Source organism: Crocodylus porosus, unplaced genomic scaffold (assembly GCF_001723895.1).
Source record: "Crocodylus porosus isolate Cpor-Errol unplaced genomic scaffold, CroPor_comp1, whole genome shotgun sequence".
NCBI lineage: Eukaryota > Metazoa > Chordata > Crocodylia > Crocodylidae > Crocodylus > Crocodylus porosus.
In genome coordinates, this window is record NW_017728931.1 from 1385912 (window position 1) to 1456275 (window position 70364).

At 45.8% G+C, this 70364-nt stretch overlaps 3 protein-coding genes and 1 long non-coding RNA gene across 7 annotated transcripts; 2 read left to right on the forward strand and 2 right to left on the reverse strand.

Annotated features, from left to right (window-relative positions):
- Positions 1 to 5200: 5200 nt before the first annotated feature.
- Positions 5201 to 21863, forward strand: LOC109316172. The gene is made up of 3 exons (XR_002102744.1): positions 5201 to 5356; positions 10159 to 10162; positions 21851 to 21863. It is a non-coding gene; the product is annotated as an uncharacterized LOC109316172 (long non-coding RNA).
- SNX5 (sorting nexin 5) lies at positions 6151 to 32089 on the reverse strand. The gene is made up of 13 exons (XM_019544044.1): positions 31995 to 32089; positions 16434 to 16538; positions 15789 to 15899; positions 15144 to 15265; positions 14460 to 14583; positions 13718 to 13813; positions 11350 to 11455; positions 11192 to 11267; positions 10476 to 10515; positions 10308 to 10394; positions 8029 to 8188; positions 6967 to 7052; positions 6151 to 6317 (listed from the first exon to the last, which is right to left on the reverse strand). Exons 1-13 carry the CDS (start codon positions 32037 to 32039, stop codon positions 6267 to 6269), a joined length of 1209 nt encoding a protein of 402 aa, XP_019399589.1. The 5' UTR covers positions 32040 to 32089; the 3' UTR covers positions 6151 to 6266.
- Positions 32090 to 32424: 335 nt separating this feature from the next.
- MGME1 (mitochondrial genome maintenance exonuclease 1) lies at positions 32425 to 45313 on the forward strand. Of its 4 annotated transcripts, none has more exons than XM_019544046.1 (6): positions 32425 to 32512; positions 35957 to 36082; positions 38746 to 39362; positions 40252 to 40471; positions 40992 to 41124; positions 44732 to 45313. In XM_019544046.1, exons 3-6 carry the CDS (start codon positions 38831 to 38833, stop codon positions 44882 to 44884), a joined length of 1038 nt encoding a protein of 345 aa, XP_019399591.1. In that variant the 5' UTR covers positions 32425 to 32512; positions 35957 to 36082; positions 38746 to 38830; the 3' UTR covers positions 44885 to 45313. The 4 variants fall into 4 exon arrangements, with proteins under 4 accessions (XP_019399591.1, XP_019399592.1, XP_019399593.1 ...); XM_019544047.1 differs by having other exon boundaries at positions 38762 to 39362; XM_019544048.1 differs by having other exon boundaries at positions 32427 to 32512; positions 39304 to 39362.
- Positions 45314 to 51229: 5916 nt separating this feature from the next.
- On the reverse strand, positions 51230 to 68000 carry OVOL2 (ovo like zinc finger 2). The gene is made up of 4 exons (XM_019544050.1): positions 67729 to 68000; positions 66821 to 67008; positions 59252 to 59441; positions 51230 to 53605 (listed from the first exon to the last, which is right to left on the reverse strand). Exons 1-4 carry the CDS (start codon positions 67826 to 67828, stop codon positions 53295 to 53297), a joined length of 789 nt encoding a protein of 262 aa, XP_019399595.1. The 5' UTR covers positions 67829 to 68000; the 3' UTR covers positions 51230 to 53294.
- Between the last annotated feature and the right edge of the window lie 2364 nt (positions 68001 to 70364).

The window sequence follows — 70364 nt, forward strand, 5'->3', positions numbered from 1 at the left end:
TTCAGTCAAACCCAACATGTTTTACCCCAGGGGTGGGCAAAATATGGTCTGTGGGCCGGATCCAGCCCGCAAGGCCATTCTATCTGGCCCAAGGGGCTCTAAAAAATTAGAAAATTAAATATTCATCTGCCCTTGGTTCCGGTCAAAAAAAAAAAGTGACAGGAACCAAGGGCAGTAGGAGCCAGGGGAGGCCCCCTGGCCCCGCCCCCCCAGCTGGAAGCCCCAGCTGGGGCTTCTGGCCTGGGACCACATGGCTACCCCAGCCAGAACCTCAGGTAAGGAGGAAGGGCAGGGGAGGAGCCCAGGGAAAAGTGACCCAGGGAAAAGGCGGAGCATGGGCAGCGTGAAAGCAGACTCATCTGTCCCATGGCCAGCACTGCAGCCACTTGCAGCTCTCATGGAGCTGCCTGTGCCTGCTCTGGACAGCCTCGATGGTTGCGAGTGGCTGCAGCAGCAAACGCTGGCCACAGGATGGGGGAGGGGCCGCTTTTCCCCAAGCTGCTTCCAGGCATGGAAGAAAGCTGCCCCTCCACTGCCCTGTGGCCAGCAGCCACTTGCAGCGCACACGGGGTTATCTGGAGCAGGCACAGGCAGCCACCGGCAGGCTGCTAGCAGCTGTAGCATGGGGCACCAGGTAGGAAAGAGCTACTTCTCTCTCTCACCCCCACCCCACCCTGTGCTCAGCACCACCTCGTGACCCGGACCCACTGCCAGCCTGGGTCCTGCGCTGGCTCCTGGCTCACCAGTTAGGGCTTTGTGTAGTAACAGCCACTGCGGCCTCTTTGCTTGCTGCATCGTGAAGCGTTTGCCACTGCCACCTCTGGGCTACCCAGCGCACGAGCTCCAGGCAGGCCGCAGCAGCCAACATTGCCTGGCGTGGCAAGTGGGAGGCCACAGCTGCTACTGATAGGCTAGCCCAAAGCCAGCTTGGAGCCCAGGCTGGCAGCGGGGCTGGGTTAGAAGCTGGTGCTGAGCACAGGGAAAAGCAGTCCTGTTTGCCCCATGGCCAGCACCCCAGGCTGCAGCTGCCTGCACCCTCTGTAGCACTGCCTGTCCCTGCTCCAGACAGCTGTGTGGGCTGCAAGCACCTGCAGCAGGAAGCACCAGATATAGGGCAGGCAAGGGGCTGCTTTTCCGCATGCTCAGCACCAGCTTCTTCCCTGCCAGTGAGCATGGGGTCAAAGCTGTGCACTGCCCCCTGCCTGTACCACAGGGCTGGGGAGCACTGGGAGTGAGTGAGGAGGGGAGCCAGGAGGAGCACAGGGCCCACACAGGTGCCCTGGGTCCAGTGCCGGCAGGGCCCAGAGCAGGGTGGCCGGAGTACGGGGTCCCAGCCGGCAGGGGCTCTATGGAGTGGGGCCAGCTCTCCCCTCTCCCAGTTGGTGCAGCCCAGCCCGGCTCCACAGACCCCTGCCAGCCTGTGCCTCACTTTGGGCCCCACTGGTGCTGGCCCTGGGACACTAGTCCCAAGATGGTGACCAAGGGGCAGGGCACCCATCAAAGGGCAGGGCTACCCATGTGGCTCTTGACAACCTGCCAAAACTGGGTAAGCAGCCCTCCACCCAAAATAATTGCCTGCTCCTGTTCTACCCCTTAGCTCACAGCAGCTGTATCAAGATGGAGATCAAGTATCACTGCAAAAAAACAAAAAATCAGCATGGGAGATAATGTGGGTGTGGCAAATAAATAATCAAAGGTTGGGTTGGTTAGAAGGAATGCTTTCCAAAGGAAGATGTGAACTGAGTCATTGTATATTGACTCAGGACTAACATCATGAACTGGGTAAATGTGCAAGGCCAGGTCCACAACAGGTGTCAAGCAGCCTGGCTTCCCCAGAGCTGCACCAGGCCACAACCAGATGAGAATCTGGCTCTCTGTCTCCCCACAAAAAGCAATAGTACAGGACTTAGTTTAAACTGGGATTATGCCGCATTAAGCTACATCAGCTATTTTACACAACTGCCAATAAGATAACCTGCCCTCAGGCACCTTGTTTTGGAGTCTATTGGTTGGGCCAGCTCCCTGGCACACCCAGAAAAGGAATAAGCACCCCTCCCAAAGATAAACAAAGGAAGGAGTATCTGCTTAGATAGGAAACTAAGAAAGGGGCTCTGGTCTTTCCCTCCAAAAGGAGTGGCATGGGAAAACCAGCAAGAGCAGCTGAGGGCACAGAGAGTAGCACACTAGCTAGAAAGGCAGCAGACAGTATAACAGATATACCAAAGTTATACGCCACTTATAATTCCCAGGTAAGCCTCCCCCTACTGTATAGCATGTTGCTATGGTCCTTGGAGCAAGCCATTTCATTTCCTTTGTCTGCTCCCCTTCAACATGAAACAAATGTATTAAAAAAACAGAGAAAATAAGGGGAAGAAAGGCAGCAGACAAATCAGACTGTAGGAAAACACTCCAAGCAAACACCTCCCTCAGTACTCAAGGTGGTTGTAGAAGCTTTACAGTATGAGAATTTCCAATGTTTTCTTACTCAGCACAGACTAAGGATTCTGTCCTCCATAGCAACAATCTTTCATCGACCGAACAGGGAGACAGTGCCAGTAATCCTGGCCATGGCAGGAACAATTTTGAAGTGGTGCCACCCATTACCTCACCTACTTCATTCATTTCCATCTTTTACCCTAAAGGAGATTCTAGCCCTGAAAACCCTTTTCACCACATTTTAAATGTGCAAGTTCCTCACAACAGCATAAGTCTCCACAGCTGCACTGGTCATTAGAGAAGCTGTTCCTATTTCCAACACCTGGTGGCCTGGACCTTTACAAGGAAGCAGATTGTCAACCACCTGTCCCTCTCAAATGAGAGCCAGTTGGGAAACTTCCAATTAACAGCTTTTCCTCAAAAGCTAAAAGCTGATCAGTGGAAGTCTTTTACATGCTCTTGAGGTAGGGTTGCAATGAAAAGCAACCTGGGTTCCTGCCAGCACATGTGGTGGGCTGCTGGAGAGACTAGGCATTTAGGGAAGCCTTGTCTTGGATTTGAGGACCTTGGGGTTTACTGGTTTCAGCACTGGGCTGGGAGACTTGAGGCCCTGGGATCACCACCTCTAGCAGGGGACCAATGCTCCCAGGTTTTTCAAGGACAGATTATAGGCCTAGGACATCCTGAGGAGCAGAGCAGGGAAGCTCCAAGACTTGAACAACCCCTGGAAGTTGAGGCAACACAAGAAGCCTGGAGGGGAGTGGTAGAAGATGTTGGGTTAGGAACACTGGAGTTTCCTCTCTGTGGGAGATCTCATTCAAGTTTAGAAAAAACAACAACCAACCAAAAACAAAACAAAACAAAACACACCAAACCCCACACTTTTGAAAAATACCATAGTTTTCTAAGGGGACTCTGTAGGGTTTAGCCAGCTATACTGACAGCAGGCCCATTAACAGATAGATAGAGGGACCTTTCATTGCCTGTCAGGTTTGCTGTCCTTATCAGGTTTTATTTTCAGCATAAACTAGAGATAAGTTAATCTTCCAAAGTGCCTGCAGATTTAGGCTTATTCCCCCCCCCCCCATAAGGCACTCAAATCCCCTATACAGATCATCTCATGCAAGGGTCTAGGCAAACTAGCAGGTTCTGCTCCTGTTTTGGAGAATAGCGATCATAGACAAGTACAAATCACCAGACCACAGCCTGTTCCATATTGGCAATTAGCAGCTCTTGCCCGAGCCTAGAAATCAGTTTAAATTCTGGCTAGTGGAGTTGCATGCTTCCATCTTGTAGCACAGAATTTGTCTTTTGCCCCCTTAAGTGCTTTCAGCACCTGGGGCACTCCATGGATAGCAAAGTTATGCTGAGTGGAAGATACATCCAGCAGATTCACAAGTAGATAGGCAACACGCTTCACTTATGAGAGGTAGGGGAATTTACAAGAGTTAGGAGTTCCAAGATGGGTAAATTAGGAGAGGTTAAGAATCTTAATCCAAAACAGGGCCTTATTTAAAGAAGGGCCAAGCCCTCCCACTTTGGGACGCATGTAAGAGTTGGCTTCACACAGATTTTCCTTGAAGCAACTTTAAAATTAATTTGGGTTAACCCCCCCCCCCACTAATTTATAAAAGCGTTGCTTTCTGTTGTCACAGAACTTTGTGCCCGTTGTGGTCCATTTACTTTGCTAAGATTTAGCTGAGGCCCAGCTACAAGAAAAACAGAAGTTAATTTAACGAAAAACAAACTAACAACAAAACACCCCAGAGTCAAGAATGAGTACTGTTACCTCTTCAACTGCCAACAAGTTTGAGGGACAAATTGCTCTGCTCAGGAACTATTATGTACCATTGTTTGATGTACTCAAGTTTCTTCATGCTCTTGAAAGCAGGACTTGTCACCATTTAAAAAACAAACAACAACCACCACCCCTACACGCAAAAGAAAACAAAAGCACACAAGAGGTTGTAGCAGCTGCTTTAAACAGTGGCAAGTATTTGAAAGTCCTCTACAGAGTCTGTGCCACATGCATGGTTAGGGGTCAGGTGCAAACTGTTGTCCAAGCCTGCCACCTAGGGGACTAAGAGAAAAATGTGAAGCAGTGGCAGTCTTGTTCTCCACTAGACCATTCACTCCAACTAGGATAGTCTGGGCTTGATGACTGAAAATATCATGCACCTTACTGGTATAAAGGTGGTACACAAATAAAAAAAAAAAAAAAAAAAAAAAAAATGTAAAAAATCATAAAAAAGTGATCTCCCAGAGGAAGATCCCACTTAATATTTCTAAGCAAAGTTGTTTTTTTTTTTTTTTAAAAAAAAAAAGACGGACTAGATATCTCTGCTAGTACTTGGATCTGGGAAAGGTTTATAATTTTGGGAAGTTTATTCAGCCACTGGTTTTCAAATGGCTCAAGAAATAATCCTCAGTCACTACAGATCACAGTCTCAAGGATGGCACCTTCCAAGCATGCAGAATCCACAACTCCCCTCCCCTGCATCCCCTCCTCTTTTGGGGTGGGAGAAAGAGATGCAGTTCAAAGTCATATTCAGAAAGGTTACTCTGGGACTAAACCAGACTTCTAGAACTGCTAGTAAGAGCTGGCATGTTAGATGCAGGAAGTAGCTCACTAGCTCTACCTACAGCATGAGCATGAACAGTTAAAGCAGGAGCAGGCAAAATGCTGCCAGGCCATTCTATCTGGCCTGCAGGGCCCCTAAAAAAAAAAAAAAAGTTAGAAAATTAATATTCATCTGCCCCTGGCTACCCATCATGCAGCCCTTGATGGCTTGCCAAAAAAACTCAGTAAGCAGCCCTCCACCTAAAATAGTTGCCCCCCCAAGTTAAAGCAATAGATTTGAAGAGCTTATGTGGGCTACTAATTAGAGCCAGATTCTAATCCCAGCTCTGTCACTAGCCTGTAGAACAAATTTATTCCATGCTTTTTAATGCAGAGACAAGAGTTAGTGTTGGCCAGGTACTAGACCCCCCGTTGGGGGGGGGGGGGTGAAGTCATATTAGATAGACTTGCCTCCTCAGATCTCAGCCACTACAGTTTGAAAAGCTGGAAGTTTCTTCAGGGATTGTTCACTGGATTTGGTGTACAGGATTTAACAAAAAGCTAGTTTGCATGGGTTTTTTTTCCCTGCAAGCAGCAGGACTGACGTGAATCATGTTCTACTTTAACAGAAGTGAAACAGTGCAGCAGCTTGCGTATTGCAAAATATTTTTCTCCATTGACAAAGTCTTCGAGAGAGAGAGAGAGAGGCAAGCATCTTCAAAGCTTGTATCCCCCGTCCATTGATAGACCTTTACTTGGCTTATAGAATGATGCACAACCATATCAGACATCTTTATTTTGCTGTAATTGCCCAACTGTACAAATATGAATGTAGTTATAGAAATCCAAAATATATTGTAGTAGAAATCTGCCCAAGTGGAATGTTAGGATATTAATTTATAAAACTACTTGGGAATTTTTACATAAGCCATTCCTACTTTTGACTTTCTGCAGACAGCTCCAATAAACCGACAGATAAATTTCACCCTTTGTGATGGGGGGAGAAATCTAAATGATCAACATTTTGGACTCTAGTTCTTGTCCTTGGCACTCACTTTAAGTGCAAATACCTCAAGTAATTCATATGCAATCCAGCTTTCATTTATACCATGGAAGCCAACGTTGGTGTCAATCAACATGGTTAATTATTAGTCAAACAAGGTGTCCAGAAAACCAAATATTGGAACCTAAAGGAGTCAAGCTAAATATGAATTTCCCCATGGCCATTGAGTGCAATTGATGCTTTTTCACATTTGCAGAATAAGGTGTCTTAGTTGTTCTTGAACAAGTCAATGCAACTTTGCAGGAGAGAGACATTGTTCTGGAATGGAAGACAACAAACTCAGTGTTAAAGCACATGTACATGCACTTATCCCAAACCCCATAAGTATTAGTATTTTGATGTTTGTAAACACTGAGGCTCATTTTCAATATGGGATTTGTGACAGTAAACATGCATACCAAAGCTAAAAAGATGTTACTGTTGTAGAAGGCAAGAGAAAGTGCCAATATGAATAAGGGCTGTATAACCATCCCTCAAGTATGCCCTCCTATATACGGAGGATGTTGCACAAAGTGTGCAATCTCCCTCATTGGTCAGGGAGGGAAACAAAAACCAAAAACATACTACTAATATTAAAAAGTAAGCCAACAGCTTAGCTAGACAGCTGTGAAGTACAAGCTTTGGGTTGTGCACTCCATTTAAAAAACTCTAACCAAAGCTACCAGTTATCCCAATGGACCTCTCCAGTTAATACAGAAACAAAAACAAAATGCCACATGCTGCTGCATACCTTGCAAGTCTGGTTTCCTTACCAAAGCAGAATAGTGGAAAGCTTAAGCTTTTGACTTGGCATTTAGTTTCCTAGCTTCAAAAGAGAGGAAGCAAGTCCTCCCATCACAATGGTGCTAGCTAGAAGTGTACTCCATTATAACTGTGCTATAGTAATTCACTTCAAGAGACCACTTACCTTTGCATGCTTTATTTCCAGTTCTGTCATTTCAATTAGGTTTTTACGGAAGGCTGCTATTCTCTTCTGTTTGAAGGTGATCAGTTCTAAAAACATGAAATGGAGAAACCATTATCATTCACTGCTTCTGAGGCAGTGGCAGTAAATAAGGGCCCGCCATTGGCCATGGCCTGAAAATGCATGTAGGGAAGAGAGCATGAAGTAACGGTAAGTATGTATTACCGAAAGCCTTGTTAGGAGACTTGGACCTTAACTGGCACCTAGACCTCAGAGCAAGTCAATTTCTGCCAAACTTCACTTGAGGAAGCATCCCAGAAGAATGAAATGCTGGAGTTGTAGTACTGATCTGGAAGGACTGCAGCCCTATGCATGCTGTTGGATCAGAACATACAGTCTGGCAGTGTAAGGAACATGGATGATCAGGTAGCATCTAGGTGATCAGGGCCCTCCTGTGGGATGCTTCTTCTAGCTAAAGGCCTACAGAGAAGGAAGGTGGGAAGGGGGGAGGGGAAGGAAGGACGGACGAGAATGAAAAAAAGCCGTGCAGGAGACTAGCAGGATCACACATCTTGTCAGAAGGCTTTAGCCTTTGCATAAGCAAGGGGTCTACCTAATAGAAAAATCGTTGGAGTTTGTCCATGTGGACCTTGCTTCTGAACCCAGATGGCCACTTTGTCCCAGAAGTACCTGAAGTTTAGTTCAGAGATTTAAATTAACCACCTTGCCTGCACCTAAGGAGCAGGAAGGTTCAGCCCAGACATTGATGCAAAACAGGCCTGCTGGAAGCAATTCTTTATGCTTCTATATTGCTGTAGCTACCTCCCCAGGTCTGAAAGCTATTTAGCTTAAGTAGTGACGACTTCTATGAAAAGTAAATGCCTGCATGGAAGCAGTCTGTGTGACTGTCAAGCCATTGCAAACTTTGACCCTCAGAAGCAAGCCTGGGGACCCAAAGAGAAAACTTGAGGATTGGGACACCAACTATGGAGAAGTACCTTCTAACAGAGACCCGAGAAAGAATGTGAAATATTCATAAGTTGTGCAGTTAGTAAGATGTTGTACCTTGTTTTGCAGACTCTGAAAGCTTCTCAAACTTTTGACAACAGTCTTGCTGATGTGCCTCTGCCTGTTTGACATCTTTGCTTTTTAATCTAGCTTTATCCAAAGCTTTGTTGGAGTTCTCATACTCAACAAGAGCCCGAGTACGCCTGTACAAGAGATCCTAAAAAAGATACAGAGTAGGATATTACTCTTACAAGATAAGTACTTAAATCCGGACTCCAAGCAAAGCTACTTTCAGCCTTTTTAGAATTTAAGAGGGGAGTTTCACTTTGTTATTTTTGGGGCTCTAGGGCAGGTGTTTGCTTTTAAAAGAGTTGTAATTCTGTTTAAAGCTAACTTTTTCTTCCTTTGATACAGAAGATATATTTAGAACTCCCAGAGCCCTAAGAGCTGCCTTCCCTGCTTCAAGCATCCTCCTTTTGGAGAAGGAAGGTCCTGCTAAAACCATCAATGCCATTCCCTGACCAGCGTGGATAAAGATCAGCACTTTAAAAAAAGATAAGTAAAATCCAATGCATCTCATTTAAAAATCAGATTTTTTTGTTAGAGGTGCTTTAAAAAAAGAAAAGCCAAAAGTGTATATATAGTTTTAATTTAAGATGTTAATGCTCAAAGATATCATCATAGAATAGGAATTATAACTTCTAGTTATATTTTATTTGAGACAATATTATTCATGTAACCTTTTAAGAAGTTTTATAAAATAGGATATAATGAGCCATGGACTCCATTAGGGGCCCAATCGTATGGAATTCCCAAAAGGTTCCACTACAGATTAGAAAAGATTAAAGAAAACCACTCTACCCAATCAGACTGTTCAGTCTAGAAGATCCCATTAAGCATCTCTGTGATGCTTAGTTCCAGTTCTCAGACTGTGAATGTATTTCCAGAGATCATAGGCAGATGAGGTTCTTTGGGTAGATATGATATCTTATTAGACCAACTAAGTATTTGGAAAAAACATTTACAAGCTTTTGAGCAAAAATGACCTTCTTCAGGCATAAGGAGAGAATGTTGTCTCTAAGGATAACATCCTTGTTAACAACAGTATGTGGAGATGAGATAACAGACCCGATTACCCACTCAGCCCTATTGTCTCTCTCTGCAAGTTAGTGTATACACAGTCAAGCCCTTACACTGTTCTCTAAAAAGTGCAAGGTTAGAAGAAGTTGTTTGATATCCTTTTATTCATTTAAGAATGCACTTTGTAGATGACCATTGAGGCTTCCCACCCAGCTATTTAAAATCAAATCCAACTTGTTCCCAATACAGTCTAAAATCCCCAAACGTTAGAGTGCTGATCTAGGAATTTTTGGAGAATTACAGCAGTGTTTCCCAACCTTTTCCAGCCTAAAGGCACACTTACATTAAGAAACTGTTTCTGCAGCACATCCATTAAGGCATTCCCCCATCCTCATCACTATCACAGCTCATTGCCATGGCAAAATTCCACAGCACCTGTTCATTTCTGACAGCACACTGGTGTGCCATGGCACACTGGGTGGGAAACACTGAATTACAGGACATTGTGTAGGTCACAGTGTTAGTCCTTTAAAGCCTGTATAAAAATTAAGACCATATACCAGCTTGACAAGTTTGAATTCAGACAGCTTTAAAGATTCCAGTTGGCCCATTTTATGTATTGTGCTACCCAGAGATGCCCTTCATAAAAAAAAAAAAGAACACCAACTGGATACTGTTAGAATGGAATCTTGACCAGCAAGGTTTGCTTAGTCTGTGGAAGATCCTAGTAGACAAGTTACTGGAATATCCAATCTGATATTCCCCAGTAAATGCAGGTCTATTATTACACCACATCCATGATAAAGTCAGTATTGAGTCTGTTGTGTTTGCATTGAGATGAGTAATGAAATAGTAAGCACTTTTGTCAATTGCTCCTTCAGGTCGTTAGGACAGTTGACATAAGGGTACCTAATGCAAGCCTCTTACTTCAAATTACTTGCTTGAATCCCATTTAAAACTTCAGGAAAGTTGGGTTAAAAAAAAAAAAAAGTTGTGTAAGGTCTAAAATAGAATTTATTCCAATAAAGAACCCAATACCTTGGCTGCTGTATTCTTACCCAGTTCTGAAGGCAAGAACTACTTAAAAGGGACCCTTAACACTACAAGGTATGTATCAACCCCACTTTTCATATTAGCACCCAGCCACCTTTTCTAGAGTAGGATTACAAAGGATTTTCCATCAAAAGTAGGTTGGCATAGATTAAGAGTCAGTTATAGCATTAGAGTTTAGTGATTGACAGCACTAGAGATCTCACCTTTGCTGCTTCTATGTTAACCATGTAGTATCTCAGTAACTCAGACAGCTTTAAGTCCTCATCAGATGAAACACGACTCTCTACCTTCTACGGAAGAGAAGATTAGATAGTAGAGATACAAGACAAAACACCAAGATTTAAGTGTAGGGTTATTTGAAGGGAACTCACCCTCAGTTTTTCAAAGAGTTCAGCAACTTTCAGCAAGTACCTAAAGAGTACATAGAGAGTGCTTTTAAAAAAAAGTTGGCATCTCCTGGATGACATGCCCAGGAAGTATATGGGAATCGGTTGCTTCCATATCAGGTAGGCTGCTTGCGCATGCACGCACCTTGGAGCATCACCATGCTGAGCACAGCGCATGCCCACAAGATGCATAATGCTAGTTTGACCCAGCATCTTTATGCTTCAGCAGGGCTTTTCTGCAATAGTCAATTCAATCAGCTATTAAACTGGTGCTTTTTCCTAATTTTGTCCTTTGGGCCAGACCTGGACTGCAGGGCTTCTTGTAGGCCAGATAAGCTGCTGCCCTGCCACTGAAGGTGGGTTGCGTGGCTGTTGGAACAGCTCTAGAATCCACTGGATGATCTTAGGTCTTGCTGTATTCTATTCCCCCTACCACCACCCCAAGGTTCAAGATAGCCATGTCAACAAACCCCAATAAGCTGCAAGATAGGAATTTATACAGCCCCAGTCTGACTTGAACATTTGAATTTATCAAATCAAGTCCTCAGTATGGTAGACTAAGATAAGTTCTGAACACCAAGCCAGATATTAGCAAACAAGGGAGACTGGGAATTATGATTCAGTTTGTTGCCTTTTTAATACAGGATTAGGCTTCTGGAGCTTTATTAACAAGCCAAGAAAACGTTCAATTAAGTCCTCACTTTTTGATGACTGTTGGCTCCTCCAGTGCCAGGCTGTTCAAGCAAACAGAGATGTAGATGTAGTCATCTGCAACATCTGTCAAGACAGATAGCACTTTTTAGTGTCATCTCTAAGCACCAGCAAGTTTATTTAGAAGAGCTTTTAGAACAAGGTTTACTTTTATGAGATCTTGTCATCTTATCTGCTTTTGCACATGCATCCTTGATTCTGTTATAATAGTTCACAAGGAAAGTCTTCTCTTGCTCAAAGAAGTCATCTACCTCCTGGGGGGTGGGGGGGAAAAAAGGGAGAATGTTTTTTAACAAATAAAAAAAGAAGTAATTTGTTACAGAGCCTTAGCAGCCATTCTATTTAGTAGATATTCAAAGTGAGACATTTGCCCTTGTGTAGATGCAAATTGTCACTGTACATTTCTAGCTTTCCCTTTGAGATTAAGTGAAACCTGCTAGTTCTTTCCTACAAAATTTTCCTTCATTGACAGAGCTGAAGGATCCACGGGACTAACTTTTGACACGTGTCCACACACCATGCAGCTCTTAAAAGACGCACAGCCTTATACACTATATATGGTACTAGTTTTATTCTCCCCAGGCCAGCTGGAACAGGGTCATTCTTTTACATCCAACTCTATTTGGTTGCGTAGTTTGATGTTTTAAAAAAAGTCTTTAGGACAGCTAAAAACTTAAAAAGCAACAACTAAATTGCCATGGCAAAGAAAACTTAGAAAAAAAATTTGAAATTCAAATAATCTTTAGATGTCACAATTGTGACATCTGGTGGCCTGTTCTTTAGAAACTTACTAGAAAAAAAACCTTGCATTAGGACATGGAAAGTACAATTTATACATCACTAGTCTCAGCAGCTTAATAAAGGCTTCAAAGAGCAGTAGTCTTCAAAGCGAAGACTTCAGTTGTGTAAGCAATGGCTATTTTTGTGAATGACTACATACCTGCAAGCACCAATTCAGTGAACTCATCATCCTTTCCCCAAGAGCATATTTCAGGTTTCAAATGAAACTTTGGAAAGCCAACCTTTAAGGTTTGACAGTACCACTGGAATAACCATCAAAAGGTTGAGTTCATGTGAGAAGGCTGTTCTCCAGTTAAAAAGTATTAGTTTACAATTAATAGGAGAGAAATAATTCACCTGCATGTCTCAGCACTTTTGAATACAGAAGTGGCCACTTATGAAGGTCACCCTTTAATGAAGGATGCTTTAAATTTGTAGAAGGCTACTGACCACGTACTGCTTTGTCTTACCTGCATTCTAAAGCAGAAACCTGATGGGCTACTTGTCTTGGATGCCTCTGCTATACAGGAGTCAATTTCCTCACTACATGCAGGAGAGAATTAACCCTTTCTACCTGCACCTGGCCACGGCAATTCTTCTTGCTGTAGTCACAATGGCAAGAGAATTCACAGTTCTACCCCCCCCCTTTCCTTGACTAAACTATATCTAAAAATTATAGAAATATGCAGGTGACAAACTAATACAGCAGAACATGGGCTTGTCAATTAGCCACTACGTGCCATAACAGTACAAGACATTTGTAACATGCCACAAAACCTCCCCAATAGATAATGGGGTTTGTGTCATGTGCTAGTCTTGCGTCAGATCCTTCAATAGCTGGGATTAATGCTGTTTACTTTACAAATTAAGACAGACTTCTGCTAGCATTTTAAAGCAGACTTCCCTTACTTGTTTCATATGCCTAAATGTCACAAGATTCCTCCCTTAGAATTAAGTGGTTTTCATAAAATAAGGTTGGGGTTTAAAAGAAAGCCATTGGATCTCATTCCAACACCCCATTAAACTACCGCCCATGTCTAAAATTGGGTCATGGTTCCAAGGCAAGTCCTTAAAGCTGTGGCACATTCAGCCATTAAGTAATGATGTATAAGCCTTGACCAAAGGCTATCAGATTGGTACCCTGGACATCCACTCTCGTCTTGACCCAGGTTAGTCACTCAGCGATTTGAGGCACTGGAAAACAGTCCTTGAACTATAAGACTTGGTTGAGAGAAATTTAAAACCGTAGGTTACATTATAGCCTATTGTACTATTAGCCCTGGCAAGCTGGTGCTCAAGACTGAAAGTGCTTTCAGATCTACTAGAAAAACCTGTAGGTTGGGGTTGCAGGTCCTGACTTTTGTAGCAGTACTGCCACGATCACAAAAGTTTATTTTTTTAGCTTTTTAGTTATGGCTACCACTGGGTAATGGTTTCAGAAGGAAAAAGCAGCAATTTTTTATTTTTTAAAAGACTAGAGTCAGGAACCATTTGACCACCTGGTTAATCGAGTTCTGGTATTTTTATCCTTGAGCCAAAAATTAATCTCTTTCACCCAAGTTTGCCAGTAACATTCTAGCCAGACAGTTTTGTTTTGATAGACAACTTAGCACCTGGAGATCAATTCTTTTAAGCTAAAAGGAGTTGCGGGGGGAGGGGGGGCCGAGAAGGGAACCAATACTCCCCACCTCACACCAGAATTTATCTATTGTTGGAAAGGGAGAATAGCATCTTACCTTCACACTAGAAAAGAGGACTTCATCAGCACTCTTCACCATGCTTTTTAAAAAGCCACCAAACATCTCTTTTGTATTTTTCCTCCGGACACTTAGCTAAAAAACAGAGTATGCCAGAAGATTTTAGAAACGTAGCCCAAAGTAGCTTTTATAATGGTCCCTTTGTGGGGTTTAGCTTTGTATTTAAAAACAAACCACCAACAACAAAATCAGTACTGTAAGAAGGTAAAAGTTAAAAGATGCTTCTTTCTTACAAGCAATGGCCTGTTACCACAGATACTTACTGTTCATTGTGAAGTAGTCTCCCCTTCCCTGTAGGGGATGTTTGTTTCAGAAGTTATTTTGAGTGCATTTAGGTACCCTGTACTAATGCAACAAACCCAATTAGAGATGCTTGTTGAGTTCCCTCCCCAACTGCAGCTTTGGGTTTGTTTTTTTATTGTCACCAAACAGGATAGGCAGGTTTCTCTGGGCTATGGTGTACCAGCTTCCTTGCTGGAAGGAGACTTCTTAGAAGTTGCTTACTAAACTTCTGTCACATCTTAAGGGACCACTTCCGAGAAGAGGATGTTGCCATTACATGGAAGATAATGTCACACAATACCACAGGGTACATATATTGTGCTTTCCCCCGCCCACCTTAAAAAAAAAAAAATACAAGCTTGGCATTTTTCTAGTCATGTGCCAGGAAAATAGCTACTTCTAACATTAAAAATTTAAGGAAGTTAAGAAGAGGCCTTACATCCTGGTCATACTCTAGGAAAACATGGAAATTGTGATCTCTGCTGATCACAGGATGAGAAGAAATTCGCTGAAGGAAAATTTCATGAGATGATACAGTCTTCTTGAAGACAGCAAGGTATTCCCTGGAAGACAGCCAGATCACAGACTTAATAGGGACATACACACACTATACTGTTTTTCAGTGCATAAAAAAGTATTCTTTTACTAGATATTATTCTATTGAATGGATTCTACACATTCACTGTAATTTTTCAAGTACACAGATTCATGGAGACACTGCACCTAGAAGTGGGTTTAGAGTCTATAAGAGTGATATGCTTCACCATTCTAACCTGCCACCCTAAGGTGGAGTAAGCCAGACAGAGTTATACCAGAGGTCAGACTAAGAAGGGCTGAAGAGGGCCTCAAGATGCAATCTAATTTCTGCTCAAGGTAGGATCACCCCTATTCAAACTTTGCCAGGTAAGTATGGGTCTAAGCTACTCTTTAAGGCCTCTGGAAAAATACACATCTGCCCCCTCACCCCCATTCAGCTACAAGGCATAATGCCCAATAAAACACCTTTAATGTGCAAAAAGTTAAACCAGGGGATTTAGAGTGTAGGCACCCTACAGGACAGAACACCAAGTTGGTCCACTAGACACATCATACCAAAAGTTGAGTCAAAGATCCATGTACTCACGCTTCTAATTCTTGCTTCATTTTGGCAAATTCTTCTTTTGTCATAGACACTTCTCCTTCCCCAAGCTTCTGCATCTTTTCTCTGGGACCATCAAAGTCAGGCTTTGAGGGTGCTGGAGGTATCTAGCCAAAAGAACCTGCATTAGTAGCAGCTACTATCCAGTATGTAACAAAGGTTTCAGAGGAGCTCTGGAGTCCACTGCCCTGATCCCCAGGTTTTGACCAGTGCTGTTTGTTAATGGAAGTAGGTGGGCTCATCCACAATAGTCTTTTGTGCCACTCTAAAGATTGGCACATAGTGGCTCTTCATTAGTTATTCCAGGAAATACCCTTGAAATGTTTTGGGAACTTCTGATTATACCTGCGAGTCAGAATGGTGCATAGATGGCCCTTTCAAAAAGGCATTTACAGGGTCAGGAATGATACAAAAGTGGAATGGGTATAGGTCTCCAATTTAACTTTGGCTCTCTAGCCCATCAGCTTTTAGAACGCGAGGATAGAATACAGCTCAAAGGGCTTCAGTTGTTATAAGATACTAGAGCCAGGACATGCTACTAGTATTCCTGTTTTAACAGGTTCAGCATCAGCACTTCATCTCGGATTTTACTGTGGTATTTCATCTAGGATACCATTAGACACCACTTACAATAAGTCCAGCATAGTCTTCAGTTTCGGAGAGCGTGTCATGTAACCACACAAAGTCTTCATGCTGTCTTGTAACAGAAAACTCGGGGCTTTGAAAAGTTGGCAGCGTGGTCTAAGAAGAGATGCAGAAACCTTACTGCTAGCAAGTTCACACTCACCCTAGAAGTACATGTAATCTGCCAGAGCAAGCTAGTCATTTAGCCTAGTAAAACTTGTGCCAAAGTCATCTCCATGTAAAAAGGGACCCATATCCATTATTAAAGAAGATCCAAATTACTTTAATACAAAGCACTAATATTGGGGGGGGGGGAAAAAAAAACCCCCAACTCAAAAACCCTTTGAAGTCAGTTGTAGTTTCCTCTCTACTTGTGCCCAAGCCAAGAGTAGAGTCTACCCATCTGCAAATTCAATGAGTCAGTTGCACATTTTACATTTAGAGGGTTTTGATCCAGCTTTACAGCCTAGAATTTGAAGATTAGTGGTTAAAAATCTGCAGATACCATATTGATAGGGCTTTTACATGAGCAAGCCCAATTCAAATTTGTAAGCAAGTTTATTACATTATATGCAAGGATGTCAAAAGAATCTCCTTTCCCTAACTGCATCCAAAGGTCATGGTAAGGAAACTGGCGGGGGTGAAAGTTACCTTAGTATGTACCGTGAACTTCACTTTATCTTTTTCACTCAGAGCATCTGGGATATCAATCTGGAGGGAAGGATCAATATTCAGGTCCACAGACACAGCCCTCAGCTAAAAAAGAAGTTAGTAGATAACCTTGAAGTCAGGCATAGAGAAGGCACAGGGCAGCTCTATTTGCAGGTCAAACACACCCCAATAAGGATGGCATCAGGACTACACCAACAACTAAAGAAAGGTCTTTTGTAGTCACAGTTGACTATAATTTTATATGAACCATACAGGAGCTACAAGTCTTCCCACTGCAGACTCTTCAAACAGGCAGCTAGTTGAGAGTCAGTGCTACCTATGAAGGGTTTTGAAGTGTGCGCTCCTTTTTACAGGAGGGCTGAAGAGTTTGTTCTAGTTTCCCCCTGCAATTATCAATAAACAACTGGAGGGACAGCCTAATCTTTTATAATTCTTTAATTCTAGTATGGAAGACATGGGCATGTAAGCTTGCCAAAATATCTTCCAAGATATTAGCCAGCAATTCAGCTATTTTCTAGTCTAGTTTGGAACTCCACAGTACCGAGACCCATCTTGGACCTCACAAGAAGCCAAAGCAAAAGCTACCATACAAACCAAGGCACCATCTTCATTAAAGTTACCTTTAAGGTGAGAGGGGAAAAAAAAAAAAAAAGTGTACAAATAGCAGTTTTATTTGCCAAAACTGAAATTTTGCAGGTCTGGAAAAAAAAAAAAGAGCTCCAGCTGAAGTTTCAATTCATTTTGGCAGTGGTAAGGGAAGGGATCCTCCCTATCCCTTGGAACAGTTGCACAGCTTGCATACTTTGCATCTTTAGCACAAGCTGCGGTGTATGGCCCATCAACCACACCTTTGCAGAGCAAAGGAAACACTGAAGCATCTTGACATTTGGCCAAACATAAGAGCAACAGCAAGCTGAGTAGGGAGATTCTTTTCCTGCCCATTCTCTTCCTGCCACAGAAGCATCTCTTGAGCTGTCCAACATCATTCTCATGCACCAATGATGACTTCCCCTTATGTTACTTCCCATCTCCCCATGACTTATCATGGGTTATTCCCATCAGTTCCAGAGGTTCTTGCCTTTTTAGGAGACGGGGCCCCAAGTCACAGCCCTTAATGCAGTTCCAGCAATGCAATCCCCACTGCCTACTTTTCCAAAAGGGCCATCAGAGACAGGTGGGCTCTTCTGTTCAGACAACAAGAACCAAGCAGTTCTTCTCAGGAAGAAATGGTGAATCAAGAGCATCTTAGGTACTGAGAAGGGATGCAATTACATTTGTGCAAGATGTTCCAATAGAAAAATAAAACTAAAAAGAACGATTTGTTGGATTCCGAGGTGCTTCATAAAAGCGTTCCAGCATCCAAAATGCAAGATCACATTAAAAACTTCCAATTTAAGTGGGGGGTTTTAGCCCAAGCTAGGGCATCCATAGCAGACTTTCCTAAACAGTGGAATAACTTACTTGAGTTATACAGCAGCACAGGTTAAGATGCCTCTCTTTCTACTTCAATAAGAACCTATAATGGTTTCTCCTTCCACCTGGCTTCCCCCATTTAAGAAGTTTGCTCAGGCAAGTAGTGCTCTACTGCTTGATGCTTCTTATTTAGAAGACAAATGGTGTCCCTCAAGTGTAGCTTATTTTCAGTAACTTGACACATGCAAAGCATTTAGCAAAAAATATTTTCCACCAGGAGAAAAGACAGGAAGGGCACATCTAATTCCTGCGTAGGAAGTTACTAGTGGCTGGATATTAGAAGTAGAAGCTCTCGCAAGCATGTAGGGTAGCATTCTCAACTGGTTTTAGACATCACCTGTATTCTACTAGCATGCAGATGCCTCAGCCTGACCAAGTTCAAGTACCTATAGTGCTACAGGTCACCTTTTTTCAGTGTCCCTTGCTTCAGGGAGCTTGCATTCTCATTTTTCTTCTCCAAGGGAAACTTGACAGACATGAAGCAATTTACCCAAGGTCACAACATAAAGCTTGCAACAGAGCTAATGAATCAGCCAACAGGCAATCTAAGTCTTCCAGGAAAGAAAGCTATACTTGGGCCATTAGAATAGTATTGTAATAAAGGCTCTTACAGACCTAAGATTTTACTCCACAGTACATGAGAGAGAAAGGGGCAAGCAAATAGCAGACAGCAGTTAAATTGAAAGTTCTGCGCTTGGGAGATCTGGATGTTAGTTTTACAAAGCCAAAGTGCTCTTTTCCAAGGCAAGAGCCCATCTAATAACTAGTGCTGTACATCATGCACAGCCACCACCCTTGGGCGAAAAAAAAAGAAAGATGACAACCTACATACAGACTGCACAAGAGACTTGTCTAAGCACTGAAGACCCTCCTTGCAAGCCAAAGCTTATCCAAGGCATAATACTGGACTGTCCTGGAAGAAAACTTCTGTTTTATTTTGTAAAACAATGGAGAAGAGAAAGCTTTCCTGACAGATTGCTTCAGGCTGAGGTACCAGCATAATACATCTCCCCCCATCTGTACAGCCAGGTGTCACAGGCTTGGCCAGCTGAAGGTTGTCATCCATTGTTTGTCTGATCTACCAGATATGAACATGCCAAATCAAGGTATCAATAATACTTACCCTGCCATGGAATGAATGGCAGGGGAAGGAAGAGGCATTTGAGTCATTGCTTTGCACCCCCTTTTATGATCACAGGATGAGGCAAAGAAATCTTTTTACAAGCAGCCATTCTACACCAAAACCCAAGAGAGCTCACTTCCCCATAAACAGCAACATTTACACAAGTATGACAACACACACTTTGCCAGCTGTCTTGTGACTACTAAATGCAAGGCATGAGTTGAATGTACTTTTTGCTTGCATTGCATCAAGCAAGCACAAGTGTCTTTTGAGCTGCATATTCCAGTTTCTGCAAGACAGAGAACCTTCTGTCCAACACTGGTTTGGAGCAGTCTTGGCTCCCCTAATCCACTTGGAAGTGACTGATATACCACCCAATTGATCCAGATTGGAGTCCAAATTAGATTCTGGTCTTGAGTAACAGTTCAGACAAGTGACATTCACAGTTTTAAGCAATTTGTTTCATTGGCACTAGCCAAAGCACCTATCTGAAAAGGCCACCCCCAATAATGGGTTGTTTCTACACCTCCCCCTCAAATAACTCCTAAAAGCATTCAGTTCTGTGCAATGCCAGGAACCATGACATGATACCCAAAAGGGAACTACAACTGTAGTGAACCAACGCAAGGCCAGTGGTTCCTTAACAGGCAGCAAATCTTAGGGTACTAAAACTCACTTCAACAAATTGGCTCCCAAGTCCAACACAAGTAGGGGTGCACCAATAAAGACTTTCTTGGCAGATAGATGGCCAATTATTAAATCAATCCTATCGACCAATGCAGATTCAATAATGAGTATTTAGCAATAATGCAAGGCACTTCAGGCTACTGACATGAAATAAGCCTTTTCTGGTATGCTCCTACATCACATGCATCAGTGTCCCAGTCCTTAAAGAGAGTGATGGTAGGGGCACTTGAACTAAAATTTGAATGAGTTTTAGTTCAAGCACCACTACCATTTTTTAAATATGAGGATGCTTAAGCAGAGCAGAGCCAAGCCAAGTGGGATGAGGGCAGATGCAAGCCATCTGCTGTGGAGTTGGGGCTCTCTGCCCGGCTACTTTTGCCATGCAAGCCCCACACCAGCTGCACACCCCCTGCCTGCCTGGCAGCACAGGGTACAACTTGCTTCCCCCCCTGCTGTTGGGCAGGCAGGGGGCACATGGCTGGCATAGGGCTCCTGAGGAAAGGCAGCAGAGTAGAGCACCCCAGACCCACAGCAAGCCGCCCACATCTGCCCTGCACACAAATCTGGGGCGGAGGGGGAAAATGGGACATGCCCCTTCCCCCAGGGGATGTGCGCAGCAGCAAGGAGCTGCCTCCGTCCCCCCACCCACCCCACCCCCAGACAAACCACCCATGGCTTTGTCTTGTCCTGGCCCCAGGATCCCATGCACTGGCCTGGCTGGGCAGTGCCCCCAGCCCTAACTCCTGCCCCACTCCCTGCCTCCCTGTGGGGGCCTTGATCTGTCCCCCCCACCCTCATAGACTTACCTGCAGGGAGCTGCTCTCTAGGCTGCCCCACTGTATTCCTGGCCATGTGCATCTGTGCGCCTGTGCACATGCATGTGGCCCCCTCCATCCCATTCCTGGCAGCCCCAAACAGAACCCCTTGCAGGCTAGAATGCTGCCTGCCTCCAAGGGGAAACCCGCCATTTCTCCAAGGGAACCCATGCATCCAGGGCCCTGGCCAGAAGATATAGTTAAAAATTGGTAAGTATTATGGGCTACAATAGCCAAGGTGATAATATTTCATAGACATTAGGGCTGGAAGGGACCTCAGAAGATCATTGAGGCCAGGCCCCTGCCCAAAGGGCAGGAAGTCAGCTGGGGTCATAGGATCCCAGCAAGATAAGCATCCAATTTGCTCTTGAAGGTGTTCAATGTAGGTGCTTGAACCACCTCCAATGACAGGCTGCTCCAGACCTTGGGGGGCTTGGACAGTAAAGAAATTTTTCCTTACGTCCAGCCTGAAATGGTCTCGCAGTAGTTTGTGACTGTTCCAACCTAGTCATCCCTTGGGGTGCTCTAATGAACAAACATTCCCCCAGGTACGGATGGTCACCCCAATAAACTTATAGGTGGCCATCAGATCACCCCTGAGCCTGCGCTTTTCCAGGCTAAAGAGCCCCATGGCTCTAAGCCTGTTGTTGTAAGGTCTGTTTTCCTGACCTCTGATCATACACGTGGCTCTTCTCTGGACTCAAAGAAGCTTCTCCACATCCTTTTTGAATTGTGAAGCCCAAAACTGGATGGAGTACACTCTTGGTGCCAATCCAAAAAAAAAAAGTCACATGATTTATCAGTGCATCTCTAAACACAAGCTTTATGGCTATGTTACAGGAAAGAAATTGAACCAGGTCTGAAAAAAGTGACATGAGCCATGTATGTCTGTACACAGCAGCCAGCTATGTTGCTGAACTAAGAGATAAACTCAGCTTTGCTAACTATGAAGTGAAGGACCAGCCGTGCCAGTAAAACAAACTAAATTAACTGGCCACTGTTCTGGCTGCAGTCTAATACTAGGCTTCACCAGTAAACAGCACAAAGGTTTGGGGTTTTTTTGTTTTTTGAAAAGCCCACTATTTTGAAACGGCTTATCTTCACTGTCCTAACCGGATCAGCAGGACAAACAATGTAAACTGCTGAGTCTGTGAAAAGAGTGATAAGCTAAAGGAAGCAGCTTCCTCTCAGCTAGTTTAAGGAAAATGTTACACAATCCACCCAGTCCTGAAAGTTGTAAACTGTCATTAAAATTTGCATTCTTTAATAAGTGAAGAGCAGGAAGATGGGGAGGAAAGGTAGATCCAATTTTAGAAGTGTGCACTATTCAAATGAGACAAAATAAAAGTTTACTACAGCAGACAAGCAAAGAAGATAAAGACAGAGACTGGAACATAAGTGATCCATTACTATGGCCTTGATAAAACAAACAACCCCTCCCCCTGCCCCCACCCTCTGCAAAAACCTAGCTTTAGAAACTCTTGATAACAGTACTGTTTTAGGGTTGCTTAGGTCTTCTTACACAAGTCTGTTTAAAGGTAGACCCCAAAATGAACATAACGGCAGACAGCAAGTATGCAAGGTGCACGTGAAACACCAGACCTATCGCTGTAGGCCATGCTGCGCCACACCACTTACCTCTCAACTGCAAAAAGCCAAAGTTTCCCTAGTGGCAAGGATGGACCTATTAATACAGGCAGTTCTCAGACTTACATGCACATTTGGTTCTTGAAAACCAACTCTTAAGTCTAAAAGTTGCCACTCGAAACCAATTTTCCTCATAGGAAACAATGTTATAAATGTGGGATTGGTTAATGAACCAAGGCCTGATACAAAATAATGGGTGAAAGTAGGGTATAGTACTCATCAATAATAAAGTAAATAAAATGTAGCTATATAACTTGTCTATATGCATTTCTATTGCAAATATACCAGACCAGGGTGGGGGCTGGGGGGTTCACACCACCCCTCCACACCCTTCTGAACAAAATCAACAAGAGCTGCTGGACAGGCTGAGGCTTCTCCTGTGACCGCCTGGCTCAGCCCCAGCACTACCTGCCTCGCCCCAGTGCAAGCAGCTGGGGGAGTTAGCCGGATGAGCTGTAGCCTTTCCTGTGGTTGTCCAGTGCAGCCCTGGCACTGCCCACCTCACCCCAGTGGAGGCAGCTGGTGGAGCAAGCAGATGAGCCATGGCTTGACCTGTGGCTTCTCCTGCAGTCACCTGGCACAGCCCTGGAACTGCCTGCTTTGCCCTGGCAGGGGCAGCCGGACAAGCTGCAGCTTCTCCCGCCACCCACCGCCCCCCACTCCTAGAGCCCAGTACAACCCCAGCTGGGCAGCATTTGCCCTGTTCTAGCCCCAGCCCCACCCCACAGCCCTTTCCTTCTCCCTCCCCTACCACAGAGACTTGCATTCAGTGCTGTAAAGTTGAAACCCATGCCTGAACTTCAAAACCCAGGTGTCAATTTACAAACACTAACTCGAACCATTGTATGTTGAGGACTGCCTGTACACTGTTTCAGGTCCATATTCTCAGCAACGGGTGGCTGTAAGGACCACCCCCCCCAAAAAAAGAGAAAGGCACTTCACTCTACTGAAAGCTGAAGATCAGAAGGGCCACATGACAGGCAGCCAGGGGCAGATAAATATTAATTTTCTAGATTTTTTTTTAGGGGCTCCACAGGCCAGATAGAATAGCCTAGCAGGCTGCATCTGGCCCTCATGTTGCCCATCCCTGGATTAGGCCCACAACTACAACTGTGACTTTCTGCACCACATACTGAAATAGTGGCCTAACCTATGGAAACTGAAGTAAATTTTCTGATTTCCTAAGTCTTCTGCCCATCTGTTGTTTTCAGTTCTAGTGCTCCAAGCAGTGGGAGCAAGAAAAATACACCTATCCATATTCTATTCTACAACACCAGTGGTGGGAAGAAGATATCCTAATACCCCCCAAAGCTACTTTCTCCAAGGCAGTTGTACAGTAGGCATTTGGGTGATGACAGGTGATTGGGGCGGGGCAGGGAAAAAGGAAGAGCTTTACATTGCACTAGCCGGTGAAGAAATAAAAACAAAAAGTCTCATACTGGTGGGGAAGTCACACTATTATCAATCCTGCCTATGCTTCCTCTCTGGAAGCTGCAATACAACAAGGAGTTAACGATGGGGAGGCAAAGGCAGCAAAAGTAACAACAAAACCTTTCACACTATAAGCTTCCATGCTTCCAAGTGTTTGGAATACACCTGAATGAGTTTTCTTGGGTTTAAGGGAGTGCTCATAAAAAAAACTTAAACACCTAGCTCTATCCTGAAGCACAAGTATGTTCTCTCAACTTTCACTCCAGTTTAATCAAAGTTACAGCCAAACAAACTGAAGTCAGCTAGCACCCTCCAGGGCTAGAAATACAGGGACTTCATTTGGGCCAAGTACAGTCAAAAAGCCCAAGGCTGAATCAATTCAATCTTCATAGATCAGTCTAGGCTGTGCAGATTGAACCAATAAACAAAGACATTCACTTTTGATTCTAGAAGTGCAGCCACATGCCTGCAGTGGCTCAGGCCAGAAGCTAAGTATTAGAGCACACTTCCTTGCTTGGCTGAAGCAGACACCTTGGTCAAAGGCCAGCCTGCCCACCCTGCAAGGGAGGTGCAAAGCATCCTGGGATACTGGGGGACAGAGTCAACTCAAGTCTGGAGCGGATCTGGGCAAAAGTTCAATACACCAATTTAGTTTAAAATTGGTTACATCCATCCAGGTTCATCTTAAAATTGTTATGGCCATTCTGAAAGTGGCTTATGCACACTGAATTTCTGTAGTATTACAAATCTGAACTGTTTTCTAATCACTTACACTGGTTTGTGCACAATTTCTGTCCCTAGCCTTGATTATCTGAACCCAGAATATGTTCATTTTTAGGTTTAACCTTGCAGAAATGCAGTAAAGGGGATCTCCCCCAAATTAGCATCCAATTAGTACACCATTAGAAAGCATCCAGTCTGCAGGATAAACTAAACATCACTAAGGCTTCAGTTATTCAAGCCTGGTTTGACTGTAGCACTATAATAGTTTTGTAACATCAGTTGGACATGACCTACTAGCTGTAGAGAGAAAGCAAGCAGAGGCTGTTGCTGCACTGCCCCCCCAAGTCCAAAAAACAAGAACACACATTTCAGAGTATATCCTGTTTAATTTAGCTGCCAATTCTGTCTTTATGCAAGCACCGCATGACTTATTTTACGGAACACTGGCATGCATTGAAACATGAAGCCAAGTGCCTTCCACCACCCAAGCAGTAGTATGAATGCCTGAACTATTCTATTTTTCCCCACCTCCTTTGCCCCGCACACCTTATTAATATTAGCAAAAAACATTAGGAGGCAACAGCCAGATATCAGTGTACGTTACTGACCTATGGGGCTCCTATAGTTATAACTTCATGGCTTAGTGCTCCATGAACTTTCCCAATTACATTCCCCCCCTCCCCCACACATTTTTAGATGCAGCTTGTGGTTACTGGAAGCAGCCTACATCTCTATGTTAGGTCATGTGCTAAAGCTCTAATTTAAGTTTCTTATATGGGATGCTACAACCATAGGAGTTATTTGCCAGGCAGCAATAAGTTACCATTATAAGCAAAACCACATCATAAAGTGCCAACTGATTATCTGTGCAGCCACCCATTTTATGCAAGGCAACAACTGCCTCCCTTATTTCACCGAACAACATGCCCACAACCAGGTTTCTTGCTCTAAAATCCACAAATGAGTATGGAAGGAATGTCATGAGTAAGCTTCCACTATTAGTTGCATTTGTCTGTCACCCTACTGCATAATGCTGCACAGCTTCTATGGAAAAAGATTTCCCCACTTAATTTCTGATCTAGATTTTGTTAGACCAAGATTCTGAAATACAAGATTTACATTTCCCAACAGCTAGTATCAATTACTAGCAAGGAAACCTCACTTTGACTTAATGACTTTGCCCCAAGTCAAGTCAATTTCAAGCAGGTACTGACCTGCAGTCAGTAATAGCCATAAAGGAAGTCAGAGAATTAAGCCACATGTTTCAGACACCATGCTGCTACCATGAAGTTGGTTTAGGTTTTCTTTTAAACTAGAAGTGTTTTTTTGTTTTTTTTACTAGACTCTTTTCATGCTATAGGGTTATAAATTTAGGCAACTATAACTTCAGTTCTGCCACCCTGACAACTGTACGTGACAGATCACATCTAACAGTTTGTTTTATTAGTAGTGTAAGCTTCATTTGACCAGAACAATTGGATTGTATGTACACCGTGCATGATTCCATCTCAGCACTGCTATTAATAGCATAACAGCTGTATTTCCCTACCATGAGGTTCAACTGGTAAAGCTTATTGCTTCCAGAGAGGATTCTGTATTTTAAGCAAGAAAGTAAGAAGAGAGGCCAACCCTATTTGATTACATTACCATCGTTGCCTGAATAAAATTAAGGTGACCATCACAAATGAAGCACAGATTCCAAAGAGTAAAAAATCAACATCTACATTGCAGCAGCAGCCATGGGGGTTCCCAGACCCGGTGCATGGTTGTATTAATATAGTACTCTGCTTGTAAAATGCATACACAGCGTTCTCACTATTTCTGCACTTGCCAGTGTAGACATACATCATAGTTCAATCTCAAGATGTCCCATTCCCAATGAAGTCTGTTCTCATTAAATCCAGGGGGGGGAGGGGGGAGGGGGGAAAAACAAAGAAGAAGTGTTGGACCATCAGCCCTTAGTCTCTTAACCTGCATCCCTGTTAGCCTGAATTGGAGTTTGCCTAGTTAGAAGTGGCAGTCATGTTCCACCCTACTGGCCAGGCAAAGGAACCAACACTGGACCATGGGTTAGATGCACACTGCGTAGCTACAAATTATACTTCCAAGGAAGCCAATAGGACTGTAACCACAAAGATAGCCCTGAAGACATATGCCCCCCCAAACTTCTAGAGGTAGCAGCTGCAGATGCGCATTTGAACCAATACCAACTACCACCTGCCCATATCCTGGAGCTCATTGCTCTTTGTACCAACATTCACTTGAGCAACATCAGGAAGAGATAGTTCTGCATTAACTCAGTTATACATTGCAAGGGGGAAAGAGGAGGAAAAGAAAGTCATCTGGCAGCTCAGATAGGAACTAGTGACCATCATTAACAGTACAATGGCAGAGCCTGCCAACAGTTTACAGCAGGGGTGGGCAAAACAGTCTGCGAGCTGGATTCAGCCCATAGAGGGACTTCATCCAGTCTATGGTAGTGCCTGGGCCAAGCAGGAGCAAAAGACCCATCTGGCCCATGGCATATCCTGCCACCTGTAGGCATGCAGCAGGGCTGGGGCCACTCTGTAGTTGGACTATAGTTCTAGGTACCCCAGGTGGTACCAGTATCTTCTGGTTTCTGCTGCCCCCAGCCCCATGGAGACTGGCAGGGACCTGGGCACACAGCTCTAGCCTGTCCTGCACCAGCCAGGACCTGTGTACATAGCTGCTTTTTCTCTTGTGCCCAGCAGCAGGTTTTGCCGGGCTGCTACTGCTGCCATCTCTCGTGTACAGGCAGGTCTGGAATGGGCATGGGGCAGCCTAGGGTCAGGGCTATCTCCCCCGCACCGCTGCCAGGTCCTTCTTGCTGCAGTTGCCCAGAGCCCACACTTGGGCTGCCCTGTAGCTCCTCTTCCCTGCAGCTCCTCTTCCCTGCTGCCACCAGAACCACATCTGAACCACCTGGCAGGACAGGGGTAGCAGTGGAGGAGCTGCAGAACAGCCTAGACATAGAAGCAGCAGCAGCAAGAGCTCAGCAGCAATTGGGGGGGGGGGAGCCACTTTTCCCTTGTGCCCAGCAGCCTCTGCCTGGCCACTATTGCTCATCATAGGAAGGTGGGTCTGGAGCGGGTATGGTGCAGGCTGGGCCGGGGCTGTGTGCATAGGTCCTGGCTGGTCTGCTCCAGCTGAGGCAAGTCCAGAGCAGGCATGGGGCTATGCAACTAGGTGCTGCTGGGCACTGGTGGTAGGAAGGAGCAGCTCTTGGCTTTTAGCAGGGACAAGGGGTATTGACCAGTCCACAACAGCTCCTTAAACTGTCTATGTGGCCCATGGGCCCAAATAATTGGCCACCCCTGGCTTACAGCATCTGTGCTGACCCATTAGTTAATGGGTCCTACTTCCAAGTTATCATAATATTATAGGAGTGTTGTCTGTTGTACCAACTTTACAGCTCCCTGCATAGCTGGAGGATTAATACCCATGTCTGGCTGAAATGTTTAGATGGAAGCTGTTCTGATGTCAGTTGCACCACCCTATATTTGTGGAGTATGACTCCAAGTCACAGAAAACATTAAGGAACCAGATCTAGCCTGACTCACTATGATGGCAGGCAGATTCAGCTCCACCCCTTGGACAATCTGTATGCCATTGCTGGGCCTTCTGCAATGGATCCACCCGAGCGAAGTTCTTTCATAATCTAATTAGGCCTTGGAGCAGCTTTCTTCTAGGTGATGCTGGCCAAGCTGGGTTTGCCATTTGCACTTCAAGGCTAGCCCCAGTAGTCAATTAAGCAGCAATACTTTTCTAGGGGTGGAGAGAGCCACAGGAACTTCATTCTCACTAGAAGGGATCGAGCAGGAGCTGGTAGAACAAGTGGCATTTGGGTCTCCAAGAGTAGCACTATAGCTATGGCCTGCTAACAACCATCCATCGCTGTATCCATGTATCAGCTCATTCCCTCCAACAAGCTTTACTCACCCTCCATCAGCCTCAGCTCAGGGATAGAGCTTTAGGATAGCAGAGCTTGTCCTGCAGGAGACGGAAGGGTAACACTACACCTAGCACCTCTCAGGACATGAAAGTACACCGTCCAGAGGTTAAGCCTGCAAGTATCTGGAACTTCCCAGCCCCAGGGTCACATTGTTCATATACTACCACTGGCATCTCAATTGAAGGGGGGGGGAGGGATTCTCACAAGCTGTAGCACAGTCTGCCATTTAAGCATCCACATAAGTGCAAACTTCCTAACAGAAGTGACTAAACTGCAATATATATTCAATTAAGTTCACTAGTGCCCAAAAAATTGTTCATGTACTATGATTTGACTAGACCTAGCTGAATTCTACAGAACAGCACTTGCCAGCCATGGGTACTAAGGAAAATCTGTCAAGTTCCAATTTTGCTGCTTCTTCCTTTCCTGGCTTCACACTACTTTTCCTTCCTATGTGGGATTGTGCTGTACTCTCCACTGCATTTCCAATTCTTCTTCCCCACCTCCTTCCACATATTTCATTTAGAATCCTTTCTACTTCACCCCTCCTCATGGCCAAGCTTTTTCCAAACTATGTACCACACAGATTCTCTCGCATATGAAACTTGCTTAAGCCACAGACTGTATTAGCCACATGCTAAAGACAAGAGAACTCTCCTTTCCTCAGCTGCTGAATTCCTACCAGACTGATGTGTGGGGACTAGTCTATCAGGCTCCAGCTAGTATTTTCTAGCCCTTTCAACAGCAGATCTTTAGTACCAGGCTCTCCATGCAAGGCCAGCTTTGGTGTCCCCCATTCTGAACTCCACCCACTCTTAAGCCTTTTACTCAGCTTTCTAAGCAACCAACCTATTCTTTGCATTAGCTGCTACCCACGAGAGTAACCACAGTAGTGAAAACTAGAAAGACTGGGAAGTTCACAACCTGCAGCAGCTCACTGAAAATGCAGGACCTTGGTTGGTTTAGGGAGTTCTCTACAGGCATATGGACCATGTTAATAAAAAAAAAAAAAAAAAAAAGGAAGGAAGAAAGAAAGAAAGTTTCAGTTCCACAGAAGCCAAGTTAAGTTTTCTAGGAAGAGCTTACTCAGCTCACAGCAACTGCTTTTTAAGCCCCAAGAGGTCAGGATGAGGTGGCAGCATATCCAGGGTCCTTGAAACCAGAACTTGAGGGAGGAGGGGGAAGTAGAGGTACATTAAAACCCACCCTATCTGAAACTCCCATCTGCTGTGGTTCAGGACTACCATCTTCTCTAGCTACCTGCTATGTTAACTTTGGATTTCCCAATTTAAGTCAAGTGACAGACAACAAAACCTAGTTGTGTTGCTCTAGTTAATCTCCCCCCACACTTGCACTGATCTTCCCAGCACTCTTCTGGCCTATATCAGAGCACTACTCTATAAAATCCCAAGGGGAGTGGGAGTGGAGTTCTCATACAACACTGTTCCCCACCAAGCTTGGAAGTGTCAGACAACCAGCCTGTTTAGTATTAAAGGCCCACATGCCATTCATGAGAAATACAAGCAATTTTAGCATAATCAATTAACATAGTGTCACCTTCCAAGTTGAGACAAACCAGCATGGGCTGTATCACCATTAAAAAAAAAAAAAAAAAAAAATTACTTGACTTTTGTTTTCTTACTTATGCTCTATTATCACTAACATTCACTGCTTGAATGATTAGCATCTTTGTCTGCCAGAGACAGTGGATATTGCAGCCTATGGTATACTTGAGGGATTTGTTATTGCCCCAGAACTCAGTCCACAGCAGGAGAGATTTCCTGCCATAATGCATGAACTGGTCCCCCTCTCACCCCCATCATGAGCACTGCTGTTATAAGCTGCACAGCCAAGGCTTCTCATGGCTGCACAAAACCTATGTTCTATCCCTGACCACCTCATAGGCTTGGGGGGGGGGGGCCCTTTCTCCCCACAATTCCACCAGTAGTTTCCCCTGAGGACAGAACTGAGAAAGGTCTGGCCATTCCAGGTTTATACCATGGGCCACAGCCAAGTAGAGAGTTTTACCCTCTCCAAAACACGTGAATGTCAAGGTTTTCTTTCCCCCACTTCTGTTACCACAACAGTGAACAGCTGAAGAAACTAAAGGTCCTGGAACAGAACTCCACTTCTGAGGAGATTTATTCCCCCAACCTATGGATTTCAACCAGTGTGCCATCAAAAAGTGGAGATACTGAAGAGCTAAGCAAGAAGAGGGGTCAAGATACGTGGTCCTCCATAGTTGCCATGAAGCTGCATGCAAAATCCTCACTCTTTTCTGGCTACACAGTAGAGCCAATTGTCTCTTCCAGAGGAAGATTTGAAACACCAACGTACATCTTGCCTCGGATATTTATAATGTTCTCTTGCCTTTAGATCAGAGCCATAGCTAAGATGGATACCCTGTCCAGACTACAAGCCACAATAAGCAGGGGAATTCACCATCAAAGAGACTATTCAAGAGCCAAGAAGTTCACTATCAGTCTAGTAAGCTGGAGATCTTGCTAACACTAATTAACACTAGCTACAGAAAAATGTAGGCTACCTATAACCATCATTTTGTGTTGTCAGTTATTTTCCATTCAAAGTTCCCCTTTTAATGATTTGCATATAGCTCTATGGTAGAGTTGAATAAGTGCCCTAGCAAATATCATGCTAGGACAGTGTCAGTCACGTCCCAGAACGAAGCAGTGACAGGGAGCTGCCCATCCTCTCAACAGATACCAACACACCTAATAACATCTTCAAGTAGGGGTACTCAACCTCCAGCCTGCCAGCCAAATCCAGCCAACAGAGCCATGGCTTCCAGCCCACAGGGGTCATTATGAGCTGGAAAATTTGGCAGTGGGGAGTGACAGAAGCTCTAGGTGGCTCGATCCAGCTCCACACAAGCCACTCCTGCACAGCATGATCAGAGCCACTACCCCACACATCTAGACCAGATCAGACTGGGCTGTTCTCCATCCTACCCCTACACCTGGATCAGGGGCCCTCCCCCAACCAATGCATCCTAGTCAAGGCTCCTCTACCCACAAGGCATTCATACTGGGGCTGGACTGCTCCCCACACCCATGCATCTGGATTGTGGCTGCTCCACCACAGAGCACTGAACTTCCCAAGTCCCAAACCCAGATTTATCATCATAAATGTAGTCATAATACGCTCTCCTGGAGCCTCCAGCCTTGCCCCTTGGGCAGACAGTGCACCCCACCACAGCCAGATCAGCCCTCTGCAACAGCAGATCCAGCCCAAGAGACAAGTTACAGGGGAGCCCCTCCCCCCCATAAGAGACAAGATTTGAAAGTTGTAATCTGGGCAGTCTCTGATCCAATTGCTCCTTCCAATGAAGGAGTTTAATTATTTTGGCAGACCCACCCGCAAAGTCAAAGTGCAATCTGAACCTGCCGGCATCACCCATTCAGCCCATTGTGTGAAGAAACTGGGAACCACCACCCTGCAGTGCAAACGCTGTGCAACCTGACAGCACAGGCCAGCCCGAGCACCAAGCCACGGGCTTTACAGTGCTCACAGGTAAATGCGACCCAGGCACTGAACAAGGCGGCCTAGAGCCAGCCCAGCGCCGGGTGAGGCTTCCGAGCCCCACCTCTCCACCGAGCCCCCTCCAGCCCGAGTCCCACCGAGGGTCCGCAGCTAGCCCCGTCCCGCACCTTGCTCTGTGCCTGCTCGGGGCCCAGCGCCATAGTAGTGCTCATGACGAAAAGACGCCACTACCCGCTACGCTCTCCCAGCCGCCGCCCCCGCCGCCTTCATATAGCCCGGGCGCGAGCCCCGCCCCGCCTCCCGGCAGCCCCCGCGCCCGGCGCCATTTTGGCCCGCAGGCACCCCCCCACCAAAGGAAAGCCTTCGGGAAGCCATCTTAGAGCCGGGCGGGAGGATTATGCGAAGGCAAGAAGGTGAGGCGCCATGAAAGGTCTTACCCTCACTTAAGATGGCGGGGATATTTAAAAAAAACCGTTCCCTTGCGGCATTCCCATAACGTCATCCCCACCGCCACCAATCCCTGTTCTGCGCGGCGCCCCAAAGGGCATGGCGGGACTTCTAGTCCGCGGCGGGAAGGGGCTCGTAAACGGGTAGCGGGCTGTGGACTACAAGTCCCGGCAGGCCGCACTCGCGGCCGGCACTGGCGGGAGAAGGACTGCATGCGGCGGTACGGAGCCGGCCATAGGTAAGGTGGGGGTGTCCCCTGGGGACTACAGACCCCCAGCGCTGGGCGCGAGGTCCCTGCAGTGCGGTGTGTGCCGCTCCCCGCCTGGGCCCTGCTCGGCTTTCCGCTCTCTGCCCCGCTGCTATGTGCCCCCGCGCTCGGGGCGCACCGGTGTTGCCGGCTATACGGTCATGTCAGCCCTTGTACGATCAGTAATAGTTAAAGTGTTCAAAATGCACGAGGGGTGTAGGCTGCAGCCGTGTTGGTCTAAGATTTTTTGAGTGAATCCGATCTCTTTTATTAGACCAACTCAGATAGTTGGCAAGCTCTCGGGTGCAAACACCCTTGGTCAGGCTGAGGAAGCATCTGCAGTTGGTTTGAGCTCTTCCTGGAAGAGTTCCACAGGTTGCACAATGACTTCGTCCTGGAAGAGCATAGACCATCTGTAGGCAACTCATTGATGTAGAATGTGCCACACCCAAGTCACTCTTAAGGACTCTTAACTGGCTTTTGGGTTTGCTGTCTTTTGTTTAATATTTTGGAAAATATTTCACGTTCCAGGTCAAATTAGCCCAACTCCTTTTGATTAAGCAAGGCTCAATCGTTCAAACACCATATGTGGCACTGCAACCAGCAAATATCCTGCACCCCAGACTTTTTAGCCTGGAGCTTCAGCTACTTCCAAATCCAGCAGCGGGCATCCTATGTGCAGGCCCAAACCCAGGGGCTTGGGGTTCGAGTGCCCCCCCAAGTTTCACTTGCCCTCAGCCAAAGGCTGCAAGAGTGAGCTAGTCCCCCAATTCCATAAAATAGACATGTTGCTCAGATCCTTCTAGAAACTGGCCAGTGGGACAGTAACTATGAGACTCATAGGGGAGTCCTGTCAGCATTCAGACTGGGGTGCATGCTCCACTACACACTGCAATTTAAATCCAGTTGCGCTGGGGTATTAGACCAGTACAGAAACGATGTTTGAGCTTAAGTTTGCTGTGAGCACTTTCTTAATGACTGCCTGCCTGGAAGTACAAATGCCTCCACTTTGATGACTCAGTCTCACTCACTCACTGATAACACACAATGAGCAATATAAAGTAAATAAGAAGACTTATTTGTACCTTTAGTTAGCATACAATAGTTTTTCAGTAAATAAAATAATTTTGAGCTTCCAGTGCAATCATTTCATATTTACATAGATACATTGGTCCATATTGTATTGGCACCAATAAAAGGAAAATTGACATTATTGGCAATTCGCTTTTTTTGGCTGATGTGGCTGATAATATTGCCAATAAATGCCATGTGCATGCATGCGGCCAGGAAAGCAGTCCGGTAGCTTAGAGAGCAGCATCCGGCTGGTAAGTCTGTGGGAGGGAAGGAATATGGGAGTGCAGATTGAGGCCCCCATGGTATGGGGGAGAGTGGGGCTGAAGTAGAGGCTACATGGGCAGAACAAGGCATGGGATGGCGTTGTAGGTGGGAAGGGGAGGTGTACCTGCTGCTGCATGCATCCCGAGGGAGGCATGGAGAGCACATGCCCCCCAGATCTGTGCATGGGGTGAGAGGGAGCTGCCCATTCAGTGCCAGGGGCAGCACCAGGCTCTTCCCAGTGGGTGGGGCAAGATCAGGGATGCAGGCGGGGCAGGCAGCAGCAGCACTGGGAAGGGAGGCTATGGGGAGGAGAGGCTACAGCCACCTCAAAATTCACTGTAGCATCCCCCTCCCAGTGCCACCACTGCCTGCCCTGAGCACAGCCCTAACTCAGCCCCCCATTCACTCCCCCACACCAGGAAGAGGCTGGTACGAGTCCCAAGCAGGCAGCCCACCCTCATCCCACAGACAGACCCGGGGGGCACGTGCCCCCTATGCCTCCCCTGGGATGTGCACAGCAGCAGGAGCTGGCTGCCTCACCCCTGCGGCCCCCTGCACAAGCTACACCCCAGTTGTGCCCCACCCCAGTTGTGCAGCCCTCGTCCCTGCCCCCGCCCCACTCCCTCCTGCACTGTCAGAGCTGTAATCAATCCCCACCATGCCCCTTGCTCCCTGCAGACTTACCAGCCGGACGCTGCTCCAAGCTGTGGGGCTGTATATCGGCAATCAGATTGGCATTGGCTGATGTGGCTCGTTAATAATCAGCCATCGGTATTGGCCCAAAACATCTTTGTCGGTACACCCCTACATATTTAAAACTTGGCAACACTGGGACATGCATGCCACATGTTGGTCGCCACTGAACTGTCCTGCTGCCAGCTGTGCTGGGAGAGCATGCCCAAGGAGTTGTGGTTCAGCCAAGGTGTTTGCCCCCAGGGACCGAGCAGGGTGGCAGCCCTCTCAGCTGCTGTTTCTGTGGGACAGTGCACAGCAGTGGGAACCACACTCAGTGAGGCAGCGCTTGGCCTTTGGGAAAGTGTGGCCTTGGCACCTAGTTGGGTTTTTTTTGTTTGTTGGGGGGGTAATGTTTTGTGGGGGGTTTATAGCTGCTGTAAGAAAGTAGCAAGTGTCCTCAGAAACCTTTCTGTGAATGTTGTTTTGTGTCACTATCTCCTTTGAAATTTCCCCCTAAATTCTAATCTTAGTAATAAGCAGGGTCCTGGTTTTCTCTGATTTAAAAAAATTAACCCAACTTATCAAAATTAAATGCCTCTATATATGTATCCATGTATTAGTGGTGTTTCAGTTTAATCACGGAAGAATGTGGATTTTTGGGTTACTTTTTTTTAATCGGAAAATTGGGGATTTTTTTTATCAGGGAAAATCAGGATCCCTGGTAATGAGTATAGAGCAGAAGTGGGCAAAGTCCAGCCCATGGGCTGGATCAGGCCTGCAGCTGACTCTATTTCCCAGCAGCCCCTGCTTGTGTTGTTGTGGCCGGTTTCCATGGAGACCCCAGGAGCAGCAGCACTGCAGGGCCAGGGTTTCCATGGAGACTGGACCCAACTGCGCTAATAGAGTGCACAGCTGGAAAGGGAGCTGCTCCAGGGCTGAGATCTGGCAGCGGTGACCACATGGTCTGGAGCTGGGCAGGGCTGCTATTGTGTGTCCGCCCACTCAGGCAGGGGCATTAGGGCAGCAGACTGTGGCTCTGGCCTGGTTCCAGACCACTTTTCACCACTACAAGATGCCAGCCCCGAGGCAGCTCCCTGTCTAGCTGCACACCCTACCAGCACCACTGGAGCTGGTCTCCATGGAAACCCTAGCCTCATGCTGTCATGATGCCACCACTGCTGAGGTCTCCATGGAAACTGGCCGCAGTGACATGGGCAGGGATTGCTGGGAAATGGGCTGCCAGCCAGATCTGCCATTTTGCCCAACCCTAGTATCAAGCTTTTCTTTGACAAGTGATCCTGGGATCTTTACACATAACCCTCACCATTGTGCAACACGTGAAATTCAAGCTATTGAATATACACCCGTGAAAAACAGCCGTATTTAGTTCCTAGGATAAGTAAGGCTTTATATCTTCTGTAGGTCACACACTTGAGGTCAACTAACAAAGGTGTAGTAGCTTGAAAGCTACTGACTTGCTGCAAACCCTTGAACAAGGCTGATGATATAAGCAAAATCTTCCAGCCATGAAAATTATTCTGAAGCAAGGTCAGTTGTAAGCTTTAAATCAAAACACCTGTTCCTGAATAATTCCATGTGGGATGCCCCGATTCCAGAATAAAAGTACTGTTTTCTAGTTTAGATTCACCCACTTATTCTTGAATAACTTAATGTGTAGGTACACCCCTCAGGACAACAGATACCTTTTGTGATGAAGCTTTAGCTCCCTGAAACAAATTGCTGCTTGTAACAAATCTGACCTTCCTAAGGTAGCAGGTTTCTACCTTTGCCACTTCTTATCTCATCTAGCAAGTAGTAAATCCAAACAGTTTTCAAAATTTATGCCTGTGTCATTTTTTGCCCATATTACTCTTTATCCAGCCAATGACAAATTCTATCAGGTAACCAGCCCCAGTCAGAGACTGGGAATAATTATGTTTGAAAAAAGAACAAAATAAACTGCACTCAGAACATAAGATGGGACTTAGAATGCCTTTGGGAAAGAACCAATTGCTTTAAATCCCCTTAGAGAAACTTCATGCAAGTGGACATATATTTAATTATATAGTAAAGAGAAGACCCAGAAAGCTTCTTCACAAAGAGCGAATTTGTTAAGATTAAGCTGGCAATAGAGACCAGGAAGTATAAGGCTTATATAAGTATAAGGAAGTATAAGTATAATCTAAGAAGGATTTGAAAGTCCTGAAACAAAATTGGTTTTGATGATACGTACTTCCTCATGCACTATGAAAAACATCACAGGTTTCTTGCTGAATAGAAAGTGGGCAGCCTCTGTATTGTACAAAGAGTAAGACTGTATTGGATGACATGTTGCTGTTGATTCAAAATAAAAACTAATGCAGAATTGATCTTTATTTTAGGTTTTGCTCAAGAGGTGTATTCCTCAATTAATTTCAGTGAGATATGAACTGGCCAGAATTTAGCCAGCTGCACAAAACCCTTCTAACCCATTGCTACTGTGAAACTGCCCAGTACACTTGACTGATTTATTGGTGGCAGCACTTGCACACTGTGTCATCATGATAAAATGGTTTAAATTGATTGATCTGCTCTTCCCTGCTTCACCTGACTGCTTGATTCTTGTGTGCGAGCAGTGAAGAAGCTTGGCAGGAGTCTGAATGTCAACATGCTTAAAGTAAAACCTGTGTCAGTTTCCCATTGGTGCACACTGAAAAAGGACAAATACAACTTGATTTAGCTGAACCCTTTTTTTTAAGTAGAACTGCTTGTATATTGTCTTTCTGCTGTACAGTATACTGTTTAAAAAAGAGAAAATGCACATTTTCATTTTTCAAAATGGTTAGAAAGCGTTCCTTATAAGGTTCCTCACTTTTACTCGGAATAAAAAAAATACCATTAACTAAATGAACTAGACAGTCAGTAAATTAATTTGGCTTGCAAATTAGATGTTACATTATCATGAAAAGCAACTTTATACTATAAAAAAAATGCAAACACTTCTGGGATGGAACAACTTGTATTCTGTTTTGCACAACTCGCTATATAATGCTAAAATCATTAGCAAGTCTCACAATGATAAATTGTGCTTACAAATAGCTCTTAATGAGGCTAAATAATTCTGCCCCTTTGTCATTGGGATTGTTCCATCTGTAGAGCTGTATATTTGGTCCCAACCTTGCAAATTGTCCTGTGATGCAGCCTGCACCTGCAAAGAGTCCTGTGGGTGTCATTGGTGTGCTACATTAGTACAAAGATTTGCTTGCCCAGAATAGCTTAAGATTGGAGCCTTTCCCTTTTTGTCTCCAAAGTCCCTAATATTTGGACAGTTCTTGCAGCACTGTATGGGACATTCAGTGAAAGAAAAAAAAATGCCAGAATGTTTTAAGAACAAAGGCTGGTGATAGCCTGTGACATGCATTACCTGTATGTTTTCTTTGCAAGTAACTTCAAGTGCCGTGGGAATCCTTTTTATTTCAATGCAGCCATTCACATGCCTAAAATCTAAACACATGCATAAGTTTGCAGGATTGGGGTCTAAAATGGCAAATGCAGTCTAAAAGCCAGGCCATAAACTAGACAGTGTAGTCTGCAGCCCTTATTAGAGAAATTTGCTAGAATGTGTTAGAATGAAATAGGCCTATTTTTTTAACATTGGGCTAGGAAAAAAATCCAAATTTCAGTTGAAAAAAAATCCATGTTCCCCTAAATTTGTATTTAAAGTATGTAAATGTGCCATGTTTATCTCCTTTCTTTTAGGGCTCTCCATGTCTTGGCTCTCCAGATTCCAGCATGTCCATAATGCTGTAGCCTGTCTTCTCCTTTACGGATCCACTCAAACTTTCCTCTCAAGTTCCTTGCTTCGTTCTCCATCCCCAACTTACCAATTTCTCTCTCTTCTCATTCATTAGAAGTGTCCCCTTTCTGGAGTCAAATGCTTCTGTTCCTATTGTAAAAAGCCCTTTTTTCCCACTGCAGCTTCTGCTACTTGCAGCAATCTTCTCTATATATCTCATTGCAAGTCTTTGTGAAAGCATATCTTTTCCCATGTTTCATATTTTCACTTGGCATCTGCTTTGACTTCTCCATGTTACTCAATTAACTCAAAAGTATGTTATACTACTGTTTATTTGAATGCATGACTACATATAGTGCAACTTTTTTTTTGTTTTTGTTTTTGAGAGAGAAGATACCTTCCTAATAATAAATTACAGTAACTCTCTAAATGACAGGGTTTTTATTCTACAGTTGGATGTTATAGAAGATTTTGAAAGTACCTAATAGAAGAAAGAAAACAGTAAGCCTACCCATATACAAATGCAGCTTTGGGGAATCAAATCACTCCAGCTATTTACAAGAAAATGTGGGGTACAAAAAATGCTGTTGACAGAACATTTTTCTAAAAAACAGGTCCCACATGCTTTTCTTGTTACCTCTACCTCTCTCCAGAGCAACAAGAAAGATGGTTATGAACAGGTTAGCAAAAAATACAAGGACCTGCACCGCTCTGTCACATCTTTCAAAGATAGGCCTCGAAACCCAGAAACATTATTTAAAGAAGATAGTTTGATATATGGACCAGTGATTAAATGCAGGTCTCCAGATAAGGCTGCTGAAGCAAAAACTCCAAAGAACTGGGTCCCTCTATTAAATCCCAGTAAGAAAACTTTGCCTCTAACCAGTGACCCAAGGCTTCCACTGAAAGTTAGTTTAGGAAAGCACAGCATACCCAGTGTGACAAGTATCCTTCAGCAGACCATGCCTGAAGAACAGGCCTTTTACCTGAAGAGGTGGAAACAGCAGATGATACTGAAACTTGGAGAAGATGGTTTTGCAGAGTACAACAAAAGTAAGTCTAACTATAGCAGTTATAAACATGATGGGCTGGGTCAGTATTTAATGGCAGAGTGGAGTAAGAGTTGAAGGTTCCTATGCTTTTCCTTGTAGACTCCATTCCACTGTTTGTGGTAGTATTTGCTAGAATCAGCAGGAGGTAAGTGAGGTGGGAAATATCTGTGGAACATGGCGGATGCTTTTAGTGATACTTTTCTGCATGTGTGGGCATAAAATTGTTGGTGTAATCTTCCAGCCTAACAATAATTATCTAAGGGTCTTAGGATGCTCAGAATTCTAGGATCATAGGACATGACAGTTCTGCAGACTCTGATATTTGTATTCATGTACTCAGAACTGGAAAGCAAACCCCAGTGCCCGCTGGCCAATTCCTCTAAATACGCCACCTAGCTTAATAGACCTAGGGCTCTAGCTACAATATATTGGCTTAATGGTGCTCTGAATCAACAAGCATTTGGAAAGCCATATGGCCTGATTTATATGCTGAAGTGTTTTTTGCAGTTATGAACTTCAGTATGTAAAACTTTCCATTAGGTTTTCTTATTTCTGAAAAGGCATCAAAACTAAAGCAGCAAAGGCATGCTGCGATGTCTAACCATGGGGATGCTAATTATTTTTGTTATAGCTAGAGCAAGGTAAATGGTACAATACATATATGAATTTATGCTGAACAGAAAAACTGATTTTGCTTTGTTGTATTTACAACTACTAATTTATGGTGGCATTTATTAGTTTACTGTGGCTTAATAGGGCTGCATGTGTAGAAGTGGAGACTTTACCGCAGAACTAATTAGGCAGCTCCGCAGTAAACATCTTGTGTAGACATACCTGTTGTGTATTAAGAGTAGGGTCTTAAAGATGGTTTTTGTTGTCATGTTTTTTAGACATCCTCCTTCAAGGGACGCTCTTTCATGCAGCCTTGGAACATATATTTCAGTCTAGAGAGGTCCCTCAGCAGGAGCTGGAAGATGTCATTGTCTCTGGCTATGTGGAAAGCGTGCAACATGTCCTGAGAGAGATGAGTGGAGTAAAAGCTCTTGAAAGTGCTGTCCAGCATGAGACTCTTCAATATCTGGGCCTGGTAGATTGTGTGGCTGAGTATCGGTGAGATGAGTGTTCTTGTATAAAATTAAGTATTGTCCAAAGTGATAGCTTGCAGGCTAGTCAGGGTTGTTTGTTACTGTATGGCTCATAGACATGGGGAGCAGTAGCTGGGAGGCTGATTGGACTTGTGGGGAGATGTTGAAGAGACTGCTGAGATGAGTGGGCACATAATCAGCAACACAACAGTAGAAAAAGGCATGTGAAAACAGAGGTCCTGATAACAGGGGGACTGCTCACCCCATCACTGTAGCAGCCTATCGCCATGAATAGGCTACATGTCCCTAAGTATCGTCCTCCAGAACTGCAGCAGGCATAGGTAGTACTTGGTCCCCTGGACTTAACCCATCTCTTCTGAAGAGGACCTCTGGGTGGCACCCAGAGCAAAGTAATAACAAGCAACACTTTGTCAGTGGGAGCTGGGAGAAACATGTTCGCGACTAACATGTTTGCGTGTCATGTCTTTTTATTATAGTCATTTAACGTGAAGTAAAATGTTGCCTTTCCTTGCTACATTGTATAGGGGCCAGTTGTGTGTGATTGACTGGAAGACATCGGAGAAACCAAAGCCATTTCTACGGAACACGTTTGACAACCCGTTACAGATTGCAGCCTATGTTGGAGCCATAAACCATGATGCTAATTATGACTTCCAGGTTAGTGGACTGACTGCCTGCTGAGATGAGCAGGAGTTGCCATATCGCTATTGCCCTTCTCCAGTATAGTACTGTAGTTAGGGTTTCTACATTTGGGCCAAAAATCTGTCCCATCCTGACCTGGTTTTGTCATCATCACTGCTGAGCATGCTGCTTTCCACTTTGCTGCCCCATTGTTAAGAGCCTGATTTTCAGAAGTGGGGCATAAGAACTGAAGTCACTGGGAGCTACAAGTGTCCAGCCCTTTTGTAAAGCCCAATCCTGAAGTGGAAGGCCAAATCACAACAAAAATGCAGGGCCTGGCCAGTACAAAGGGAGAAAAAGATCAGTCTTGATCCCTTGTGCTTTCTGTGATCGATTGACACGTGCAAGCAAGTAGGAAGTGGTAAAAATAGTTGAGAGGACATGCAGACAGGGACAGGGAATAACAACACCTGCCCCAGTAGCTTCTAGAGAGGGTCTTTTTCCCTCTGCAGTTGACAAGCATTTAGTCACATCCTTCTCTGAAGTAAGGGGTGGCACTTGCCTTTCCCTTACCAGGTGACTAAGAGATGTATGTTTATAGGCTCCTTTTAATGCTAGATCCAGTCCTATTTGGCCTGAAGGGTTATAATTCCTTGTGTCAGCCCTGAAGAGGAAAAATGAGAAGGAAAATGCCAGGGGCTGCTCCCAGTCAAGGATTTTCTGGGACAGTGGGGCAAGCATGCCACAAGTTAGCCCCACACCCTCCCCACATGCTAGTCCAGTCCTCCTTCTGCTGAATCCATTCTTCTGTCTGCCCTGTGCTCCCTGCCTGATCTCTTCCTCTGCTTTCTGCCCTCTCAGTTGCTCTGCTGCCTGCCCTGTCCCTGATCACTCATGTGCTACACATAAAGACTGCTTGTGCCACTTGTTTCCATGCCACAGGCTAACCACCCTTGTTTTAGAACTGAGGCAAGCAAAATATGGCCCGCAGGCCAGATCAGGCCTCCCAGACCGTTCTATCTGGCCCACAGGACCCCTAAAAAATTTAGAAAATTAATATTTATCTGCCTCTGGCTGCCTGTCAGAGATGACAGGAGTCAGTGGCAGTAGGACCCAGGGGGAGCTGGCAGCAGGACTAAGCAGCTGCAGCAGCAAGGCAGTCCCTCCCACCCACCCCCCCAGCTGGAAGCCTCTCCCTAGCAGAACTTTTTGGCTTGGGACCCTGGGGCTAAAGCCATCCTTTAGTGGGGGAGGGGAAGGGTGAACTGGGGCAACTGCCCTGGGCCTCATGCTTTGGGGGGCCCTGCGGAGCTGGGCAGAAGCCGAGCAGAGCAGCTGTGGCCCTACCCCTCGCAGTGTTAAAGGGGCCTCGCACAGGCTTATTTGCCTCAGGCCCCATACCCACCTACAGTCATCTCTGCCTGGGGCTGTTCCTGCCTCCCTGCACCAGAGGGAAATTCAGATAAGAGTGGGTGGAGAAGGACGCAGGGAAGGACCATGGGCAATTGCTGCAGTCCTCACAACTGGGCCAGGCTGTCTCCTGCAGTCCCAGCAATGCAGCTGGGAACCATGTGGTGCCTGAGCAGCAGGTGGGCAGGGCGGGGAGCAGGGAAATAGCTGCAGAAGCCGGGGGGAGGGGGACATGAGCAGGTGCATGGAAAACAGCAACAGCTGGCCAGGAGCACAGGGTCTGTGTTGGTGGGGCCCAAAGCGGGGTGCCAGGAGAGCAAGGTCTGAGCCAGCAGGTGCTCTATGGAGCCAGGCTGATTCCCTCCTCTCCCTAGTGGCACAGCCTAGCTTGGCTTCAGAGAGCCCCAGCCGCCCATGCCCCATCTTGGAGCCCCTGCCAGTGCGGGCCTCGCTCTCCTGCTCAGCTGTCATTGCACTCTGTACACCCATTCACTGCCACTCCTCTGCCACCTGCTGCAGCCATTTCCCTGCTTTCCTGCCTGCAGCTGCCACCACTCTGGCACCAGGGGGTTCCTGGCTGCAGTGCTAGGCTGCAGGACTCAGAAGGTACCGGCCTAGCCCCCATGATTCTCAGCAGGCTCTGCATGATTCCAGCTGGGTTGGTCTAGTTCCTGCTGCGTCCTGCGGTCTTGGCCATGCAGCTGAGATGTTATGCCGGAGTGGAGAGAGTGGGGGACAGGGAAGCAGCATGAGAAGGGCAGCAGTGGCAGATGGGATTGGGAGGTGATGATGAGCAGGAGCACAGGGTCTGTGCCGAGGCCAGGAGCTGTAGGAGCACGGAGCACAGAGCCCAAGCTTGGAGAAGGGCTAGCTGAGACTCTGCCTGTTGTGGGGGGGCTGTGGGCAAAGCCTTCCCCAGCCGCCTTCCCCAGCCACCCTCCCCCCACACACAGTCTCCCACAAACCCCATACCCAACCATACCCCAGACATCCCCACACATGCAACACACGCAGTCCTCATGCCTATCCACCCCTCACACAAACCTTCCACACACACCTACACTCTCCCCCATACCCCATCCACCCACAATATATAAGAGTAAGAATTCATTTTAAGCTATTATACTATCACCTCTATGTATACTACATAAACACATGTAAATCAGGACAAAAATATTTTTTGACATGAAATTAATGAATGTTGTAGTACATGTTTGATTTTTTTAAATATAATTTGGTCTTTTTCTGGGTCTGAAATGGCAAACCCCCTTGTGGAAAGGAGTACTTCTGGGGAGCAAGGGGAGGGATTTCTGGTGGCAAAGGTCAGGGGCTAGGGGGCAGGACTTTCAGTCCCAAGATGGCAATCGGGGGCAGGGCACCTGCCAAGGAACAATGGTTTGCCAAAACTCGGGAAGCAGCCCTTCGCCCAGCCCTGTTCTAGAATGACCAATCAGTCAAAATGACCACCCGTCATGTACCAATGTGGTACCAAGACATATTCCGCTAAGCAAAAGATGCTGTTCCTTAAAAATAGCTCTTTAATGTTTTTTTTTCATTTCACAAACCTGAAAGAAGTTGGGAGATACAGAAGTCACTCTTTCTGTATTCCTGCTCTGTTGAATGACCTTTGTTTGACACTCTGCTGGCTAAATGTAAAAGTCAGTGGTAATTACCTAGTGTCCAAAATGCTCTGTCATAGGATTGCTCAACCTCCAGCCCATGGCCCAAATGCTCCCATATAGTTATGGCATCCAGGCCTTGGAACTCCTCATAGGTTGGGATATTTGGCTGCAGGAAAGCAACCCCACAACCTGCCAAGTTCCCAAATCTCTTCTCCCCCCACCCCCTACCCACACACCTGTGCTGAGGTTGGGCCATGCCCCCAGGTGGCTGGATCAAGGCCCCACCAGCTGGATCTGGCCAGGAAATGGACCAGGCACAGCCTATCCAGCCTGTGGGGCAAAAAGATTGAACCACCATTGCTTTACAGACCCACAGGACCGCATGCTGAGTTTGCTGAGCATCTCCAATGCCCACTGAAGTCAGTTGGAATTGTGGGTGCTCAGGATCTTTGAAAACTGGTCCCAAATAACATTGCCATTGAGATGAGTGTTTTTTATTTTAGTTTTACATGCATCTACATTTGTACATGTTCAGTTTAACTTTTGGATCAGCCATCTGAAAGTGTATATTGATAGTGAACAACTGGTGATACCATGTTTTTTTATCACAGGTTAACTGTGGGCTTATTGTGGTGGCTTATAAAGATGGCTCCCCTGCACATCCACATTTCATGGACATGGGCTTGTGCTCTCAGTATTGGACTAAGTGGCTGCTGCGTCTTGAAGAATATGGGGAGAAGAGAAAGAATGATGACATGAACTGAATAGCTTAGAGGAAATCAGTCTGAATTTGGAGCTGAAGCAGGATATCCTGGATTGTAGCCAGGGCTCTGACTCCCTCTGACCCTGGGCAAATCACTTATTACAGCTGTCCCCATTTCCCCATCTGTAAAATAAGGATCACTTGTGCATACTCCACAGGGATTTTAGGATGATATGATGGGCACTGAAATAAACAGAAATGAAACTTTGTTTAAATTTTGAAGCACAGTTTATAAAGCATGACACCAATAGAATACCTTTCACAATGAATAGAAGCAAAATATGAGCTTGTTTAAGCTTGCAGAAGAGTGTATCTGAAAGTGAAACTGACTTTGAATCCAGATAAAACTAACTCTGTTGTTTATTGTATTCTCTCCACTTTGATAATGTAACAAGGAACAAAATGGCATAAATAGTGAAAGCAGACTGGATTTCATACAAGTTGGGTTTTGTCAGTCTCCAAGGTATTGGTAACACAGGGAATTGAGTCTCTTCACAACATGTGTCTTTTTATGTGAATAGCATCCCTTTGATGCTGATAGCATAGACACCAAGTATGTGGGGACCTGATTTGCAACTTCTACAAAGCACATACTAATGAGGAAGACTATGCAATGGAACAAGGCTCCCAGTGTCATTGGCTGGTTCAGAACTGGGTGGTTGCTTGAGATCTAATTAGATTCAGTAGAGAGGCTAACATGCAAGCCTAAAAATTAAATTTAGATGCTGTCCCGGGGCTACTATGCTAACATTTTCAGGAGTTCTGTTCTGCGAGTATCTCCTGGCAGTCACTCTTGCAGTGTGGATGTGGCAGTTCAAATACACAAGGTCAGGGGTGGGCAAAATATGTGCCTGTTTCGGACATCCCCGCACAGGCTGCGAGCGCCTGCAGCACAGGGTGCTGGCCGTGGGGCAGGCGAGGGGCCACTTTTCAGCACCAGCTTCTTCCCTGCTGGCACGCAGGGGGTCGGGGCTGTGTGCTGCCCCCTGCCTGTACCACAGAGCTGGGGGGCAGTGGGAGTGAGCAGGTGAGGGAGCCAGCAGGAGCACAGGGCCTGCACTGATGTCCTGGGGCCGGTGCTGGCGGGGCCCAGAGCAAGTTGGCAGGAGTGCAGGCTCCCAGCTGGCAGGGGCTCTATGGAGCCAGGCCAGCTCCCTGCTGGTGCAGCCCAGCCCAGCTCCACAGAACCCTGCCACCCTGTGCCCCACTCTGGGCCCCTCTGGTGCTGGCCCTGGGACATTGGTCCCAAGACATTGGGATGTTAGTTCCAAGATGATGAACAGGGGGTGGGGCACCTGTCAAGGGGTGGGGCTACCCATGCAGCCCTCGACAGCCTGCCAAAACTGTAAGCGGCCCTCAGTTCAAAATAATTGCTTGCCCCCGCACAAGGTGTTGGGCAACATTGTGTGGAAGGGTAAAGCAGTAAGAATCACGGAGATGGACACAGAAAGAGATAACTAAATGCAGAGACAATAGAAAGCAGCGGTGCTAAGAGGTATTTGGGTTGGTTAATGTAGAATTAGGGTGGCTGTGGATTCCATAAAAGTCAAGAGGCTGCCTAACAGGGAAAAAAAAGATTCAGGTTTGCAAAAATAGATGCTCATTAGAATCTTGTTGTTGATACTTGATATGACCACTAGATGGCTCTGTGACATCTTGTGTCCCAGGCTGAATGTGGCCCATGGTAATCAAAGGAGAATTTGGAGCAGAGGCTGTGTAGAAGTCTGTCTGTTGATTTGTCTCCTTTAAAATACACCTTCATAAGTAATATGGATGATTCCATGTGCCATGACTCTTCCTAAATCCATGTATTAGTCACTGAAGTGCTAATCCTACACTTTTACAGTCAAGTGGATATGATCAGCTCCCTAGGTTGCGGGTCAGTGGAAGGTGAGTCTTGAAGTTCCAATGCTCTACCCAGGTTGTTAAACTAACTTAAGTATTTCCTTAAGGAGTAATGTGTGTTTGTAATTTCTTTCTTTTTTGTGGTGGGGGGGTTGAGTAAAATATTCATGTACCTGGACAACAACTACTGTAGACAATTCTGCTGATTAGATAAAGCTCCTTTAGCTTATTTCCATACAGGAATAGCTAGGAAGCACCTTTATACCATTACAGACATGTTAGGGGGATTGTACTATTTAACTATACTACTAAGTTTAAGGGCCAGAAATGAGTTAACTGCCTAAATAAGACTGGGCAGGCAAGATTCTTTGGGTAGATGTGATATCTTATTAGATCAACTGAGTAGGACTGGAGCACATAAATCACTCCTAGACTATTTTGAAAATTCCTTCCTTGGAGCTTAACTTTAGGCACTGTTTTATTTTTGTTTAATCTTCGATGCTTTATTTAACTAATTTTAGGGAAGTTTTGGATCCTTCTGCACATATCCCTCCCACCCCCCTCTTTATTATAAAAATCAGAATTTACCTTAATTAAGAATGCCAACATATATCAATATATTATAAGGCTAGAGAGAAAATACCTTACATGTAGCCTAAGACTTGCAGTCATACAATAGCTCATTTTTCTTTGTTAATATATTTAATCAAAGGGCTATGCTGTGGCTTTTTTGTAATTTATAGTGTAACCTTGATGCAATCCATTTAAAAAGTAAATACAATAACATTCACTTCCAGGTGTATGTAAAACCTGAAGTTATTCTATGAACAGCTGTGAGCTTGCACCCATACTGATCTTGAGAGCTAAGCAGGTCTCACTGTGATTAGTACTTGGATGGGAGACTGTTTTGGAATGCAGGCATGTGCATGCCAAGGACTCGCAGTCAAACAGTTGGCAAAACAAAACAAGGGGCAGTACTTTGGCCCTATTGTTAGTAAAGGATGGGACGGGAAAAGCAAAGGTATAGGAGGAAGTTTGTAACATATCATCTTTTGGAAAGTGGGTACCATGTATGAGGAGATGAGGTGAAATATCCTGGTACCCTGGTAAGGAAGTCCCCATCCCACCATTTGAATTTATTCTATAGCCTGCTCTAAGTTTTGATAGGAAAGCTAGCTGAGCTAGCTCGACACCTCCAGGCCTTCTTCAGATTGTTCTCAGCAGAGGAATGAATACACTGCCCAGCTGCCATAGAAATGAGCAAGACATGGACAGTCCTGTTCTGGATGGGAAGGGAATCATTTCTGAGGGAGTGCAGAGGGGAAGCCTCCCAAGTTACAGAAAAGCCTTCAGAAGGCGCAAGTAGCAAATATCTTCCTCTTACTGGAAATTCTGGGAGTTGATACAATAGTTTATTGCTGGATAAAGACACAAATCCTCTCTCTCCCCTCCCATCCACAGCCCTAATATATATTGTATTTATCTAAATCCAAGGCTTCACATCTAAGACAATCCTCCAATAATTAGATTCTAGACATGGAAAAAATTATAAATTTGTTATAATTTGCCATGTATAGAATCTAATTTTTGGAGGTTTGTTTTAAACTTGGTGTCCTATCCTGTCCCCCACTGCTGAAGTGAAGCAAGCAGTAGCGGAGGGGGAGGCAAGGAATCAAGTGGCCTGATGCCTGCCCCTTGTGGCCTGTTTCCCCCACCCCCCCCCCCCCACTTTCCTTCCTTGCTGCCTGCCCTCCCTCCAGTGCCTGCACTCCCTGATGCCTGCCTCTGGCCACACAGCAGTGGTTCTAGCAGTGGCAGCTCTGGCCCTGGCCCCAGCTCCAGAGCCAGGACTAGAGTTGTTGCTGCTGCTGCATGACCAGGTGGAGGCCAAAGGCAGCATGTCCTCATTGCTCCCTGCCCTGGGCCAGAGCCAGAGCTGTACTCTTGTACTCAAATCTAAGACAAGGGGCTTTTTTCCCCTCATGTTGAATGGGGACGGCCCGGACTTTGGATTAAAAAAATATGGTAGAAGGGTGATTCTCAACCAGTGTGCCATTGTACCCTGCAGTGGTTTGAGATCTTTTCAAGGGTGCTGTGGGGTGCCACACAATGTTACCACTGTTAGGTGTACAAACCTGATTAACAAGATAAACCCAGAGATTTCAAGTTGGAATCCAGAGTGCCAAAAACATCCTGACCAGCTGTGGCCTTTCTGAATTCTTTACAACAGAAATTGCCCTATTATTTTTCTGTAGTCAAAAGCAAATGAAAACTAAGCTGGCATTTTCTGGGGGTGCCCGGAGTCTATCAAGGGATACCTTACATCTATGAGGGGGTGCTTCAAGTCAAAAAGGTTGAGAACCACTGCTACAGAATATGAGGACAAGGAAAGTAAGTGACACCAAAAGCTATTAACAGGAGCCCTGTTGTTGGGGGCTAAGACTTCCTTCCCATCAGGCAATTGCTGTACAATCAGAAGTTTAAACTGTAAGTTCTTTGGGACATAGGCCATGTTTCATTCTGTGTTCATACAATGCCAAGTATGGGAGGGTTCTGGACCACAAGAAGAGTTGATACATGCCAGTGCAATCCAAATAAATGTCACTTTGTCCCTTGAAGTGGAATATATATGTCAGACTGTCATATTGAATGTAATAGTTTGAAGTCTTATAATAACTGCCCCTTAGCCAGTTTAGACAAAAGGCAAGGTTCATCTTCTTATCTAGGCCATTGCTTGTCTTTGCCTACATACTGAATGTCTTGGTTCTGAATTTTCTCTCTAGAGGCCTTTAACAAAGTTAACCTAAAAACGACCCTTAAACAAACATTCTGAGAGATCAAAACCTAGGGGCTTTTGAAAGGGGATTGGGAAAAGAGGTCACCGCAGTGGTGTGGAAAATTTCCCAAAGGAGACAAACTGATTACCCAGGAAAGGAATCTGCTGGGTAAAAGATCCGAGCCTAAATTTGGGAGTAGCGTCAGGTTTGGGTAGGAGTGGCCCAAGACGGCAACTCACCCAATAAAAACTGTAACCTACAGTCCCAATTTCGAGGTAACCTCGCTTCCAGAACACCAAAGGAAGAATCGCAAGTGTAGGCCAGATCAGACTGATCACCTGAACCACCCTCTCCGTGAACAAGAACTCCCGTTAATGCTGAAGCCGCGGAGCGCCCAAGTGGGACTGAAGGAAGGGGACTTGTTCTTATCACTGCTGAGACCAACCCTAAAACCATAACTAAAGAATGAAAGTATACCTGGGGATTTGGTTTCTCAGAATTCTAGGATTGTAAGTATACCATGAGAAATAATAGTATTAATTCCAATTTAACCTTTATTTGTAATTGTAGTTGTTTTTGTAATACTAATTCTTATAGCATTGTTTGAGAAGGAAGTGCATTTGGAGCGTTGTTTCTAATTTATGTAGTTATTGTGTTTTTAATATTTGTAGTTTTTCTTAAAGCTAAGCAGTGTTATATGCAAAGCAAGGAATTTTAAAATAAAATTGTGTTGTATGAATTAAGTGTGCAATCATTGTGAAATCGTGCAATCAACCAAATACTCCCCCAGCCAGGCACATCAAACGAATCAGTAAACTGTGTGGGATCTTTCTCTAGTCCATAACCCACTAGAGACAAAGACAAAGACAGCACTTGGACTTCATTGCCTCCCTTTACCAGTACCTTTACTTGTCTGTCTCACACAATCAGACTAAATGCTTCAAATTATATAACAAATGTTATCAGTCTGAAAAATTTCATGTCCCTTTGATTCAAAGTAAATGTGCTAAAGTGTTCTTTACAGTTTACCTTTACCAGGCTACCCTTATATACAGCTGTGGGATGTTTTTATGAATTACTCCTCTGAAGTACAGTTAGGAGACACAGAAGAGCCATGCTGGGAGTTTCCCAACCTTCTAGAGCTAATCTCTTTCTAGTCTTCAGTATTGTCTGATGGTCTTTTTTTTCTCTTTTAATTTATAGGCATTTAATGTGGCGTCAAGTTTGGTGAACTAAATCTTTGTCACAGAATTTCAATAAAATCTTCAAGAAAGTTTAATAAAGTTGGCAATAGAATTTTGCTATCTTTTTGCCAAATGGTTATCATCACCTAAAGTGGATGACATCATTTCTTGTCTTACAGATGTGTCAATGAACAGAAAGCCCTGAATTGCATCCAGATACCCTTAGCTATGCAGCAGTAACATTATGATTACATTCAACTAGTTTCATTTTGCTAGCCCATTTGAAAGAACCAAACCTTTTAAGGACTGAATTAATCCAAGCATATTCACTCATGTGCTTGCAGACAGACTAACCTTACTAAAGAAGAACGGTCTTGATTATAAATGGTATTTAGTGGTGGCTCTTACCAAAGCTAAAAACCTAAAGCAGGCTTTCAACTCTGAATCATCATGCTGCCACAGTTAGGGACCAATGAAACTTCGGAGTATTAATCTACAGTCAAAAGTTTTGCAACCCAAATGTTCCCTCATTCACTTCAATACTTGTTTACATAAAATTCCATTTATTCAAATATTCCTCAGAAGCTTTCTTATTACACAGGACAGTACATTTTCTAATTCTTTACATAGTAGCTTTTTGTTTTTAAGTGTCCCAAGACCCCAGACATTCCCCAGTTCTGCTCAAGTCACTTCATTTAAAAAAAAATGCTTAAAAACACCTTAGAGCTCCCCTCCAAAAAAAGCCTGAGAAGTTCTCTCTACAAGATTGAGGCAATCAAATAAACATCAAGAAAATGTTTATCTCTACAGAACAGAATCAGGATCTTGCATAATTTTTAAGACTAATGATCGTGGAGGCACTGGTCCTGACCCTGTATTTCAGGTTGAGCTCCATTTTGCCCTAAAAAGGTATTCAATCTCTTTGTGATGCAAAATACATGTTGTCCCTAAATTTACAGAGCATCCTTGTGAGTGCAAAATGAGTCTGAAAATGTATAGATCAGTTAACTTATACATTAATTTAAAAAGAAATCCTTTAAAATATTTAGTACCTGTATCTTGTCTTCTCTGCTGCCAAAGATTCAAGAGATGCATCAAGGAAGAATGGAACTGTGTCCAGAGTTTTCACTGATGAATGACTTGGTCTTTAAAGGTTCCCGGGCTGTGTACAAGTTTGGGCATCGGTGCTGGAAGGGCTCCATACAGTGCTTCTGTCTCAGCTCCACTGAACACCAGCCCTGCCAGAGAAACTGAAGTGGAAGGGTAGCGTGGGGTCAGCCTTTGAAGTCCCAATGTGTCTCTACCAGTCTTGAAGTCCAGTCTTGTCTCTGCCAGTCTTGGTCCAATCAGACTTGAAGTCCCAGAGTATCTCTGCCTTAAGGTAAAGACACACTGAAATTTCAAGTCTGGCCTCTTTTCTCGTTCCCACACAGGCCTCAATGCCAGACCTGTAAACCAGTGATAATTGTGGAACTTTGGTCTAGATCTAGCCATACCATTTAAATTTATTTATTTATTTATTTATTTTTGCTGCCAGCCAAGCTGAGCTGGCTACTTCTCTTGGGCTGCTTCTCACTTCTTTTGTTGTACTAGTAAATCTGTCTTGGATGGTTCAGTATATTGAAAGCTGATTTGAGGTAGATTCTGCCTACCTCCAAACCATTAGAAATGTCACAAGGAGTGTCATTTATCAGTAGTCATTTATGAACATTTTTTTAAAGAAACAGGAAAAATTCCCAGATGAAAAATAACCAAAAGCCTACATTACAATGGAGCAAAGGCTGAAAATGCAATCTTAATAACTTCAAGGTAAAAAAAAAAATCATTTCTGGGATGCAGCAATCGTCCCCAAACCAAGCATTACACATCCAGTAACATCGGCAACAGACATGATCTTAAAAAAAAATCTAAATATATTAAATAAGTAAGAAATGCACTTTTTTCCATGCACACCCCCATAACTGGTGCATTGACATTAAGTAGAAAAGATTGTGAAAAAAAAATCTCACGTCTTTAATGATCTTTCTGCCAACCTGAAACTACGTGCCCTAACAACCTTAACTATGATTTATATTTATTGCTTGGTTTGTGCTACAGAGTCTGTGCAGTTCTTAACTTCCTGATATGTGCTGTCATCCATAACACCATCTCAATACAATTTCCCGCTTGACAAGAACACCAAACTCTTATGTGGTATTTTCCATCCAAAGTCTTCAAAGAGGGTGATGAAGGAGACAAAGAGCACTATTTGCATGATACAGATGGAGAAACTGAGGGACGGAGTGGTGAGATGATGTATGAAGGCCACACAACAAGCCAATGGCAGAGCAAAGAATACAATCCAGGTGTCCTGAGTGCCAGCCTAGTGCTCCATCCTCTGGGAAACACCACCTCCCTAAAGTTTCCCATTTTGTCACATTAAAGAAGAAAAAACCTGGACATATGCATCATGGCAAGGTCACATCTTTCACACAAAGGCTCTAAGCCATGTCATCAGCCTCCAACAAAAAAGGCATCAAGGCTGGTTAAAACAGATTCCTTTCAAAACCATTAAACATGTCCTAAGTGTAAACTTCATGGTATGTGACCAAGGTAATCTGCTGTTTCATTGGTCTTTTTCATCTTCTTTTGAGCTTCTCTGCAGGACACAGGTCAGTTTGTTTTGAATGGCAGCAGCCAGCTTTTTTGAGGTCTTCTTCAGGAAAGCACTGCTGGGGTGGACATTACTGACATGCAGGTACAAGTCCTCCTGTGTTGGGCCCGTGTAACCGCAGTCTTCACAGACATAGAGCTTGTCTCGTCGCTGCTTGTAGGCATACTGCTGCTGCACACCATGGATCTTTTTGAGGTGGGACTCCAGGGAGCAGCGCTGGGTGAAGGCTTTGTTGCAAATCTCACATTTGTAAGGACGAATTCCTATGAGATCAGAAGATGCTTTATTACTGAGTTAACCAGGAACTGGGTTCCACTGATGCCCAAATACAGACCAGCAGGCAGTCCCTGCCCTACAGAAACACTAAAACCCCAGGGCTTTCAAAAGTAAGTGTGAGCAAAACCAAGGCCTGATTAAGGTTCAGCCAGCCAGACAACCAGCAGGCAGACAGGAAAAGGAGGAGGTGTGAAATGCCTTCCCTCATTCCCCACATTCTTATCAATGCTTTGCAGGCTCATCATTTATTTATGCTAATTTACATTGTTCACCTCTTAACTGAGTCTCAGACATCCTGAGCCTGAAGTAGAAGGATCTTCAACTGTATCTTCTCAAGAGAAGTAAAAACTAGGTGAAAACTGTGTTTGTTCAATTAAGCCAGCAATTAAGCAACTGTTGTCAACAAAACTGTTTCTGAACCAAGATGTATATGTTTGTAATATGCTTATATAATTCCCATTAAACCCACTGGGAATCCACAGGAACCTATTCAGAATCATGAACAGAGCAGATAAAATTCACCTTTTTTGCAAACAGTATTTTAAATTAAAAGGAAGCAACAGTTTTACCCCTCATATCTTTTCTGGACCATCACAACTACAACAACACTCCAACCCTACTTCAAAGTTTAAAGTATTTCTGCACTGAATTTGCTTTTCCTTGATTATGGTGGGAGACAAATTCAGTGATAGTGCGGTGTTCCCCAAACTTTTGATACCTGGGGTATACATTTTTCTGAATTAAAATTGGCAGCACACTTCACTCTTACAGTTAAAAAGCTGTGTGCATAGATAGATAGATTCAAAACACCATACCCCTGCCAGAGGAATTCATACCAGTGCCTAGATGTACTGTTAAAAATAGCTTCATAATGTATTTACTCAAATTCAAGACAAACTTTTTTTTCCTCCATACAACATGGGGGAAGAATGCCTCATCTTTGATTTGAATACTGGCCCAGAGCAAGCGGCGGTTCAACTCTGGCTTCAGCACCAGGCTTGGAGACAAAGCCAGAGCTGAGCTGCCACGCACTCCAGGCTGAGGTGGCTCCTGCAGTGGAAGAGGAAACTCACTGCTGGGCACGGGCAACTGGTGCCTCCTGAGTCTGGGGAGGCACTCGCAGAAACCACTGGAGGTGGCAGGGACAGGGCTGGTGAGCACCCACAAAAGCTGCTGGTAAGGGTGTGGATGGCCCTGTCAGGGGGGGAACATGCCCCCCTACCAGTCACTTATGCTGCTGGGGGTCCTTTTGGTAGGCCATGCAATGGGGAGGGAGAATGAGCATGGGGGAGACATGCCTGTGCAGCTTGAGGGAAGACAATGCAGCCTGCCCCCCTGCCAAGCGCCTGACCCATCCCAGCTTGCCTTCACCCCATACAACTTTCCTTCTACTCTGGCTCCAGCCCCAACCAGGCTGGGCCCAGAGATCCTGTTGCTCTTTCTTCCTGGGTGGGCAATGCAGCCACTGTCTATCCCAGAGCTAGAGCAAGCAGAGAAGCAGAAAGCAGGGCAAAGAAGGAAGGGAGTGCAGGAGGTAGGTTGGAAGGGGAGTGGAGGGACAGGCACAGGGGGGCAAAGGGTTAGGGGCAAGGACCAAGGGTCTGGCCTCCCTCCCTCCACAGCTTTCCCTGCCACAGCTTTGGGGCGGAACAAGTTTAAGACAACCTGCCACTAATTAGATCAAGGTTGGGCTGGAGGGCCACTTAATGAATTTCAGTGACCTGTTGAGCGCCACAGACAAAAAGTTAATGGTGGATTAATTAATTAAACAAATATTAATTTAAGTAATTATTTAATTAATGGTATTAATAAAATTAACAGAGCCTTCATGTCCTTGAAGGAGGAAAAGAAGAGTGGGTGAAATGTAACATGGTCAGAGTAGGGTGACCACCTTTTCAAATGCAAAAGTGGAACACTGACCCTAGCCTCTCTGTCCTGCTTCAGTTGGGCCCTGCCCACTGGTTTGCAGAGGTCCCAGGAGAAGGGCAGCAGGGTAGGGAGCCCTGAGCCTGCAGTGGGCAGCCTGCATCCACCTCCACCCTGTGCACAAATCTGGGGGGCATGTGCCCCCCCACATGTCTTCATACAGCACTGGGGAACCAGCCCCCCTGCCGTGCCCTGGACGAGCTCCTTATGGCTCCCTTCTGCTTCCTGGCCAGGCCCCATAGCTGCACATTCCCACCCCAGCCCCAAGAACTGCTGTAGCTTGGCAATGCCCCTAGCCCCAGCAACCAACCTTGCCCTACTCCCTCCCTCACCATGGCTGCCTCAGTCTGCCCTCTTCCTCCACACCCCCAGACTTACCTGCAGGCAGCTGGGAGAGCTGTCTTCCACTGCTGGCTGGCTGTATTGCTGGCTAAGTGCAGGTGTGCACACGCACACATGCACATGGCACACCCTGCATCCCACTCCCCCCAGTCCCAAGCAGCCCTACTGCCGGCCTGCAAGGGGAAACCCACCATTTCTCGCATTTTTCTCCTTAAAGGGGAAAAGCTGTGTTTTTCTGCAACAAACGGAAAACCCCAATCCCTGCACATGATACTGGGAAGAGAATTGCTATGGTTTGACTGTGTCACAGGGAATCTGGGATAAATACTGTCCCAGGGTCATTCAGCCCAGGACTGGGACTTGATGTTTACATTTCAGGACTGTCCCTCCTAATTAAGGATGGGTGGTCACCCTAAGTCAGAAAAGCATCAAAACAAAGAAATGGAGAGAGGACGAAATCCAGGCAAGGACAGAAGAAGGACAGCAAGGGTAGTGAAGCCCAGCCACGGGGCACAGCCACGGGAGGCCTTGGGGGGGCAGGATATGAGGATTGGGGCTGGCCAGGACAAGCTGGGGTTGGAGGAGTGGAAATTCTAAGACCAGGCTGAGAGGCAGCTTCACTATCACACACAGCTGGAGAAGGGCAGTGGGGAGTAAAGCAGCTTGCTTACTGCCAGAGCTCCCTCAGATGGCCTCTCCCTGCCTTCACAGGAGGGGCTGTAGCAAGGGGGCACTATGCCTGAGTGGGGTATCATGCCTGAGGCAGGGGGGAGGGCAGCAGGACAGCCAGGGCCACCCCGGCCTGTGAGCAAATATGCAAACTGGTGCAGGTGAGTAAGTGGCCAAGGAGCAGCCACTGCTGCTAAGGACCCACCCCCAACTCATCTTGGCTTAGCTCAGCAAGGCCCTAGAGGAGTCAAAAGAGTTTGCCACGGTAAACAAGCACCATGCCTCCTGCCGCCCACCTGCAATCCAGTTCATTTCCACTCCCCACAATCATATGCAGTGTCAGGCCACAGCCACATATACTGCAACCCCCAACCGTGGACCAAAAAATAAAAATAAAAGTGGTGCACGTGACTGCCCCCACCCAGCTCTACCACAGTCAATAATTTGGGGCCTTAGTGGTGCTGAACCCATGAAAGTTGGTGCTGATGTTGGCCCACTTATGAGACCCAGTCCCAGGGGAGCCGTGCCCCAGTCCCAATCCATTCATCACCCTTACCTCAACCAGCCAGCGCCTCCCATATGGGGGAGGAAGGAGGGCAGAGAGTGCTGCGGGGGCAGCTGCTGGCCAGATAGAATCAACTGGCAGGCCAGATACAGCCCACAGGCCATATTTTGACCACCCCTGAAGTAGATGCAAATTTAAAATTGTCCATCTATAAAATATCACTATTAAGCAGGTTCATCCTAAATTTGAAGTTGTCTCACATTCAGGTAAATGCAGTAACTTTTCTGAATTTTATAGCACCCCAGATTAAAATCACTGAGATAGATTTACACTCAGAAAAGATGTGGAGGGGGCCCTAAGACTAAAAAAGTTGAGAACCACTGACCTAACTGGTGGCGCTTAAGGACCTCACCCTGCTATGCCCTGCTCTTTCCATTGTCATCTCCTCCTGACCCCTAGTCTGTACCTCAGGGGGGCATGGGGAACCCCCACTGCCGAGACTGCTCCTGCAGGGTCTCACAAGCCAGCAACCACTCTCACAGCATCTTCTGCTGGCCCCAAGAGTGTGGGAGGAGTGAACGGGACAAGCTGGGGTCCAGAGCATGGTGGGAGATGGGCACACGAGCTTCCTGGGTGTGAGGGAAGGGTGGGAAAAGGCAGCACTGGTGGTGGCAGTCCCGAGAGCAGCAGCTGCAGGTATACTGTTGGGGTATCTAGGGCCAGCACAGGATGTGGGATGGGGGAGGAGAGTGTTTATCTTCTCACACAGGGGTATCCTGTGGTATGCTTCTATCACTCACAGCACACTAATGTGCCCTGGAACCTCCTTTGGGAATCACTGTTATAGTAAGAGGCAGATTTATGAAATTGACTCAGCCCGAGCAATGGAAATGGACTGACCAGTTTAACTCCACAGTCTCACTTCCTATCATGTGGTGGCAAATGCTGCAGGGCAGCAATTATGTTGGGAAACAGTAGTTTCCATTGGGATATCAAATTCTATTCCACATGCAAAAATTTAAACTCTTTATACCAGCCCCCACCTTTTTCAATAAAATCCTTATTTGTCACAAAATCTAAACTTTGAGTCAAACTGGACCTGCAAGTGTGTCTTGAAGGATAACCCTACCCTGCAGACTATGGTAGGATGTGGACATACCTACCGTAACTTGTTTAAAGCTAAGCTCAGCATCTCAGTCTGGAGCACAGACATACCCTCAGTGGTGTTCCCTGGGGTTCATTCTGACGGCTTGCCATGTACACATTAAAAACCCAAAGATACTTTTCAAACACACCAGAAGATACAACTCCTGGCCAGTGCTTTTTCTACAAAAGAGATGCCAGCATCTACATAGGAGTGACTGCTAAGCAGATCACACAGCTACTGTATACCCAGTAGGTACCTGGGTAATTATTCTGCACTCACTGTGAACAAACAAACAAGTTCCAGTGCAATCCCACTTATCTTTAAGTGGGATTTTTTAAAAGCTCGTGTTTGAAACTCTTAGAAAAAAAATCAGCATATCCTGAGTGCCCAAGTCCTGGACCACATGCTGGAAGCCTGCAAGCGAAGCTTTTAGTTGGTTCCCTATGTTACAGAATGCAGGTGACTAACCCGAGAATAGCAGGCATGGAGATAATGAAAACTGAGACTTCAACCCCTCACAGATACTGAGCTAAGTAATTAGACTGCACTGATATAAAGCAATCAGCTTTCCCGGGAATACTCCTAAGTGGATTGATTTAGAAGTGGATAATACTGATTTGAATTAAATCAGTTGCCTCCCTTTTGTACAAGAGCATCCATGTAAAGGTTTAAAAGCTACAGGCTATATGCACCACTTTCAGTAATTTGTTTCAAGAGGCAGACACTTTTGTGTGGAGACCCTTGTTTCAGTTCGGTTTAGCTTAATCACGTTCCTTATTGACAGAGAATATAAATTTCATAGCAGCCCCCCTACACTGATTTAAAAAAAAAGAAATCTCATTTTAAGAGCTACACTTAAATCTGCAGGAACTCTGAATTGGTCCAATTTCCATGAAGCCTAAGTGGAGTGACTCCCCAGCCAGATAGCTCTGTGGGCTCAGGGTTATATAAAATAACTCAGGCTGAGGGTTCACTGAAGCACTGCTCTGTACGACCTCTAGGGGGCAGAGCACATCCATGCATTACAAGCCCAGCTCTGCTCACCTGTGTGGGTCCGCACATGTCTCTTCAGGTCAAAGGTGTCGTTGAAGCCCTTCCCACAGAAGGTGCACAGGTGCCTCTTCACCTGGCTGTGGCATTTCACATGGCGGTTGAGCATGCGCTGCAGACGGAAGCCTTTGCCACACAGCTCACAATTGTGCATTGTGGCCTCACTGCAGGTCCCGGTGGTGAACTGGGAGGTGAGGGGAAAAAAAAAAAACAGGGGTCAGTATGTCCAGGCAAGACAAGTGGCAGTGAAACAAACAAAAAAACCAAGGGAGAAATCTCTGTATGGCTGGAGTATACCCATGACAAAAGCCATCAGGGGGTTGAAACACTCAGGCAGAGGCTCTGATGACAGCTGGCACAAACTGGACATGTGTATGGGCAGATCTAGGATTTTGAAAAAGTGGGGGATGCTGATGGTGTGGCACATCATAACATAAACCATAGCACACATTCTTTCTCCATTTAAATGAAAACTAGGAGGGTTATTAATGTGCTGATTATGTTATTCAGTTTCAGGTCAAAGCAAAAACAAATATAACTATCAGAATGTGCACTACTTTGCTGGACTATATATTAAGTTAAAAAAAACCCCATAACTAAGTTAAAAAACACTTAAAATAGTCAAAAGATACTGTGTCATTAATCATATAGTTATTATAGTTAAATGTACACCTCATACTCAGATTCATAAAACAAAATCTACCCTTTTTGAGCACCTTGGCAGTGTCTCCAATACTTCACTGTCAATCATTTCATTTTTACACCAAAATTAGTATTAACACACCTGATTTGAAGTTTTTAGCTACTGCTAAAAACAGTCTGCAAGGCTGTGAAACAGAAGAGACATTACCAGGAATGGTTAACAGACAGCAACACTGCAGAAGAAAGGATAGTTTGAAGAGTGAAACATCAAAACCATTAAAAAAGATAGAAGGTTGTTAACATCTGTGGAGTGGAGAAAGATTAGCAGGAATCAGGTAGTTTGTAATGAGTCATGAAGTCAATTGGCACTCTCAGTGGTGGCTGGATAGAAATGCTGCTGCACTTTCCAGGGAGTTGGTTTTAAAGTTTGGGTGGAGCAGTAATCAAAGGTGGGGGCACAGGGGTGCAAATTCACCACTGCACTCTTCCTGGATACACCCTTAGACATAGGCTTCTACTACTACTACTGAGTGATTGGTGACAGACCCCGGCACCCTCACACAGCCTCACTGGAGTTTGCACAGAACCACAGAAAAACAAGCCTGAAAAGGATATCAAGAGGTTATACAGTCCAATCCGCTGGTCAGCTAGTCCAACCCCTGGGTCAAGGCAAGATCGCTATTGCCACATGTTCACGTAACCTGCTCTTGAAACCTTCTTGAACTCAAGATTCCACTGCCTCTCTAGGGAATCTGTTCTGGTGCTGAACCACTCTCAGAGTCAAAAAGTTCTTCCTAAAATCCAACCTAAATTTTTTTTGTTGTAATTTAAAACCATTACTTTTTGTCATGTCCCCTGTGCCCACAAAAAATAGTCTATCGCCACGTTTTTTATAACCACCCTTAAGGTATTTGAAGACTGTATTCAAAATCCCTCCACAGTCTTCTCTTCTCCAAACTAAATAACCCCAATTCTTCCAACCTTTCATTGTAAGTCAGGTTTCTTAGACCTCTAACCATTGTCTGGTTGCTTTCTGATGCCTTGCCCACGTGGCCATAGCTTGTCTCCTAATACATTAGGTAGGGCAATTCACACACCCCTTTGCATGAAAACACAACCAAATATCCCTGTATCCCATTTCTTTCTCTGCTACTTCCATTACTAAAATCACAATGTGGAACTGGAAAGAATACTATGTTACCATATCTGGTTTCATCTATCCCAGCATAGTTTAGGAGGACATTTTGACTAAGCATCTAATTTTCCCTGGTTAGCCTTCTACTTATTCCATCCTTTGCTTAAGGGTTTGCTGTTAAAAACACAAATTAAAAAAATAAAATCTTGAAAAATGCTGTGATGCCACTAAAAGGCATTACAGCGATTTGAGTCTGAGAGTTGTTGCAGTTAGTGGAACTGCATTTTATGTGAATACATGTGGATATAGCTTGTTCCACAAGGACTCAGGCCAGATCTTCAGAGAATGTAAATCAGCTTAGTCCCACTTAAATCAACAGAACTACAACAATGTATGAGATAAGCATTTGACCTTTTTGTATAGATTGTAAGAATTTGATTTATATGACTGGAAAGTTCTGCTGAACAAGCCTAAAACATTTTGTTGACCTATAACTATTTCTCCATGGAATAAACTGAAAAGCTGAATTTGCATGGGTGGTGGTCAGAGTTAAGAGTATGATATGAAGTTTGAGTTCTTGTGCTAGCACATATGCAAGAGGAGTGACAGCATGGTTTTCTAAAGCTGGTAAAGGATCTTGATGTGGGACTTCCTACATTCAAAGTGCCTGTGTGTGCTATTTAGGAGCAGAAACCAGCTATCTTATCTACATGCTAATGCATTTTTCTTCTGTGCTGGAAGACAAACAGACATCACTACACAGGGCTGGAGAAGGAAAATATAAGAAATTAATCATTCCACACCCTGCCTCACCACAAGGTACACCCTAGGAGTTTTATCACCTTCAAATCAGGGACAGACTCCAACAAATCTCTCAAGGCCCCCAGATCTCCTGAGACTTTTGGATGCATGAGGGCAGAAATCATGGCTCATAAACAGACAAGGAACAATCTCAGACAGCTTCCCATAGGTGTTTCCACAGGATGAGAGGGAACTAGTCATGTGAGTCATAAACTGGGACAACAGAAACTTGTGGTTTTGAGGAAAAATGACTACGCTCCAAAGACTTTAGGCTTTAATCCATCAGAATGTTTGAAGCACATGCTTTTTTTAAGCCTTTGAGCAAGCCCATTAGCTCAGATGGGACAATGCACACACTTAGCTGCACACTCAGGCTTTTTCCTAAATCAGGACCTAAGGCCCTGTCACCACAAAATAGCTGCACTACCTTAAAGAAGGCTTTGTCTACACATCATAACCGGAGGTGCAATCACAGCCTGTTCAGTTGAAGCAGTGTTAGCTCTAATCCAGCAAGCTCTGCTGTCCTGAACTGTAGTGTAGTGAACACTAACGAAACACAGCAGCACAGGTTGCTTGGAGACTTGTACAAGCCCATCCAGACCCTGGATATGTGCTCAGGCAATAAGCACACACTGAAGTCTGTCCTGCCCCCTCTACTGGCATCAAACTAGCTACACAAAAGCTATCTTAGGTGTGTCTGTCTACCCACGCTGCAATCCCACCTCCTGACTGCAGGGTAGACACTCCCCTACAGGTTTTGTCTACACAGGAAAGCCTGACCAGTTCTACAGGTAGAGTTAGACACGTAACCTCTCTCTCCCCCTCTCCAGGTGCACCCACTTATTCTGGTGCATATGTGGCTATTTAGTTTAGCTTAAACCACCGCCAAGCAGCATAAACTAAACAAAAAACCACCTGTACCCTGGAATAAAAACAGCTATATGAAGCATTATGCAGGTATAATTAAATCAAAGTAAACTCAGACCTTTGAATATATGCAAAAAACCTCTCCTGTGCAGACAGTACCTGGATCAGTCTAAAATCAAACCATTACCTAAATCTCTTCAGCTTTATCATGTAAAAAAGCCCTTAGTGTCCATGAAGGGCCCTCCTCACAAGTATTACGGTTTTCTATGGAACATAAGATGTATTTAACAAAAGTATTTCTAGTGTTTTTGGCAGCGCAGATAATCCTCCCAGTGTAATCCAAAACACCATTGTGTTGAGTCTGCAGAGACTGAAACAATGGAAGCAATCTCCCCTTTCCTTTGCTTGTTGATTAACTTTAAAGTGTTATTCTAAGGTTAATCTTTTTCATTCTTGATTCCTAAGCAGAGCTAACATGACTAACTGATGTGCTTGGACAAGACACTGACAAGTCAGCCACTGGGAAGAATTTTCTTTATGGGGAAAGCTTAATGTTTGTAACAAGCAAATAGTTAACTATGACTTTGCTTGCCAGGATAGCTAAGGTGTTTGCTACTCACTATTGAAACAGGATGAAAGGGAACTTAGCAGATGGTGCCGTAACCAAGTGTCACTGAAGGCTGGGTTGCATTTTGTGGCAATTTACAGAAAACACAATTCTGCAGAAGTAGGTTGGAATATACATGTCTTCATGAACCCCTTAGTGTAGGGGTTGGCAACCTACATTCCACAGTCCCAATCCTACCTTTAGATCTGACTTGCGAAGCCATGCTTTGGCAGCATTTTGTAGTGGGGAGATTTGCCCGAGCAGTGCCACAGTCAGGCACCCAGGTCCTTGATGGTGGGGGGCTGTCACTGCACCATACCACAGTTGAGCACCCAGGGCTGTGGCAAAGGAAGAGGCAGACAGGTCTAGTGCCCACTTTCCTCGGATCTGAGCTGGGTCATTCTGCAACCCCACAGGAAAACATTGCTAATTCCGGCCTGAGTACCTTTTAGGGATATCTGGGATTAAAATGTAAAGTTTGTCTTAGGTAAACTAGGAAGAAAAAACATTTAAAATGTTAGCAGAAATCCTGCAGTTTACATAAAAAGTGATCCAAAATTCCCTGCAGGTTCTAAAATTCCTGACTACAGATGTAGATCCTTTGCGTAGGTGACTGGTAGGGAATGCATGGGGGTACACGTACACCCTCCCCCCCCGACAGTGCCAGTGCCCCCCGGTGGCTGACACTGATGCTGTTGGTAGGGCTGGTGCCCCCCTTGACAGGGCCACCACCATCAGCGGCTTCTGTGGGTCTCCCCCCAAATTCAGGGGGCACCAGTCACTCATGATCCTTTGGCAATGCAAGACTTTAGCTATCAAGAGACAATTGAACAACCAGGACCTAAGACACACAAAGGTTATCTTGTATTCAAATAATACCAAATATGGAGGGAATAGTGTTTTTCTGAAGCCCTGGCTATTTTCCTGACCCTCCCCATGATTATTAATAAAAGCTATCCGCAAATACTAAGCAACCTGCAAAATAATGAATTCTAAAAACATATATGAAACATGTATGGAAATTTCAAGGGAAAGAACAGTCACATCTCCCACTGCAGCTCACTGCAATGATGGCTGTGTACACACGAGGAGTAAATCCTAGTGAAAGCAGATGAAACTGTAATGGCTCCACTAACACTTGCTCAGTCTGCTCTAGGCATTTACATTGGGTTGGGCATACCATTGTGAAAACATGTCTGTTATCACTCAGTGTGGGTATGGCATATGGGAATGATTCACTCGCCACTGAAGTCAAAGGGAACAGTTATCCAGGAGAGCTGGGCAGCACGTTCTTGCATTTTTGTTCTGAACTTACTTCTTGTTCCTGCACTATTTTTCCTATTCAATCTATTGCCCTATTGCCATTTCTAAAAAAGTTCCCTCTTTTCCATTGGTTTTAGCTTGCAGGGCAAGTTTTTAACTCAGTTCAGGAAGAGGTTAGGCACATACATGTGCTCACACACGTGCATCTCAGAATGCTGGAAGCTGTAGGGGGAGACAGCCAGGGGCCAACTCAGCTGGCCAGACCCTGCATAAATACTCTTCTCTTTAGCATCAGCTCTTTCCACTTTGAGAGACAGATCTATTTAATTATATAACTATCTAAGGACTAGGCCCACTCAGAAACTACAAACCCCTCCCCGTTTCTGGAGGAGGAGCATTAAGTGGGTTAACAATGGATTTCGTCAGTCAACAAATGTGAAAACAGGGATAGGAGTGGGAGGGTCATAGGTTCCTAACAAGTGCTCCGAGGTAGGACACAGAGCACAGCAAACAGGCCAGCATCCATGGGTCTTCAAAGCAATACAAGGAGCCAGTTCATGCCACCCAGTGAAGCTCTGCCTGGAGATGCAAGCAAATGAGGGACAGGAAGACAACCCAAAAGTCACCGGGGGTCACTCTGGCCAGAGCCTTCTCCCTGGTCAGGTAGACAGCTAGCTAGCTTAGCTAGGATCTGAGAGCTAGGCCTAATCTGATGTGCATAGAGAACATAAGCCAATACTCACCAAGTAAAACTATAAGCCCCTCTTAATACAGGGGGCCACTAAGTTCACACCAACTGATTACTGGGGATAAATAAGGAAGAAAACAGGAATGGGAATGAAGGTCAAAGGTTCAAAACAAGTGCACCAAGGGAAGACACTTAGCAGAATATACCGAATAGTGCCTGCTGACCCTCAAATGATTCCAAAGAGCTAGTGGACAATGACCAGTGAAAGTCTGCACAGAGACGTGGGTAGATGCATGACAGGAAGACAGCCCCACAGTTACTGGGGGTCCTCCAGCCAAAACCTCCTTCCTGGTCAGATCCTGGGCTAGCTTAGTCAGGGCTTGTGAGAGACAGGCCTTTTGATATGTCATTCCAGAACTTGGCCCAAAGCCCGCCAAACAAGCTGTAAGTCCCTCTTGATAAAGGGGGCCACTAAGGGCATATCACTGATTACTTGGGACAAATAAGACAAAATACAGATCAGAGTGAAGGTGCAGCAAGGGTGGGGGGAAGGGTGGAATTGAACAGAGCACACCAGACAGTTCCCACTAGCCCTCAATCAAGTCCAAAGAGCCAATGGACACTGTCCAAAGATGTGAATGGACAAGGGGCAGGAAAACAGCCCTACAGTCCCTGTGGATCCTCCAAGCCAGAGCCTCCTTCCTGATCAGATCCTGGGCTACTTTAGCCAGCATCTGTGAAAGACAAGCGTATTTGCCACTTTAGAGATTTGTGGGCTAAAGGCCCACCATAGGAAACTATAAGCCCCGCTCAGAAAGTAAGGGTACTGGCAAAGTGGCAACTGATTGCCTGGGATGAATGATAAAAAAGGGATGGGAGTGATGGTCAAAGGTTAATAACTAGTGTGCCAAGGTGGGACACTGAGCAAAGCACACCAGACAGTGTCCACTGGCCCCCAGATGAGTCCAAGGAAACTGTACACTGTCCAGTGATACTCTGCCCAGAGATGGGAACATACAAGGGAAATAATGAAAACAGGGACAGGAGTGGAGGTCAAAGGTAACAACTAGTGTGCCAAAGGGAGACAATGAGCAGAACACACTGGACAGCACTCACTGGCCCTCAAATGAGTCCAAGGAGCCAGTGGGCATTGCCCAGTGATAATCTGCCTGGGGATGGGAACAAACAAGGGCAAGGAAAGAGGCCCTGAAGGTCCTCCATACCAGAGCCTCCTTCCTGGTCAGATCCTGAGCTAGTTTAGCCAGGGGCTGTGAAAGACAGGACACTGGGCTAGGCGGACCCATACAGCCTGGTTGTTCTTATGTCCCTATATGCCTGTAAAATGCATATCTACAGGCTAGGATTTTTGAAGCAGTTCACTCCCAGGCAGTAAACTTCTATGCAAGAAGTGTGCCTAGGTGCCTTGGCACTACCTTCTGTGGGTCTGGGGGTTGGATCTATTCATATTTTTTAATTGATTTAACCACAGTGTGTGTGTGTGGGGGGGGGAGGTGTCACCAGGTGGGCAGTGCCTAGGTGGCATGGGATGCAAGTGCTTACCTTGATTTTTGATCTGGCCAGGGGGCGTGTGGCAGCCAGGTCCAGCAGGATGCCCTCAGTGCTGCCCGCGTCCGCCGCAGGCTGCGGGGTGGGCGGGTCGCTGGGGCCAGCCTCCCTGGTGCTGTTGCTCCCACTGCTCTCCAAGCTGCAGCTGTCCTCATAGCTGAGCAGGGAGCAGGCTATCTCTCCTGTGGAGCGGGGGGCAGAGCAGGAGGGTCAGGAGAAGGGTCCAAACCTCTGCAGAAGCCTGGAGGTCTTGGGGCAGGTGAGTGCTGGGTAGGGTGGCCATCACAGAGGACAGTCCAGTTATCCTCTATCAATACGAAACCAGACACCTTTATGTCCTCTAGTTTTCCCTTGAAGAGAGAAACAGTGCTAGAACATGAGCGTTGGGAGGGACCTCTCTATTCTTCTCTTGAAGGGAGAAACAGTGCCTGCTGGCACTCATAGAAAATGGGGTGGGGGGGGACACTTCAGGAGATCCCTTGAAGAGAAAAACAGAGGCCATAAAGGCATCCAGTTTCGCACGGCTAGGGTACAGGGTAGCAGAAAACTAGAAGGTCTTCGACGGTGGGCACCCTAGCGCTGGCAAGCGCCCACAACAGGGCAGGGGAAGGCCGCCAGGTGCGGCTCGGGCGCCGCTAGCAGGCTCCTGGCAGGGCCGGGCGGGGCGGCTAACAGTGCGCTGCGCACCACCTCCTCCACAAATGGTCCCAAAGTTCACACCGGCCCTGGGCTTCCTCCTCACCGTTATGCCTGGCGGTGCCCCCTGCCCCTGACCCCGAGGCGGTGGGCGGGGGGCGCACACATGTGAATTGCAGCGATCCCGCCGTACCCCGGGGGCACCGACACGGGCGCCTCCCCCCCCGGCCCCCCACGGCGCCCCCCGGCCGGGGGTCCCGGCTCACCTGGGACGTAGGTGTCGGCGCGCTCCTCGTCGGGCAGCCCGTCCCAGCTGCGCAGCGCAGGCTGCGGGCTGCGCCGCTTCACCAAGAAGGCGCGGGGCATGGCGCGGCGGCGGCGGCGGCGGCGCCCTCACCTGCCGCGCTCCGACCTGCCCCCGCAGCTCCCGCCCCGGCGGGGCCACGCTGCACCCGCTGCGCGCGGGGGGGGGGAGGAAAGTTTCCTAAGGTGGCCTGGAAAGTGCAGCAGGAAACTTGGGCGGGAGCATGCGTGCTGCAGACATAACGGTGTCAACAAGCCTCCTTACCTGTCCGACCGGTTGGTGCAGCTGCGCCGTGTCCCGGCCCCTCCTCAGGCGCGGAGCTTTGCTCAAGAATGCGCCGTCGGGGCGGGGGCGCGACCAGCCCTCGCTCGCCGGGGACTCGCTCCCGGGTCGCTGCCTGGAGCCCCGGACGCCCGGCGCCGGGGGTGCTGCGCCCCGCCGGCTGCTGGGGCGGGAAGCCGCTCGGCTCTTCGGCCCGGGGCAGCGGCCCTCCGAGGGGCTGCTTCGCTTCACCTGCTTCGCCTCTTGAAACCCGAGAGGCCGAGGCAAAGCCAGGCAACGGTTTCTCCTGCCTCGTAGCGGATCCGGCGGCGGCGGCACTCCCTGCAGCTGCGGTTTTGCAGGCGTGCAAACGAGGGGCACGGCCCGCAGGGAGAGGGCTGAGGAAGCCTGGCTCTGTTCCCCTCAGGATGTGGGGGGCTGCCTTGACATGTCCCGCGGCCTCCCTGAGGCAGAGCCGGACCAGCCCTAACTCCATCGTCCCAGCCAGGGCTTTGTCTTCAAAACCTCCAAGGAGGGAGCTTCCACCCCGTCTCCGGGGAACTCCTCCAGTGCTTCAGCCCAGTGAGAGAGTTTGGAAACACCATGTATCTGGATCCATGAAGGCAGTTTTCCTTAAGCACCTGGGAGATAACTGCTTTTCTGGCGTGGTTTAGTACCCCCCACCCCGAGGTGTTGGGACTTTAAGCCCGCTTTATGGAAATGGGAGGCTCCTCCCTAGCTTGCTCCTGCAGTCATCCGGCTGAGGGCAGGCAAAACTTGGGGGCATCCAAACCCCAAGCCTCTGGGCTTGCGTCTGCATGTAGGGTGCCTGCCAAAAGACATTGGAAATATCTGAAGCCCCTGGGGGGTGTTTGCCAGTTTGTAGGGCTACTTATGGTTCTGCATTGACTCACAGATTCGGACCTGATTTGCCTGATTTGGCTTGGAACATGACAAATTAAAAAAAAAAGTTTTTCCCAATACAGGTTTCCCTCACTTTATGTGGGTTCTGTATATGTGAATTATACCAAAAATTCATTATATACAAGGTAAATTCTTATGCGACCGGGGTGGTGGAAGCCCGGAGTCAGCCTCTTTGTGCAGTGTGCTGTGGGAGTGACACACACCAAAATATAGTCTCCTGTGTGGATCTGTGCTCCATGCTCGTTGTCAGTGACATGTGTTTCTGTAGTTGCCATCTTCATTATGATAGTGCCCTGTGCTTGTGCGTACTGTCTGCTGTAGGTGAGTACCAACATTGTCTTGTAAAAGTGGTAGAAATGGGTCTAGGGGTCAGTACAGTTGGGGTCTTGGAACATATCCCTATTTGTTAGTTGTAAAGTAGGTTCTTCCATTTATGCAAATTTGAGTTAAGCATCATTTTACAGGAACATGTACAGCATAAAGCAAGGGAAACCTGTATCCAGCCTAAACTTCCCTTGCTGCAACTTGGAATAGTTCCTCCATTGCCACTGCTGAGGTCAAGAAGTGATGTGCTTGAAGGCCTGTTTCAAAGTCCGTGGAGATGAAGGGGATGTTCCTTCATCTTTGGATCAGACACTCAACAGAGGGAAGGTCAGTGCCATGAGGTCTGTGGGCCTGATGCTGCCCGCAGAAGGGTTTGCAACTCTGTTGCCTCTTTGGAGTTACTCCCAGTTTATACCAGGCCCATTAGAATGAACAAGTTGGCACTCACTCCAGTTTCACACCTGCACAGTATCAGCTGGGGCAGTGCGCCTAAGCCATGTGCCCCACAGCAAAGGTTAGCACAGTCATAGACTCATAGAAAATGAGGGTTGGGAGGGATCTCAGGCAGTCGCATCTAGTCCAATCCCCTGCTCAAAGCAGGACCATCCCCAACTAGATCATCTCAGCCAAGGCTTTGTTGAGCCAGGTCTTAAAAAGCTCCAAGGATGGAGATTCTACCACCTCTCTCGGTAACATGTTCCAGTGCTTCACCACTCTCCTAATGAGAGAGTTTTTCCTAATATCTAACCTAAACCTCCTTTGTTCAACCTAAACCCCCCTTGTAAGGTTGCTACTGGAAGCCACCATTGGGTCGGAAGGGAAGGAAGCTTGTATCTAGCTCAAGGGTGGCTCAGCCAGGGAGCACGTGTTTGGATGATCGTATCCACCTTGAAGCCAATGGGAGCTTGGTGGTGGGTTCAGTGCGGGCTTTTGACTACCCAAAAGAAGGAGGCTGTTCCGAGTCTGCTCAGCTTCCCAGTCAAGGCGTGAACCAGGCCATTCTCCCTGTGAAGTGCTCTTCCATTGTCTCAGGGAGTTTCCATGACAATGGGCAGCTGGGTGTCTCCTGCTGGGCAATCAGCAGCTCTC

Excerpts from the sequence above, each read along its gene's own strand:
- SNX5 (XM_019544044.1), bottom strand. The coding sequence starts at position 32,039 with ATGAGCACTACTATGGCGCTGGGCCCCGAGCAGGCACAGAGCAAG. Across the intron at positions 13,814-14,459 it reads TCCTAGAGTATGACCAGGAT|CTAAGTGTCCGGAGGAAAAA; the intron begins GTAAGGCCTCTT and ends TCTGTTTTTTAG. Across the intron at positions 7,053-8,028 it reads TTCAGAGTCTGCAAAACAAG|AACTGATCACCTTCAAACAG; the intron begins GTACAACATCTT and ends TCATGTTTTTAG.
- MGME1 (XM_019544046.1), top strand. The coding sequence starts at position 38,831 with ATGCAGCTTTGGGGAATCAAATCACTCCAGCTATTTACAAGAAAATGT. Across the intron at positions 39,363-40,251 it reads TTTTGCAGAGTACAACAAAA|ACATCCTCCTTCAAGGGACG; the intron begins GTAAGTCTAACT and ends CATGTTTTTTAG. Across the intron at positions 40,472-40,991 it reads GATTGTGTGGCTGAGTATCG|GGGCCAGTTGTGTGTGATTG; the intron begins GTGAGATGAGTG and ends TACATTGTATAG.
- OVOL2 (XM_019544050.1), bottom strand. The coding sequence starts at position 67,828 with ATGCCCCGCGCCTTCTTGGTGAAGCGGCGCAGCCCGCAGCCTGCGCTG. Across the intron at positions 67,009-67,728 it reads CGCCGACACCTACGTCCCAG|GAGAGATAGCCTGCTCCCTG; the intron begins GTGAGCCGGGAC and ends CCCGCTCCACAG. Across the intron at positions 53,606-59,251 it reads ACATGTGCGGACCCACACAG|GAATTCGTCCTTACAAATGT; the intron begins GTGAGCAGAGCT and ends CTGATCTCATAG.